This window comes from Aotus nancymaae, unplaced genomic scaffold (genome assembly GCF_030222135.1).
Source record: "Aotus nancymaae isolate 86718 unplaced genomic scaffold, 86718_ANA_hifiasm-v0.15.2.pri h1tg000011l, whole genome shotgun sequence".
In the NCBI taxonomy this organism is placed as follows: Eukaryota; Metazoa; Chordata; class Mammalia; order Primates; family Aotidae; genus Aotus; species Aotus nancymaae.
In genome coordinates, this window is record NW_026988422.1 from 30257194 (window position 1) to 30317269 (window position 60076).

The following is a 60076-nucleotide window of genomic DNA, read 5'->3' on the forward strand; positions in this document are numbered from 1 at the left end:
GTTCTCAAACAATATTCTAAAGAATTCTAAAGGTTCCTTAGGGGCTCCTCAGGAATCTTGGGGAAAAGGGGTCATAAGAACATGGAACTTCAGGATTCCTCATCCCCACTTCAACCAAACTAATCCCACTTATGCTCATTTTACATATTGAGAATCCATGTAATACTCTGTCAAACAATACACTCTAAAGTGTTTGATGACTCTGGTACAAATATTTTCAGAAACAGTTCAACTTTTTACCAGAAACTTCTTTCAAATAATGCCTAAAGGTCAGGGAAAACAAAATGTCCTGGGATTAAAGACTTGATTGAATTAATATAAGATCCACAAAGGCAGGGATTTTGTCTGCTGTTCATTAGTATACCACCAAGAGACCAGAATCGTGGAACTTGGGGTTTCTTTGAAGATGAGGCCTCTAACAGAAATGGGGCAGTAGGGTAGGGGAGCCAGATTAAAAACCACCTACAAATTAAAAAAGATTTTTTAACCCTGAAGATTTTCATGAACCATAGGACACTTGAAGTCCTCCATACTCAGTGTTCCCCAAGTACTGGTTCTCCAACTTAGGAAAAATTGCTTGCCCTAAGTGTCTCAGCTTCCTCACTAGTAAAAAGGAGGTAACATAGATTTTATAAGGATTAAGTATAAAGCACTTAGCTCAGCATGTAACATAAGATTTTTTTTTTTTTTTTTAGATGAGTCTTGCTGTCATTCAGTCTGGAATATAGTGGTGAGATCATAGCTCACTGCAACCTCAAACTCCAGGGCTCAAGCAAACCCCTGCCTCAGACTCCCGAGCAGCTGAGACTATAGGTGTATACCACTACACCTGGCTAATTTTAATTTTTTTTAGAGACAGGGTCTTGTTGTGTTAAACACGCTGGTGTTAAACTCCTGGCCTCAAACAATCCTCCTGCCCCAGCCTACCAAAGTGCCCAGATTACAGGTGTCAGCCACCACATGTGGCCAGAAAGTAGTATCTTTTTATTTTTTTAAGAGCACTGCCCTTCCCCTGGCAGTTCCCATAATCCACAAATCTTAATAAATTAGAAACACAGTGGTCCTAACCAGCAAATGAAGTGGTTTTAACTATTTTTGAACCAAATCATTCATCCAGTTAGTTCAGCCATAAAGGGAAAAAAAGTCTCTAAATCTGTGCTTGTGGCTTTGTTTAGATTCCCTTGAGGAAATGGAAGTATGAGAGCCCAGGGCATGTCAGACTCCCTCAGATCTACCAGGAACTAAAAGTTAGTGGCCCCAGACATAAGCCCAACTTAGTGTCATTGACAAAAGTTCTAGGCTCTAACTTAAAGGGAATCTCAGAGATGAAGTGTAATACATTCATTTCTTAGCTGAGGAAACTTAAAGGCCAGAGATGTTAAGTGATTTGCCCAAGATCACAGAATTAACAGAAGACTGCCATCTCCTATCTACTTTCTACTAGGCAGCAGCTGACTGAAAGTAGAATTTACACTATTCGAATAGTATAAATCCAGATTCATAAATTCAGAATCAACAAGGTTTTAGTCATATAATAACCCAAATTAATTTGTCAATACTACTCAGGAATACTAGACACAAAATCAAATGTTCATGAGACCCAAAGCCTTTTTTAAAAATTCCAATGAATTAGTTCTATAGAACCAACTTCTTTTTTTTAATCCCTTTTTTCACTTTCTGTATTATCTAAGGCCTGTGGGATATCTCACTAACAGAGTAGAATGCAAGATCTCAGATGTGTAACTGCCACCAGTCTCCTGACTTGAGTTTGGCTGATTATTTCTACGAGATTTTCATTTCTTTGGCTGTTAAGCTAGGACTGTTCTGCTTGTCTGCTGGCTTTTTTTGGGGGGAGGAGGGGCAAGCTCTTTAGAGAAGGGTTAGCCTTTACTGACTCTTGGTAAAACAACCCTCAGTTGAAGGGAGGTCAAAGACTGAAAAACACAAAACTATACTGACTCTTCACTCCAGCCTTCTTACTCACTGTACTATTTTCTACAAACTCTCTCAGTAACTGACCAAAGATCAGCCCTATGTTCATGGCATTTCAGAAAGAAAAGAAAAACATTCAGAGAGGTTGAGACAAGAATAATTCTTGCTGATATGGAAAGGTTCTATCTTGCTTTTGATTACAGCCAAGCTTCACAAGTTTCTTGAACCACTAATGCCACCTGGTGGCCAGCCCAGATAACAATAATAAAACCTAAAATTCATGTATTGATATCTCAATCTGTACTGTATTATAACAAATCATACAGGAAGTTGGGGCAACATGGGTTGAAAGAGTTGATTATTCCACCCTCATCTCTCAATATTTTTTGTGAAACAATCAATTTTTAGTTTCTGGGAAAAACACATTCTCAAAGGAAATAGCCAAATGTTTCGCACTTCCAAAAAAATCTTTCCCTTTTCACCAACCACTCAACAAAAATACCCCAAACCCAGCGACTCCAGTCACATAATACATGTGCAAAAAGGGGCTTTAATTGGTAAGTAAAATCAATTTTATTAGTAAGGCTCTTTCCACATGTCCAAAACAAACAATAAATTCCAGGGAAAACAACCTATATACAATGAAATTAGAAGTATCTCAGGATGACAAAAAATATACAAATATGTACACCCATAATCACCGCCGCCTCCGAAAACCTGAAAGGAAGGGAAACCAAGAATGAGGCAAAGGACAGTTGGAAAAGCTAAAGGGACAGGAAAAGAGGACATCTAGAGAGAAGGGCTCACAGGGATAGGGTCTCCTAGCAATACATCGAATATCTTCCCAGGACGAAAGATGAGAAGTCAGAATAAAATTGAAATGGGATAATGGTTCCTTCAAGTTAAACTTTAACAGTTCTATTTAGGGCCTGAACAGGAGCTGTGGAACCTTACACGTGGAATCCAGAGATTCATTTTGTGAATGATGCTGATATCCAGCTTAGGAAAGAAAAAAATAAAAGCCCACCTAAGGAGATTATTGTCCAGTATGCAAGAGATACTACAGGGGTTGTTGAGACCCAGAATGGCAAATCCAAAGAGTCTCAACTTGTATTCTCCACCTTGCACCTGATCACCTAAGTCCTAGCAGTTCACTGACCTTTTTTCTTCCGACCTTTCTTAGATACCTTCTTCCGCTTCTTAGCAGGATTCTGATCCTGGAGACAGATGGAGAAGTGAAGGAATGGCACTGTGCTTCTGAGAGCTAGCATCCCTTCCCAAGTTCCTCATGGTAATAAGCCCTACATACATTTGGCTGAAAGCATGAAAGTCATCTCCTATTACAATGGTTATCTCAAACTCACCTCATCAAGATGAGCAGTTCCTCCTGTCAAAGCACTGATGTCACTGAAGTGTGTAAGGGAATGAAGTTGTGAGCTCATGACATTTGCTCGTTTTCGCCGTCCTTTCTCTTTCTTACTGACGCTTAAACGCACCATCATGCTCTCCTCATAATTAATCCTGCCAGAGAAAGACAGTTTCCAGCAGGCTCAGACCATGGAGATGGAAAGCTCCAGCCCAGAACCTGGGCCCAAGTATTTACTCATCCCTTGTTCAGGGAGTTCTCAAGAAGTTTCAGAGCAGATCAACACAGTATTTAGTAAGGACATACTGAATGCTCAACACTGAGCTTCCTCAACGAAATGTGCTCTACGCTAGAACTTCCCTCATCCTAGATATGACTCCATAGCCTATCCATACATAATACTACTTAAAAATTATACCAAAATTTTTTTTATTTCAGCATTTCAGATCTATAAACAGGTTTCCCTAAATTTGTCCTTTCATGCAAATCCATCAACTGTAAAGACTGCACCTGAGCAAAGTTGATGAGTCTGTATTCAATTACACTGCTTTTTTACTTTCCTTCCCCAACTCATCTAACTCATAATAATAAAAACCTGCCTTTATTGCCTTCTGCACATAAGTGAGAACTGTGACAGTGAAACACAGAATTTTAAAGTTGTACTATGTGGAACTGCATGTATTCCTCTTTGTACTGCTTTTTTTTCTTTTTTCCCCTCAAATCTCATGTCGAGTTGCAATGTACTGCTTTTGCTTTGGACTAAACAGGAAAAAAAAAAATTCTACTTTCTATTCTGTACTCCAAACTCCTCTTAGAAACTATCATCCCAAATTTTTCACTCTGTTTTCTATATAACGTTAATTCTCTTGGCACCAAACTTAGTCACAATTGTCTAAAGCGCGAGGACAGGACTCCAATGTAGGAATAAATTTCGAATGCAAGGGCTCACACCTGTGTTGGTCCTCCTGACTCTGGCGGGTAACATGGGGATGCCGAGCATCACGGATTTCCTCTGGAGCATCTGAGTACTGCTCCTTAAGTTCACGAATGACAGAGCTGCTCAATGCCCGTCTCTTAGCTCGTTCTAGACGCTTCTTCTCCCGCTCAGCTTCTGTTTCATCTATATGATGAAAATAAGCAGGAGTTATCCAAGAACAGAGAAAAGAAGAGAAACATTCATGCTGAGGAGGCAGCAGCCAAAATGCATACCATAATGCACTGGAACCAAGCGTGGCGGAACATATTTCTTAGACACTCCTTTCACAGATTTCTTCCCTGAAGCTTCAGACTGGCCATCTTCTGCTTCATCATCCTCCTCATCTTCAGAATTCAACTAAAAAAGAAACAATGTCTGCAAATTTAGGAAGCATTCATAAGTGAGAAGAAAACCCAAAGCTGGAGTACCCTGGGGAGGTGGGAATATAAAAAGGGAGAAAAGGGAATCTCATACTCAGCATTCTAACACACAAGTTATAAAATCAAGTTCTAAGAGAATCCTAGGGGATCCAGGATCACCACGAGGCTCATCTAGGTATAGATCCTTCAGAAAAAAATCAGGAGAATAATACAACCCAAAATACAACCCCTTACCTTGCTCATCATATTGCTGGGATGAGGTTTAAAACGAAGTGGGTCATTCTCACCTGAAATAAATAACCCAAGGGATTTCACAAAATTTGGAACTTTACAATGGTTCCCACAACTTCATGATGGTCTCCTCACTTACTAAGGCTGCCTGTCACTGCAGTCTTGACCAGTTTGTCAATCTGATATTTCAGTTTTTGGTCCAAGGGCCGAAGCTTTTCCAAAACCTACAATATGGTAGTTAAACAGGATTATATTCCCTTCCCAAAATGAAGCACATACCAGAGTCTTTATATTAAGATGCCATATAAGGCACCTAAAATATATACAAAGTAGAGCAAATGAACAGAAAAATACCTTTTTTTCATTTGTTTTCCTTAAACATGAGAAGACACATTTAAATGAGAGTTACTATGTAACAGCCTTGGAGTTCAAGATTTAGAAACCTAAAACTCCAAGATGTCAAATGCTTCATACCGTGCGAATCTCCACCAGTCTCAAAACTGCATCATGTCCCTGAAGAGACCTTCCCGAGGCTTTGTCCAGAATGAGGTGGGTCAAATCCATAAGGTACATGAGCAGCAGCTGGTCTTTCACTTCCAAGAAGCTGAGACCCTGAGTTGAATAAAACAGAAAGAGATGCAGATTTGGTTGTAGCCAAAAAACCAGGAGGAAAGTCTAGGGTAAACAGGATGTTTTTCCAAGTTCAAGATCTTCCCAATCAGTTCATATTATGTATCTGGAGTAGTCTCAAGAAGTAGCTATGCCTAAGATGGCCAATGAGAAAATTATGGTAATACAAGAGAAACATCGCTCAGAGAATTAATGAAAGACAATGAGAAGAGGAAAATCAATAAACTACCCCCAAGAAAAGACTATAACAGGGTTTCTCAACCTCAAATTTTTGACATTTGAGGCCAAAAAATTTTTTGGGGAGGGCTGTCCTGGGCATTGTAGGTTTTCAGCAGCATTCTTGGCCTCTACCCATTGTTGGCCCCTCCAAGCTGTAACAATCAAAAATGTCTCCATACACTGCCAAATTTTAAATTAATTCAATCAAAGCAATTACCAACTTCCTCCAATACAACGGAATATGATATAGGTAAAAACAATGATTTACATATAATGGCATAGAATTAAATCGATGCCAGCACAAGTTGTAGAAAGTATAATATGACTTCAATTGTGAAACTGTGTGTGTGTCGGGGGGGGAGTATGATGCATACATTTTATACACATAGAAAACTGTCTACAAGATAACACACAACCGCTACCCCAGGGTGAGATGAGGAAAAGGAAGAAATGGTGTATTTTAGACTGCGAAGAAGTGTTGCATATATTACTCTTATAATTTAAAAAATCTCAAAAAAAAAAAAGGTACCACAGTGGTTATCTCACAGTGGTGATTATACAGATCTTTCATTTTTTTCTTTGTGCTTTTACGTATCTTCCAAACTTCACACCCTGAGAAAACCTATTTGAGAGACGTTAAGTACTTTGGTCAAGATTACCCAGTAATACAAGCAGAGCTAAGATTCAAACGAAATCTGACTTCAACACCTAATCCTTGGATGTCTTTAAGCCAAACATGCTAAGCTCTTGAGATCAACACAAGTGTGGTACAGAAAGAAAGCAAAGGATTGAGAGTCAGAAAAACAGTTTAAGTTTTGAGTTACATATTTGGTAGTCAAATATTGAGTAAGTCATTTAACCTTGTGACCTCAGTCGTTGTAGTCTTCTTTTTTTGAGACAGAGTTTCGCTCTTGTTGCCCAGGCTGGAATGCAATGGTACGATCTCGGCTCACTGCAACCTCCGCCTCCCGGGTTCAAGCGATTCTCATGTCTCAGCCTCCCGAGTAGCTGAGATTACAGGCATACGTCATCACGCCTGGCTAATTTTTTGCATGTAGCAGAGATGGGGTTTCACCATGTTGGTCAAACCAGTCTCCAACTCCTGGCCGTAGGTGATCCACACACCTCGGCCTCCCAAAGTGCTGGTATTACAGGTGCGCACTATCACGTCTGGCCTTTTTTAAGACGGAGTCTCGCTCTGTTGTCCAGGCTAAAGTGCAATGGCACAGTCTCGGCTCACTGCAACTTCTGCCTCCCGGGTTCAAGCAATTCTCTTGCCTCAGCCTCCTGAGTAGCTGGGATTACAGGTGCCTGCCACCACGCCCGGCTCATTTTTTGTATTTTTTGTAGAGACGAGGTTTCACCATGTTGGCCAGGCTGGTCTCGAACTCCTGACCTCGTGATCTGCCTGCCTCGTCCTCTCAAAGTGCTGGGATTACAGGTGTGAGCCACTGCGCCTGGCCGACCTCAGTCTTATCAGTAATATATGTACAGTATTTCCTCCATGCCACAAAGAGAATTATGAGGCTTGGATAAGATAATGTGAAAGTACTTTGTAACCTATAAAGCATCTAATAAAAGTATTCAGTCAAAAAGATAAGTTAATAATATATTTGTTCAACAAACAAATATATAGTGATCTAAGAAGGATGCTGGTAACTCATCCTTCTCCAAAAGGCAGTGAAATGGTTCAAAGCATGGTACCCAGGGCTGGGCACAGTGGCTCACACCTGTAATCCCAGCACTTTGAAAGGCTGAGGCTGGCAGATCACCTGAGGTTGAGAGTTCAAAATCAGCCTGGCTAACATCGTGAAACCCCATCTCTACTAAAAATACAAAATTAGCTGGACATGGTGGCAGGTGCCTGTAATCCTAGCCACTCAGGAGGCAGAGGCAGGAGAATCACTTGAACCCAGGAAGCAGAGGTTGCAATGAGCCAAGATCGTGCCACTGCACTCCAGCCTGGGTGACAGAGTGAGACATCGTCTCAACAAACAAAACAAGAAACCATGGTACCCAGGACAAAAACAGGTAAGAATTTGAGAAGCAGGCTTTTCTGACGTGCTTGGGCATTGTCAAGTTCAAACTGAGTTACAAGCATGAGAGAAAAACAAAGATTCAAAACTTTTTGAATAAAAATGGACAATAAGAACATAAATGAATGATAAAGGCAAGAATATATTTTAAATGCTGTTAGTCATCTTTCTGTAAGTACAAATCTCCTGTAACTCCTATGCTTAAAAATCCTTCAGTGATTCTCAATGATTTTCATACTCATGTTTATCCATAGAATATTTGGCTTAAGTATCTTAGGACAAAAGCTCAATATATAAAAGCATATAATATCAGTTTTCCAGTTAAGTAGGCATGACAGACAGAGTTATTATTCCACATTGCCCCCAACCAATAATCCCTGAGAAGGTTCTACCAGACCTTAATTTGAAAACTACCATATTTCAATTGTTGTTGTTGTTTTTTTCTGAGATGGAGTCTTGGTCTGTGACCAGAGTGAAGTGCAGTGGCGTAATTTCCGCTCATTGCAACCTCCCCCTCCTGGGTTCCAGCGATTCTCCTGCCTCAGTCTCCCGAATAACTGGGATTACAGACAGGGACGTACCACAATGCCTGGTTAATTTTTGTATTTTTAGTAGAGATGGGGTTTTGCCATGTAGCCCAGGCTGGAGTGCAGTGGTGCAACCGTGGCTGATGACAGACAGCCTCAACCTCCTGGGCTCAAGTGATCCACTCACCTCAGCCTCCCAGGTAGGTAGGATTATGGGCACACACCACTGAGCCTAGCTAATTTTTAATTTTTTGTAGAGACAGGTTCATCATGTTGCCCAGGCTGGTCTCAAACCCGTGGGCTCAAGCAATTCTCCCACTTTGGCCTCCCCAAGTGCTGGGATTACAGGGACATAGTTCAAGTTTAAGATGCACATCGTTTTCATATTTTAACATCTCTGAAATCAGGATGCATGTTTCAGTCCCTGGCATCTTAGTATTATGTCATTTTGAGACAGGGGCTCATTCTGTCACCCAGGCTGAATGCAGTGGCACAATCATAGCTCACTGCAGCCTCAACCTCCCAGGCTTAAGCGATCCTCCAGCCTCAGCTTCCCGAGTGGCTGGGACTACAGACACACGCCATCATGCCTGGCTAATTTTTAATTTTTGTATAGACAAGGTCTCACTATGTTACCCAAGTTGGCCCCAAATTCCTTAGCTCAAGCAATCCTCCAGTCTTAGCCTCTGCCTCTGAAGTGCTCGGATTACAGGCATGAGCCATCAGACCCAGTCTGTCAACATTTTTTCTTCGTATATACAATAAGTGGTATGTCCCATTTAATAAATGTCTTAGATTAGATGAAATTTGAAAGTAACTCCTCAGATGGCCTACAATAATCTTCAGTGACTATCTTTCCAGTCTTATTTCCTACCCCCACCACACACAACACAGAATGTACATCCAACCACAAAAATGACTTCCTCCTTACCCATAATATCACCATGCTTTCAGGCCTTTGCACATTGCTTCTTTCCATCCCTCCTGTTTATTCCTCAAAATCCTATCACCTCCTCTGGGAAGCCTGTCCTGAATCTCTCTGCTCTTCTGGCAGTTAATTAATCCCTGGAGACTCCTCATAACTCTGTAATGTGACCACTACTATTAATACTAATATCTGTTGCTTTGCTTTGTCTTCCCACTAGACTTCAGCACAGAAACTGGATCTCATTTATGTTTGAAGCTCGAGCACTTAGGATATATAAAACACAATAAACATACAATGAAAGAACTACTGAGACCATTAAGTCAGGGGATGCTTAACGTTTGAGTACATCTTACCTTTTCTGTAGGATAGGCGCCAGCTTGAACTTTTTTTGTCAGTGATTGCACCTGTGCAGTTACAGCCATCACCTGAAATTAGCCCAAATAAAACAACTGACTAGACTTATCAAATCATGTCTGCAAATTGTGAAGAGCAAGAGCTACACAATGCCACCTAAAAATTATCTGAAACACTGACTATAGTACTATCTTCTCACTTCTGGGGAGAGATGGTTCTTCAGAAAGTAAAAAAAAAAAACAAACAAACAAGAAAAACTTTACACTTCTTAAAGAGCAGACTATCTTTTACTAAACCATAGGGAGGGGAAAAGGACAGAGACAGTAGTGATGGGAGGGCTGTAATTTTGTTTGAACTAGTTGAACTTACAATAAACAGAACTACATAGCTCCCCGACTTATGACTGAATTTCCACTTTACGAGGATCCAAAAGCAACATGCATTCAGTAGAAGCAATATGCATTCAATATGCATTCGGTAGTACTTTTCTCGTGACGCTGGGCGGCAGCATCAAACCGAAATTTCGATTTACGATATTTTCGTATTACAATGGGTTTATCAGGCCATAACCTCCATTGTTAAGTCGAGGAGTATCTATCTGTACATAAGTGTGTACCACCCGGGCACCGAAAGGGCAAATCATGTTACTATTCCAAGCACTGGTTTCCTTAACTACGTGAATAAAGGAAAACTATTCGGATGATTTCTTTTTGGAGTCTCTTGTATTCCCTTAGGTACAGAATCAATTACTTCGAATTCTGGCCTGAAAATATTTTCATTACATCATTTTACTCCTATGGTTTTGGGGAGCATTCATCTATCTCAACCACCAAAGTTTGGGGTGAGGCACATAAAGTCAAAACCAATCCATGACTAATTTATTCCAGAGGCGACACTACTCACTTGCTCCTGGAGATTTTTCAGAAGTGTCACGGCACTTGGCAGGTCTGACTCCAGCACCCCCTACAGAAGGGAGAGGAGGTAAGAAAAGTCATTTCTCAGAATTATAAGAAGGCGGAACGTCTAGGTTGAAAAACTGCCCTCTCTCCGACAGACACCCCGGACTCGGGGCCTTCACACTGCGGGTCACAGACCCGTCTTAAAGCCAGCCCCTTGGGTTACTAGACAGGAACAGTAACTCTAGCGAGTCCGCCTCCCTGAAGCAACTTTCATCACCACCCTTCCCTGGTATCAACAGTTTGCCTCCAGCCGCTGAAGGGAAAGAAAAACTCCATAATAGCTACGCGACGAAGTAACCACACTATACTCACCTGTGCCGCCATCTTCGCATGGCCCACCCCTTCCGGTTTCGTACTTCTTGAGCGCTAAAGGCGCCTATATAGATTTGATAGACAACTACCGCTTGTAAATCTAAGCCAATACGAATAAAGGCTCTCTCACTTCCGCCCCCAACAGGATAAACGAGAGGAGGAGTTTCATTTGGCCAATGGAATAAAGGAACCAGCTAAATTCGTCAGATTCCGAAAAGAGATGTCAGGACGAAAACAAGTACTTGTCAAAGAGCGTATGATTGGTAGACTGAATAAAATGATTGATGGCAAACCAATAAGAGATGGGCAGATGTTTGTTTGACAGTTAGAAATACCAATAGAAAAAAGGAATTAGCAGAGCGAACTCAGTGCGTATTGGCTCCCGTCTGCCGCAGACCCCAGTGTCTTTTTCACGGCACTTTTCTTGTAGTGCCTAAACCGGCCGCTAGGTGACGGGCCTTGTCTTCGCTTTGCAGTGTTGACGTTGCAAAGCCGCCATTGCTGGCTGCTAATCCAACGCCGACCACGCCAAATTCCTCACAGACCCCCGTGGTCCTAGGATTGACTCTGTGACAGTGCTCCTTGTGTGACCGTGGACAAGTCACTCGGTCTCTGAGCCTTCTTCATCTGTAAATAATAGAGCGGGGCCAGAGAATCCCAGAGCCAGAGTTTAGAAACCGACTGCGAGGACACCTGCCCTCTTGGTGCGCACCGTGGGGCGCTGAGGAACGTCTCCAATAACGCGACACTCTTCGCTCCTACCAGTTTGGGGACATGAAAAAGAATACGTTTTACAAGTGGAAGAACGGTTCATATTTACATGACTTGCCCCTGGTGACAGGTCTTCAGCAGAACTTGGTTCAAACCTAAGGCAGTGCACGTTTCAATATGGCCTGCCTCATCATTACCCAGTACTTTCAGATGTGTCCGCTCACTCTGGTTTTTCACCAGCTAGTGCAGTAGGTTGGATGGATACTCATTGTTTCCATTGAATGCCTCAGGAAATAAAGCACCAAAAGGATGAATGGTAGTCTTTCTTTTTTGCCCACAACCGTCCAGCAGAGCTGGGTCTAGAAATCAGATCTCCTGACTTGAAGCTGTCTTTTGGAATTAAGAATAACACCGGTATCTGGGCTGCTGGGGTGGGGAAAACTTGGTATCTAGGTCTTGCTGGACTCAAGAAGGCAGGAAGGTGTTCAGTCCCCACTCCTCTGACATTTATTTGCTGCTTCAGGCCCAGCATGGAAGCTCAGGATGCTGTTGGAGCATACTTAGTCAATTACCCCTTCCCTCTTTTTCTGCCTTCTCTCGTTTTAATTGAGCATTTTATAGGATTCCATTTTTCTCTCCACTCAGCATATCAAAAGGAAAACTGTTCCTCAGTTCTCTGCAGATGCCAACTGAGTGTGCTACAATTTATTTTTATTGTTGTTTGTTCTGTGACAGGGTCTCACTCTGTCACTCAGGCTGGAGTGCAGTGATGCCATCACAGCTCACTGTAGCCTTGAACTCCTGGGCTCAAGCAATTCTCCTGCCTTAGCCTCATGAGTAGTTAGGACTACAGGCAGGCACCACCATGACAGCTAATTCTTTTTTTGTGTGTGTGGAGACGTGGGTCTTGCTATATTGCCTAGGCTGGTCTCAAACTCCTCAACCTCAAGTGATCCTTCCACCTTGGTCTCCCAAAGTGCTGGGATTATAGGTGTGAGCCACCATGTCCAGCTAAGTGTGCTACAATTTAATCCATTCTGATACTAACCACCTGGAGTTAGCACAAACCCCTCAGGTTAAAGACTTAGTCCCACAAGACTGCCACACTCCCACATCAGATGCCAGTTACAAGTAACGGATCCCCAGGTTACCCACACCTCTCTCCTCTCTCGCTGGACTACAAATTGAGGATTCCCATGACTCCTTCCTCAGATTCAGAAGTTTGTTATAATGGCTCACAGGATGCAGAGAAACTCTTTGCTTAACTTTATCAGTTTATTATGAAGGCTATCATAAAGGATACAGATGAATCACTGAAGCATGCAGAGCAAGGTCTGGAAAGGTCCTGTGCACAGGAACTTCAGTCCCCATGGAGTTGAGTTGCACTATCCTCCCAGCACATGGATGTGTTCACCAACCTGGAAATTTTCTCAACCCCATCATTTAAGGTTTTTATGGAGGTCCCATTACATAGGCATGATTGATTAAGCCATTGTCCATTGTGATTAATTCAATCTCTAGCCCCTCTTCTCTCTCTGGAAGTTGGGCAGAGGGGTGGGTACTAAAAGTTCCCGCCTGTTTAGTCCATTCTGCCACTGTAACAAAAACATCACAGACTGGGTAATTTATAAATAACAGAAATTTATTTCTCACTGTTTTGGAAGCTAGGAAGTCCAAGATGAAGGCACCAGCCAACTTGGTGTTTGCTCTCTGCTTCCAAGAAGGTGCTTTGTGGCACATCCTCTGGAGGGGACATATGTTGTTTCCTCACTTGTTCAAAGAGCAGAAGGGCGGAAGGGAGGAACTCTCTCCCTCAGGCCGTTTTATAAGGGTACTAATCCCATCCACAAGGAGGAGCTCTCGTGGCCTGATCACTCCCAAGGTCCCCAACTCTTAATACTGTCATCTTGTGGGAGCCACAGTCCAACACATGAATTTTGCAGGGACACATACATTCAAACCATAGCATTCTAATCACATAGTTGGTTCCTCTGCCAGTCAGCCCCCATCCTTCAAGGGGCTTGACTTCATTAACATAAGATCAAGTATGGTTGTAAGGGGCTTGCTATAAATAACAGTAGCTACCACCTCTAACACTCTGGATATTCCAAGGGTCTGAGATACTCCATGTGAGGAACTGGGGACAAAAATAAAATATTAATTTATTGTATTACACTAGGAGCTCTGTGTCAGAAACCAGGGATAAAGACCAAATATATATTTCTTATCATATCACTATATCACTTACACTTCTGGGTTTTGTTTCTTTCTTTCTTTGTTGAGATGGAGTTTCATTCTTGTCTCCCAGGCTGGAGTGCAATGGTGTGATCTCAACTCGCTGCAACCTCTGCCTCCCAGGTTCAAGTGATTCTCCTGTCTCAGCCTCCCAAGTAACTGGGATTACTGGCGTGAGCCACTACGCCCAGCTAATTTTTGTATTTTTAGTAGAGATGGGGTTTTTCCATGTTGCCCAGGCTAGTCTTTAACTCCTGACCTCAGGTTATCCACCAGCCTCAGCCTCCCAAAATGCTGGGATTACAGGCGTGAGCCACCCCGCCCGGCCGCAATTACACTTTTCTTTTTTAGTATATGTGCTGCCAAAGTGAGCACAATTACACTTCTTACAAAAATTTTTTAGTGGTTGCCTTAGGGTTTGCAATGTACATTTACAACGAATCTAGGTCCACTTTCAAATAACATTCTCTCTCATGGTTAACGCAGTTACCTTATAACAAAATATTCCTAATTCCTCCCTCCCTCTCTAATAACATTGCTATAATTCATCCAACAACTTGTGCATGTGCTCTAATCACCCAATCCATTGCTGCTATTATTACTTTGAACACTTATCTATCAGATCAGATAGGATTAAGAAAAATATTTATTTTATCTTCATCTTTGCCTTCTCTATTGCTTTTCTTCCTTTATGTAGATGCAAGTTTCCGATTTATATAATCTTCTTATAGCATTTCTTGAGAGGCAGGTCTACTGGTGACAGATTCCCTCACTTTTGTTTAAGTCTTTTTTTTTTTAATTGGAGTAGCCTCCATTCTACAAAATAGAAAGACTCCCTTGAGGAAGTCTTTATTTTCTCTTTACTTTTGAGAAATAATTTCACTGTATACAAAATTTTAGTTTGGTGGTTTTTTTCAATACTTTATAAATATTTCACTTTACTTTATTCTTTATTGCAGATTTCTGACAAGAAGTTTCATGTTAATTCTTGTCCATTCCTCTATAGGTAACTTTTTTCTCTTCTTTAAGATTTTTCTCTTTGTCTTTGGTTTTTGCAGTTTGAATATGATATGCCTAGGTATAGGTTTTTTTGGTGTTTATCCTGCTTTGCTATTTTTCTCTAATCTTCCTGTGTTTATGGTTTAATTTCTGTCATTAAGTTTCAAAAATTCTCAGCCATTATTACTTCAAATATTTATTCTGCCCATTTCCTTCTTCTCCTGGTATTTCCATTACACACAACTACATCTTTTGTAATTGTCCCACAGTTCCTGAATATTCTGTTTCTTTTCTTTTTCTGTTATTTTTCTTTTTGCATTTCAGTTTGGGAAGTTCCTACTGACATGTCTTCAAGCTCATTGAGTATTTTCTCAGCCATGTCCAGTCTACTGATCAATCAAAGGCATTCTTCCTTTTGGTCAGTGTTTTTGACTCTAACATTTCCTTTTGATTCTTTCCTAGAATTCTCATTTCTGTTTACATTACCCATCTGTTCTTGAATGTTGTACACTTTTTCTCTTAGAGTCCTTAGCATATTAATTAATCATAGTTTAAATTTCTACTCCAATAATGTATTAATCATGTTTTTAAATTTTCTATATTTCATGAGGTTTTGACATTTTAGGGGCCTGCTAATCCTGGAAAGACTGCCTCTCGCAGAGCTAATTTCTAAAGGCAGTAAGCAAGTTGTCCATGAACATCAAGTAAACCAACCAATCCAAAGCCTATGTCCCTAACCACCTTCTTTATCTAACTCTTGCACACTGAAGCAATATTTCCTCTGCCCTAAGTAATCCCATGGACAAAGACCAGACAACTAGAGATCACTACTATAACTCTGAGCCTGCTAAAATTGTTCAGACTGGTCAAAGCTAAGCTATTTACCTTGCCCTCCTGCCTTTCCTGTAGAAAACACAATAAAGGCTGTGTGCATGCTTTTCTCTCTCTGTCTCCCTCCTGACTGAACCTGATGCTTCTCCATCTGGCCCTGTGTGTCATGACTTGCCCCCTCCCCTTAAGAACTGTAATAAACTCTTCTTTCAATACAGTTGTCTCCATGTTTGTCATTTTACCATACTCGATTAAAACAAAATCCTCAGTACATTTTAAAACAGATAATATCAAAATCTCTGCCATATGTGAGTCTGGTTCTGATGCTTCCTATGTCTCTTTGGATTGTGTTTTTTCTTGCCTTTTAGCATGCCTAGTAATTTTTGGCTGAAAGCAGACATGATGCACTGGGTAATAGGAATTGAGGTATATTTTGTGTGACGTTTTATTTTTATTTTTATCTGGCTATGAGTTAGACTGTGTTTAGTTTGCTGCAGCTGCAGGTGTAAAAGATTTTAATTTCCTCTAAAGTCCTTGTGTTTGTCTCCTCTGTTGTCTTTAAGTTTCCCTAGAAACTCTTTCTTAAATAGAATCTAAGCCTTGCAGCCATTTCAGCTATAATCCACCTTCACTATTCAGGAGTCCTGTTGATGTAGTAGCAAGATATGGGGTAGGAGAGCTTTCTATAATCCTATGATTAGGGCTCAGTATTTTAGTGGGCCTGTGACTTGAGACTGTAACCTTCATAATTGCTTCTCAGGGTGTTTTTTTCCCCCCATATGTGAGACAAGAAGGCCAGAATGAGATGGAGCTAGATAATCTCGCTTCCCCCAAGTAAGAGAAGCCTTTGGCGAAGGCTTTCCCCTTGCTGAGTAAACCTTTGTTGTGAAGAAAGCTCTGGTTTTATTTCTTTGTTTGTTTTTGTTTTTGTGTTTTTTGTTTGTTTTGTTTTGTTTTGTTTTCTCTGGTTTTATTTCTAAATGGTTACTTTACCCTCCCCTGGCCAAACATAAGGATATTTTTCTCTGTTCTTCATCATAGAACCTGGTGGGAGGTAAAACTCATTAAATGTGGGTGCTCCCCTAAGACTGGGCTCCCAAGAGTTTTTAACTCTCTAGCTAATCCACACTCAGCCTCTGGAAATTCATTAAAGTTACCATTTAGGTGTTCTGTCAGTTACTGTCTCCAGCAACTCCTACTTCAGGTAAGCTGACCTGTATTCTCTATATTCACCTGTCTTCCCAGTTTTCAAGGTGGTAGTTTGTCCTGTAACCAAAATTCTTTGATAGAGCTAAGAAAAGTTGTAGGTTTTCGGTTCAGCTTTCTTCTTGCTTTGAGAATGAGAGTGATCTCTTTACATGTTGGAGTGTTCACAATCAGAAGTGTTCCCACTAGATTCTATGTGAGTAACATGCCTTCATTTTAAACTAAAACATTTTGTACATACTTATTTTTCACCTAGGAAAACGTTATATTTATTAAATTAAAATAATGAGTAATTCAATTTACCAATTATGATTTTACATAGGTATCACTATAACTGTGCTAGCTATATCAAATATTCAAATAAACACATTATAATGTTAAATTAGTGTGAGAAAAAAGCATTGAAACAATTGACAACAACTAGTTTGATGATGTTTGTGTATAACACTAGAAACAATACATATTCTTGATATGTTATACAATACAACAATATCTTATGTTGATTGTTAAAGTAAAACAATCCCACCAAAACAACAAAGGAGTGTTTTACAGGAAAATATTTTACACTGCTTTAGTTTTTTAAAGAGCTTTATTGAGGTATAATTTGCATAGCATAAAATTCACCCTTTTTAAGTATACGATTCAATTATTCTTAAAGAAAATTCACGTTTGTGTAAGCATCACCACAATCTAGTTTAGAGCACTCTCAACACTCCAAAAGGATCCCGTGCACCCATTTGCAGTCCATTGCCATTTCCACCACCAGTTTCAGGCAGCCACTACCTTCTGTCTTGATAGAGTTCCCTTTTCTGGACCTTTCATATAAATGGAATCATAAAATATGTGGCCTTTTCATCTGGATTCTTTCATCAAGATGTTTTTGAGGTTAATCCATGTTACATTAATAACATGTATCAGTACTTCATTCCTTTTATTGTTGAATAATATTCCATTGTATGGAATTTTGTTTTTCTGTTCATCAAATGATGAACATTGGGATTATTTCCATTTTTTGGCTCTAATGAATAATGCTTCTATGAACACATTTGTATAAGTCTTTGTGTGGATATATACTTTCTTTTCTACTGAGTAAATACCTAAAAGTGGATGGCTAGATCATTTGGCACATGTATGTTAAGCTTTTAAGAAAAATTCAAACTGTTTTCCAAAGTAGCTGTGCCATTTTACATTCTCACCAGCAATGTTTGAGGGTTTTGGTTTCTCCACATCCTAGCCACAACTTATTATTGCCTGTCTTTTTTGTTAGAGTCACACTAATGGGTGTGAAGTGGCATCTCATTGAGGTTTTAATGAGAATTTCTATAAGGATTGATGATATTGAGCAATATTTTCATGTCCTTATTATACATTTGCATATCTTTGTTGAGATGTCTATAAATCTTTTCTTTCTTTAACCTTGCTAATTAGCTGGCTTTAAGTCTATAAATCTTTTGCCTATTTTAAAATTCAGTGGTCTTATTATTGAGTTGTAATAATTCTTTGTCTATTCTTAGCACAAGTCCTTTATTAGAAATATGATTTGCAAGTATTTTCTTACAGTTTGTGGCTTGGATTTTAATTTTCTTTTTAAAATTTTAATCTTCTTAATGGTATCTTTTGAAGCACAAAATCTTTCAACTTTGATGAAGTCCAACTTATCAATTTTATCTTTTATGAATTATGCTTTTGGCATTGTATTAAGAACGTGTTTCTTAACTAAAGACTTTTCCTATGTTTTCTCCCAAAAATTGTAAGTTTTAGATCTTACATATAAGTCTATTTCTGTGTATAGTGTAGAGTGTGGTCTAAATGTATCTTTTTGCATATGTGTATCCAGCACCATTTCCTCAATGAATTGCTTTGGAATCATTGTTGAAAATAAATTGATCTGCCTTAGTTTTAAATTTTAACTAAATGAAAAATTCAGCATGTCTGTTGCACTAGACACATTTCAAGTACCCAACGGCCATGTTGGGCTAGTGACTACCACACTCAATAGTGCAACCCTAGGGAACACAAAGATGAAAATATTACAGTTCTCAACCCCAAGGACCTCATATTCTGGTGACATAAACTTAAGAAAACTGAAGCAGCATAAGAATAAGCAATATGCTAACAATGAAAAGCAACAGCAGGAAAAAACCCAGAATGTTTGTAAATTAATGCATTCAAAGAGTGGCTGTATATATACATATTCGTAATCTTTGACTAAGGAATCCATCTCCTAGAATTTTTCTATTGAAATCATTCAAAAGAAGAAGAAGCCGTGTGTACTTATGTTTAGAGATACATTATTTATAAGTTAAAAAAACTACAAACAGGGAATCAGTGGGAATGAGGGGTAACTGCTAATAGGTATGGCATTTTTGCTGGGGTAATGAAAATGTTAAAAAATTTGATAGTGGTGATGCTCACAACTCTGAATATGCTAAAAACTACCGAGCTATACATTGTAAAAAGGTAATTTCTATGGCATATGAATTATATCTCAATAACAATGTTATTTAAAACTACAAACGATCTAAATATCAAACAAGTAAATGTTAATATTTTAACTCAGAAATAGCAAATAAGTATCTCTGTAGCTCCATTTATTGGGCATTTATAACATGCCAGGCACTATTCTGAGCACTTTACATGCATTAATTTGGTGGTTCTCAAAGAGTGGTCCTCAAACCAATAGCATCCAGTATGCGAATTCAGGCATCCCAGGCTGGAGTGCGGTGGCATGATCTTGGCTTACTGCTACCTCCACTTCCCAGGTTCAAGTGATTCTCCTGCTTCAGTTTCCTAAGTAGCTGGGATTAGGAAACTGCATACCACGTTGGCTAATTTTTTTTTTTTTTTGTATTTTTAGTAGAGATGGGGTTTCACCACATTGGTCAGGCTGGTCTCTAACTCCTGATCTCAAATGATCCGCCTGCCTCAATCTCCAGGGATTACAGGCATGGGCCACTGCACCCAGCCAAGAAAATGTGTCCTAACAAAGCTTCTGTGTGCTTCTGCAGCATGAACAAGTTTGAGAATCTCTGTATGTATTGGGCCATTCTTGTATTGCTATGAAGAAGTACCTAAGACTGGGTAATTTACAAAGAAAGGAAGTTTAATTGGCTCACAGTTGTGCAGGCTTTACAGGAAGCACAGCACCAGTATCTGCTCAGTTTCTGGGGAGGCCTCAAGGAACTTTTACTCATGGCAGAAAGCAAAGTGGGAGAAGGCACGTCACATGGCAGGAGCGGGAGCAAGAGAGGGAGAGGGTGCCACACACTTTTAAACAACCAGATCTTGAGAGAACACCCTCACTATGGTGAGGACAGCACCAAAGGGATGGAGCTAAACCATTCATGAGAAATCTACTCCCAGGACCTAAGCACCTCCACCAGGCCCCACCTCCAACATTGCGGATTACATTTCAACATGAGATTTGTGGGGACACATATCAGAACTATATCACTGTACTAAGTTATCTAATTCTGACAGCAAACCCACAGGTTAGCAATATTAACCCCATTTATAAAATCAAAGATTGCAAAAATATGAAATGCTAGTTGGTATTTTATAAGATTATGTGTGTGTGTGTGTATATATATATATATATCTACACACAACAACCATACAAAAAGTATATATTATACACATATACCCACCTCTTAGAAAGACCTGAACAAAGAGAATAATGTGATTGGGTAGGAGATCTTGGGTGTCATTTTTGTACTTGTAAAGTTTCAACAAAGTTTGTTTTGTGTGTTTCAGGGGTAGCTGTGAACTGTGAAAACACTTCAGGGACTGGCAAGTGTTTTCATAGCAGAGCCACCAAGCTGTGCCTAGAAGGGCAGGCAGAAAAAGTCCCGACAAGGTCAGGGCCTGGGAAAGCCCAGCCTGGGGTGAGGGTGCTGTCCGTAGACCAGTCAGACCTGTGGGGAGACTGGAAAGGGATAAGGTGGGGCAATTGGGTCAGTTTATGGAGCGCCCTTAAATGTCAGCCAGAGGAGTCCAGGCTTCATCTTAAAGACAACAGGAAGCCCTTAAAGTTTCTATGAATGTCAGCTATGTAAGAAGTAGTGCTTTAGAAAATCAAGTCTGCTAGCCATCTGGTGAAATGAGCAGCTGGAAGACTAGTTAAGGTGCTGTTGCAATTATCCAGACATGAAAAGGGGCTTTGCCTAGTGTTTTTAGAGAGAATGGAAAAGAAGGGAGGAGGCAGGACATTTCTACAGAATACTATAAATGTAATTGAGTACTTTTCTCCTGGATCCCTTCCCCTTTCTCTTCTCTAGTTCCCAGTTTCTCAGGGCAGTTTTCTTCGTTCTCTACCTGTGACCACAAATCTAGAATCTCTCATGCAAATAAATCAGAAACTAAATATTGCTTTCCCCAAGAATGACAAATTATGCCACCTATTCTATAAAATCGGATAGTATTATGATCTCTCTTAAAACATATTAACAGTGCTCAGTGCCTGTAGGTTAAAGTCCAAACTTCCTTAACTTGGTTCAGAAGGTACTTCACGAGCAGCTGAACCTGCCTTCTAGGCTCTTCTCTTGTCACATTCCCCTGATTGCTCCCATACTTTAGCCATTCTGAATCAATTTCAGTTTCTCTCAGGGCTTTGGACATTCTGGCCTCTCTGCCCAGCTCTTTCTTGACATATTCTGACATCATTTAGATCTGTGTCCCCACCCAAATCTCATACTGAAATGTAATCCCAATGTTGAAGGTGGGGCCTGGAGAGAGGTGACTGGATCATGGGAGCAGATTTCTTATGGCTGGTTTAGCTGCATTTCCCTTGGTACTGTCCACATGGTAACAAGTGACTTCTGGTGCGATCTGGTCATTTGAAAGTGTGCATCACCTCCCTCTCTCTCTCTTGCTCCTGTTTTCACCATGTGACCTGCCTGCTCCCTCTTCACCTTCCACCATGATTGGAAGCTTCCTGAGGCCTCCCCAGAAGCAGATGCCACTGTGTTTCCTGTACAGCCTACAGAACTGTGAGCCAATTGAACTTCTTTTATTTATAAATTACCCAGTCTCTGGGATTTCCTTATAGCAATGTTAGAACAAACGAATACATATTCCAATTTATCCTTTAAGTCTCACCTAAAATGGTATTTCTTCCAGAGAGCCTTCTCCTGATGTCCAGTGCAAATCATGTGGCCTTGCTTCATGCTCCGATGGCATCTGGGACTTTGCTCTGCAGAGCACCTGGTACTTCCTCCATCATAGTACCTGTTCCATTATATTGTAACCACCTCTGTGCTTGTCTGCCCCTCTACATGTTAAAGTCATTGAAATGGACACTGGACCTGAGGAATCCCTGAGCAGGAAAAGCCAGTTAGGCCTCCTAAGTGATCTTAACCTTGATCTTCAAACATAAGTGAAATTTAACTTGGGCTATTTTTTGTAAATCCCTATATTAAAGAAAAAAAGAACTTAAGCTCAAGAAATCAGAAGCAACCAACAAACTTATAATTGTGTGACTAGGGACTTTCCAACAGCATAGACCAAATAAGACCGCTGCATTACTATAACTAATCAAATGTTTTCTTTGCCTTACTTCCATGTTCCTCCTATAAAAGCCTCCCACTGGTGTACCCTCAGTGGAGTCCCCCAGCCACTTCTGCTTTGGAGCTGCCTGATTCATGAATAGCTGTTTGCTCACGTAAAGTCTTTCAAATCTTATGTGCCTCAGTTTATCTTTTTAACAACATTATTCTGTGAGCTCCTAAAGTCAAGAATATGCCTGCCACAAAGTTGGTGCTAATCCATGTTGGTGGAATGAAATTCCTGGGGTGTGAAGAGCTGTGTTCCCATTAACTGCAGTGGAAGAGTCGGCCTGGAAGGAGCTGGGATCTGAAGTTAGACAGGGCCCAGTGAGATGGGGCAGATCCCAGAGAACATTCTCATTGCAGAGGCTGGAAGGATGTCCAGACCAGCCTGGCAGCAGATGAAAGGAGGTAGTCTATTAAAGCAGTCAGAATCAGGAAGATGTTCTAACAAGAGGGCACTGGAACAGGTTTGGAAAGCCAAGCAGGCAATAGATAGTCATAGACACCACTTAGGAAGCATTCACTGTTTGTTAGAACCTGTGCCTATAACGTCATATATGTAATCCTCAAGATAAGTATATGGAGTAGTTATTGCCATCCACATTTTACAGATAAGACTAAGGTTTAGAGCTGGGATTCAGAGCAAGATCTTCTTGGTTCCAAAGCCTGTACTCCTTCCTCTACATTAGTGCTTCTCAAACTTGAATGTGCACGAAATCACCTTGGGGTCTTGTTAAAATGCTAATGTCTTAATAGATCTAGGCTGGAGCCTAAGTTTCTGCAATTCTAAAAAACTCCCACTGACGCTGATGCTGATGCTGCCAGTCTATGGATTATATTTTGGGTCATAAGACTGCACATGATACTGCATGTTTTTCTCAGAGAGGTTAAATAACTCACTTAGGTCACATAGCTGGTTTGTGGTAGAGCCAGGATTTCTTAACCTACGTCTGACTCCAAAATCTATGTTTTTAGTTATCAAAATATGCTGTCTCCTTCTATGAGCAGGAAACAGTGCCCCCAGCTTCTTGGCTAGGGCTTAAGGGAAAAATCTAATCCCTGAGAAGTAGATAGGGGCCAGAAAAACTAAGAGGGTTACCAAGGCAAGGCCTCTGGCAGAGGGAACCAGAGCTCAGTTACCAGCCTGCAGCACAGGGTGGGGCCCAAGTCTTAGGAACAAGATAGAAGCTGAATTTCCAGAACTAGGGCACAGCAGTGAGGGTGATGATGCTGAGACTCCAAGTGTGGGCCAGAGCCCATGCAGGTCCTCCTTCTGGGTCCTCACATGCATCTGGGGACAGGGGCGGGACTGACCCTGCAGGTGTAATGAGGCACGAGAGAGGGAAGAAGGACACAAGGGCTGGGAGCCAGACCACTCCTCATATTCTTTCTCCCAGGATTCTTGGCACTGCCTAGAGAGACAAGCCCTTCTTGAGGATCACCTTTGGGGCTGTAGACCCCACTCCCTCACTTCCCTTTCTCACCATCCATTCTCTTGATTTCAAGCCTTCCTCCCACCCTTGGTCCTCCACATGCATGCTCCCGGTTTGCAAGAGAGGATGGTTCCATATCTCAGGTCCTTATTCCACTGACAGAGCTCTGTTAGGAGCCATAATAATTACCTTATATTTTTCTTCCCTTTTTTCCATCCCACCTTTTCCCTTTGATAGGCCAGGACACATGGTGGGTCTCTGAAAAGGCAGAAACTGGGAAATTAGTATGGGCTTAGTGTGGGACCTGCAGTGGGGAGAAGCGGAGCAGCACAGAGCAGAATAAGAGTAGAGAGTTGGGCATTTCAGATGCTTCTGGTCTCATGCTTTCACATCAGGAATCCAGCCATCCATGCTACACCAGCTGTCAGCTCAAGGGCTGCATCAGAGTCATCAACTATATTAGGATCTTGCTCAGAACTTTCGATTGACTTTTGGCTAAAGGCCACTTTAGAGCTTCCACAACAAAGAACAGGTACAAATGTGACCTTCAGGATAAGTTCCAGAGTTCAAAACAGAAAAACGACCAGATGAAATGACCACCTTTTTCTGAGCATGAACAATGTGGCATTTCAGAACCAGCCTTGCAAAAGAAATTATCAGGCATCATTATGTCACTGCTACCATTGTGGGAAAAAAAAAAAGTCTTTTTCACAAGCAGAAAGAGGTAATAACCTCTCTGCCATGAGGATAATCTCCCATGACCTGAGAGTCTACCATGTGCTACTGTCACTTCTGACCCCAGACAGATCTCGTCCAAGTGACCTCTCCTGAGAGAAGGATGTCCGGGAACAAAGAAGGGCTGAGGTTAAAAGGGGTTGCCATCCTCTTACTTATCCTTCCTTGGCCTCTTTGATTCATTTCTCAAAATTCGCTTTGATTCATTTTTGAGCACTGATTACTGTGTAGCCTCTGAAGACTCTGGTCAAACTGTCCACATGTGTCACTTAAAGAGGGATCCTGGAATCATTCATGACTTGAGAAACTTCCAAAAACTACACACATTTTTTTAAAAAATCAGCTTCCCCTAGTTGAATATACACATTTTATTTTTTTATATCCCAGTTGAAAAATATCCCCATGTGGCCGGGCATGGCAACTCATGCCAGTAATTCCAGCACTTTGGGAGGCTGAGGCAGGAGGATTGTTTGAGTCCAGGAGTTTGAAACCAGCCTGGGCAACATAGGGAGATTCTGTCTCTATTTTTTTTAAAAAATCACCTGGGGCAGTGGCTCATGCCTGTAATGCCAGCACTTTGGGAGGCCAAGGTGGGTGGACCACCTAAGCTCAGGAGTTCAAAACCAGCCTGGGCAACATGGTGAAACTCCATCTCTACTAAAAAATTAGCTGGGCATGGTGGTGTGCACCTGTAATCCCAGCTACTGGGGAGGCTGAGACATGAGAATCACTTGAACCTGGAAGGCAGAGGTTGCAGTGAGCAGAGATCGCACCACTGCATTCCAGCCTGAGCAACAGAGTGAGACTCTGTCAAAATAAATAAATAAATAAATAAATTGCCCAACGTGCATTTTATACATATACATAAAAGGTTCCAAATAGATACACTCTGACTATTAACCTTTGGGGATGGGATTGTGAATAGTGGAAGGGACTTCACTTCTTTTGCTTTATAGAAGATTTTATTGTTTGAATTTTTAAAGTAATGAGCATTACTTTTATAATTTGGGAGAAAGGAAAGAAGGAGGGAGGAAGGGAGAGAGGAAGAAAAAAGCAAGTTGAGAGCGAGAAGGAACAGAGAGAAAAAGAGAGAGCGAGAAAGCAAGCTACCTCCACCCTCCTCCACCCTCTCCCTGAATATGATCCAGAGAATCTCATCTATGCACCTCATCCTGCAAGAGCAATTGGAGCCCTCATAGGAACAGAGGACAGCAGCTGCTCACTCTCTTTGGTACATTATTCATCATGTATTTATTTTATTTCGATTTGTCAGAGTCAAAAGAGCTCAAAATAAAAATACGTATAATAACTTTTGGCCATTTTAAGTATCAAAATGATAAACAATATTTAGGGAGACCAGAGGCAAGAGGGAGGCTAAGGGGAAAACATAAAAGGAACACGTTGGACAAAGAAGCAACAGCAGTCTCAAGTGAATAGCAATAAATACCAGTGTGCTTGAGAACCCAGGAGGCTGCTACTAAGCTTTTAACAACCTTGCCTCTAGAGGCTGGGCCAGAAAAGTAGACATAGAAGCCACTGTCTCCTTGATTCCCTTCTTTCCTCCAAATGCCCACAGCGTTGGTCAGCAGCTGCGGATGTGGTTCCTCAAGATTCATCCTCTCAAGATCCACCTCCAAGCTCGCCTTCCCCAGAAACCCTCCCCTCTCTGCCCTGCCTTTCCATGACAGCGCTTTCTCATCCCCCTGGCTACAGCCTTAGCTTTCCAGTTATTCTGCACGTGGTAACGATGTTGCTTGTGTATTTATTCTAATGATCTGAAAACTCTATGAGCACAAAGGCCCCTGGTGCACCTCTTCACCCCTCTCTGTGTCTAGCTGCTGCCTTGTCCACAGAGGGTGTCCAGTGACCTTCCATCCCCTTCCCGCCACCTCTCCGTGCTCTTCTCCAGTGACATTGCCTAGAAGCCCGGAGGACCGTGGTTAGCAGATGACCATGCAGGCACGTCTATCTAATTCTAGCCAAGGGCATGGGGGAAAGGACAGAGCCCAGGGACCTGTGGCCTATTCTCTGAGAGGACGCTGGGCTAATAATAGGAGGGGAGATTAGGGAGGGATTTGACTGCATTGTTATCTCACAGGAATGGCGTTTGAGAGCCTTGTTTCCAGCCTCTTACAAGAGTCACGCCACCCCCGACCCCTGAATCTCTGTGGAAGCACCCACTGCTTTTCCCCCTTTGTTCTCATCTCTCCTTCCATCTGCTCTTCTCTGTCAACCCATCCATCCTGCTCACCTTCCCCCAGCCCATTCCTTATTCTTTTGCTTTCCACTTTCTGGCCTCCTGCACCTATTCTCTCTCTTCCTCTGTGTCCTGTAAGTCCTTCCCATGTGTCCATCCCTGTGCTGGCCTCTTCTGTCTGCTGTCCCTCAACCCCTACCCTTCCCAGAACCCTCCCTGTCTTCACTTTCAGGCATCAAATTTGTTTTCCAGGCTTGTGGGCTTTGTCTCCTCTCCCTTAACACCTGGGGGCCACTCTGTGTCTGCCCCTCCACTGTCCCTGGGCCTGCGCCTTCTCCCAAAGCTGAGCTGGACAAGCACAGGTAACAGAGGCTAAGGTGGGCCGACAGCCACCACTCCCCCAGCAACTAGCAATCAGCCCTGCCAACACCAGGCATTTGAACACCTCTGAGAACAAGACCTGGGACGGGCAGGCCACAGAAACTTCCCTACACACAGTCAAGCTATTCTTAGGAACCCAGAACCACAAAAGGGCCCTTTGCTTTGTGTCACACCGCCCCCATGGAGCTGCTCTTAGCAGCCAAGGCTGTAATCTCAGAGACAAGGGGCCCAGGCACGGGAAGGCCAGGCTGGAGCCTGAGCCCCCTGCCCTGGCTTCTCAGAGCCACAGGCTCTGCCCTTGGGCAAGGTCACCTCCCCCACCATGCACAGACACACAGCTCTGCACCCTTTCTGCACTCTTGGCCTCGTCACTCCACTGTCTTTGCTCCCACTGGCAGACCTCAGCTCCCCCAGCCCCGCTACTCTGCTGTATCTCTGCATATTTCCCCCTCTGCCCCTCTCCCAGCCTCCCCATGGACCCCTTTCCTGACTCTTCCCCATTCCCAGCAAACCAACTGCTGTCCCATCTTGCTTCCTTCCCAATCTTCCTGCTTAGAATAGTTTAGCTCTTTTAATCTAGCAAACTCCCAGACTTGATAAAGGTCCTTCGTTCCTTGCTACAGGTAGGGAAACTAAACCTCTGCACTGGTCCCTTCAGACAGCCAGGAGCCTGACCAGCTCTCAGCCTCCAGTCTGATCTGTGGACCCAAGAGGCAGTCTGGAACTCAAACTGCTAGCTGCCCTGGAAAAGTTCCCTTGGGGAAAAGCAGCAACCAGCTCCCCAGGCCCCTCCGTTCCAAATCTGACTTTGTGAGTCTCAGACCCAGGGAAGTCACTTACCACCCTCTCCCAAGGCCGGAAGTACCTGCATAATGTGTGTATCTGTTGCCTACTTAGTTTCTAATTCTTGTGGAGAACTCTGGGGCATGTATAGCAAAGGACTGGAATTAAGCTTCTGCACTAAAGTGGGCTTGCACACCCAGCAAGTGCTGCTGCACTCTCAAACGCCTACTACAGCACAGAACACCCCAGAAGGGTCAGCATTCCACTGTCCTCTCAGAGCACCAGCAAAAGCCCTGCCCTAAGAGACTAGGACGTTCTCCTGGGGCTGGGTTATAGGTTGGGGCCAGTAGAGGCACCTGTACCTTCACACCAGCAACATTGTCTTTCTAGGTAAAGTAAAAATACTGAAGCAAAAACAAACAGAAGACAGTGAACTACCGAGCACTACTTATGTTTCCACATCATTCACTAAGGCTACTCCCTGCCCTCCAGCCCCACTTTAGTCTTCATACGACGGAACTCAGGAAGCTGAGACCCTTCTCAAGCCAGTGAGTGGATCCAACAGTGAGAGCCAGGGCTGCATTGAGCTCTGCCTTGAGCTTCCTACATGCATATCTGAAGATGAGGAGGGAGCCAGCTAAGCCTCACGTTTGCAAGCCCACTTTCTGGTGGTGGGCGCCCGAACTCGCCAGGCATTCCCAAAGCACCCCCCAGGCTTCCAAAAAGAGAGATGAGAATAAGAAAACCACCAGAAAGTGTGAGAGAAAATGGTGAACAAAACAAGGGCATCTTTTATTACCCCTTCTTCACACATTCTGGACTGCCCTATCTTAAAAACAAACTGTGCTACTTGGCCCTCTTCCCTTGAGTTGTTGTCTAATCTCATTCGTTTCACTGCCAAACTGCTCAGTTGCGTGGTGTACACCCACTGCCTCCACTTCCTGTCCACTCGGCTTTTTACGTGTTAACTCCCTGTGGCCTGGCTTTGCCTGTGACTGTACACAAGCTGCTTGCTCCAAGATAATCCAAGTTCTGTTCTCCGTCTTCCTGACACACAGCCTTCCTTTGGCATCTGACATTGCTGGCCACCTGCTCTTCTTGAAGTGCTTCTTTTGGCTTCTAGGAAACTGCCCATTTCTCATTCTCCTTGACTCTCTTTGAATCTCCTTCTCTTCTCTGTGGGCTTCTCTTCCTTCTCACATTGCGGTGTCGTGGGTATCTCCCAGGTCTTTCCTCTCCACTCCAACCTCACGGCTTCTTTTACATCACCTGAGGTAGTCAGCCCTCTTTTTCCAGCTCTGCCCACTGGTCTCAGTTCCAGCTTCCTTCAGGAAAGCAAAACATCTCCCATCGGTTGCCCCCCTGTTACTTCCAGTTCCTCCAAACAAAACACTCCCCTTTATCCCATGTGTCCCTTTTGCCATCATCCCCATCCCTGCCAACATCGTGGAGTCATGCCTCTCCCTTCCTCATTTCTTATGTCCAGGCTGCCAGCAAGGTATGTTATTCCTCCTTTAGAAAGGCCTTCCAGCCTTACCTTTCCTCTTCGTGCTGCTGGCCTCGCTCTCGCTCTCTTGCCAACTTTGATGGCTACTGTATCCTCCTCTTGGGTCTCCCTGCCTCCAGCCTCTCTTCTGCAAACCACCCAATAATACCCTAGCTAGGCCCGTCAAACTCTGGTTTCAAGACATCACAATGACTGCCATGGTTTAGAACTTTAGTCATTCCTCATTGCTTCCAGAGTATTGTCCGTTTTGCTTCCCGGGAAACATGGCAGAGTCCGTAGAAAGCCCTTTGAGCAAGACAGACCTGGGTCTGAATCCCAATACCACGTTTGCTACTTACCTTGAGCAAATGTCTTAGCCTCTCTGAACCCCACTGCTCTTCCATAAAATGCAATTTAAGTGACACACAATTGTGAGCATGTGTGAGATTATGTGTATAAAACACTGTGCACCTGGCACAGGTGGTCACTCAACACATATATAGCCCTTTCCCCTCTTCAACAATGTGGCCTTACCTTTTTTTCCTTCCACCTGTGTCTCCAGATACCCCATAGCATAGCTGACCAGGTGTGTGTCCTCTGAGTCCTTATGAACTCACCACACCATTCCCCCTCAATGCCTTTAGTCACGCTGTGATTCTCATTGCCTAGAACATATCCTGATATGCAGTGCTTCTTAAAGCCCTTCCCCCCACTCAAGCCTAAGCGTCAAGTCCCCATCTTGAAAGTGTTTTTTATTTTTTTTGAGACAGAGTCTCACTCTGTCGCCCAGACTGGAGTGCAGTGGTGCGATCTCAGCTCACTGCAACCTCCAATTCCTGGATTCAAGTGATTCTCATGCTTCAGTGATTCTCATGTCTCCTGAGTAGTTGGGACTACAGGAATGCACCTCCACACCCAGCTAATTTTTGTATTTTTCTTGTAGAGATGGGGTTTCACTATGTTGGCCAGGCTAGTCTCAAACTCCTGGCCTCAAGTGATCTGCCTGCCTCAGCCTTCCAAAGTGCTGCGATTACAGGCGTGAGCCACCAATGCCCAGCCTGCTCCCATCCAGTGGCCTGACCAATGTCACCACTTGGCCCAGGCTAACTCCTGGTAGGCCCCAGGACACACACCGGCTTGTCATGAGGGAAGCTCAGTGGGTAGCAGTCAAGCAGTGATGCCCGTCCCAGCTCAGGGCTGGGTTGTGGGTCTGGCCTGAGTCTAGGACAGTCTGAGAACCTTGGCCTCCTAGCATGATGTTCCCAAGGGCAGTCACAGTCTGGGTAGAACAGACCACAGGCCTGCAGGATTTCTGATCCACTGTGGCCCAGACCATCCCTTCCATCAAGTGGACTTAGTGGGGCTGAAGGAGGTGTGGGGACAAAAAACCTATGGCAGGGCATCTGGCCCTCCTGTCTGCAGCCTGGCTTCCTCAATTCTGTGTTCCTAACCAAACAGCTCCCAACAGCCCACAGTGTGTCTGCTGTGTGTAGACTCTTTACTTGTGCAATCCTAATGGCCTGAGTAGTCCTGGAAATGAAATGTGACTATCCCCATGTTATAGATGTCAAAACTGGCTCAAGGCAATTATATGACTGACACAGCGACCCAGCTAGAAAACGGAATCTCTGGGTTTCAAGGTGGATTTTTGTGACTGACTCCAAAGCTCACCAGGCTGCTCATCCCATATGCTTCTGAGGTCTCTGGCCCTCCAGACTGGCTACTCCCCACAAAGCCTCCCTTCTGGTGAGCTGTGTCCCTCCAAACACTTCCTGAAGGTGGGATCAACTTGCCCAAAACACCCCAAACCGAATGAGACCAGCCCAAGCGTGTCCCGGGCCCTCCATCTCTCCTGCTGCCCACGTCTATCGGAAAGCGGAGACCTGGAGCAGGGAATGGGAGGGGTGCACAAGAATAAAAGATGTTGAAGCCAGCAGGAAGACAAAAGAATGACAAAAAGGAGCAGCTGTTTGTAAAGAGAAACCTGAGACAGGCACAAAGCTCAGCTCCCTAATCCTAGGCTCGTGTGGAGCCAGGGCAGGGTCCCCCCAAGGTCAGGGATTCTGGGGGCAGGCGGATGGGAGAGTCAGCCTCCACTCCTGGTGAGTCCCCTCTCCCCTGTGCACAAACAAAAAGTGCCTCGTTCCTCCCCTGCACCAAGGGCCCTGCCTCCTTCTGCCCGGTTTCTTCTTTCCCTGTGGCTACCGGGGTTTCTTTCTGATTCCCCTCTCTCCATGCCGACATTGCTTCTAATTCACCCCGGTGTCTCCCTCCCTCACAATTCCTGGGAGTAATTTTAGCAACTTTTCCTCTGAACTACCGCTGGCATGTTCACAGCAAATGGCCCCTGTTTTGGCTTGACACTTGATCAGGGTGGTGACAGAGCACAGACAAAGCCGGCACAATGAGGGGAGGGAGGACAGGGGGACAGATCACCTTCCTTCCACTCCAGGCCTTATTTGGTCTACCTTGCTGAAGCGGCCTCCCTCCAGACTCTCTTTATTTATAGCATTTTGCTTTCCTCTCCTTTATCTTGCTATCACTTTGTAGCATACTCTGCACGATCCCCACCCACCCCCGCCTGGTGGGGCCCCTAGCCCCTCGCTGTCCCCCTGAGGAATGTGCATGTGTGCAAAGCATAGGCCTGGATTCCATTTCTACAAACAGTTGACTAGAGAGGTCCAGAGGAGGGATCTTTCTTTTGGTCATTGTTATGTCCTTATTGACCAGAATAATACCTGGCACATAGTAGGCACTCAATAAATACTAGTTGACTGGCAGAATCTGCAAAGCTACTCAGTCTTCAGATAGCAGCAAGCAGCAGAAAGAGAATCATGATGTAGCCAAGAGCAGGTGCTGGAGGGGCTAGGGAGTGAGTGGGGATCTTTCATGACAGCAGGCACTCTGATCTGTCTGAGCTGTGAAGCAGAGCCTAGATTAAGGAGGTGAGTTCTATTCTGCAATGGGGTGGGGGCGCAGGGGTGGAGAACAGTAACACCCAAACACCAACAGACCAGAGCCTCCCAAACCCGAAAGGAGGGAAACAATGTATGATTGATTTCCCAAATGTAGAAAAGACTTTCCAAGTCCCCAGCCAAGGAAGGAGGCTGGCCCATGGTGAAGACACTGGCTTTGAAATGGCTCAACCACATCCCAAGAACCCTTTGTGCATCTCAATTGCTGGCGGCATCTGTGCCTGAGCCCTGGGAAATCAGGGAGGGGTGGCAGTTTGGAGCTTGGAAAGCTGGAAGGTGGGGACAAAGGGAGTTTCTGCCCTTCATTGCCAATCCTTGAGGTTCCTTCAGGGAACCTCAGACAACAGCTGTCTTAGGGGTCTCCTTCCAGCTCCAAGCAGCTGTATTATCTATAGCTCTGAGAGGATCTGTCTCTGTCAATAGAGCTGGTTCCTTGGCACCTGGCCGGGCCTGGTGGGGACTGCCAGAGTCTGTTCTGCCGGGCATGTTAGTAGCAGAGCCTATTGGGATCACCTCGGGACTGCAGAGCTGCGGCAGTGTCAGCCCCTGCAGTTCATGGTCTCCCCCGACTTGCCTGCACCCCCCTCACAGCTGCTCAGTGTCCTCAGACTGTACCTTAGTGCCCTGTTACCAAGCAACCCCACAGAGGCCTCCTCCTGTATTTTCCCTTCCCTGCTATGCCCACCCCACCTTCAAAATGTACCTGCTGCACCCATCCCCCAGGCCTGCCTCTCTCCTTCCAAGCTGACAGCTAATCAGATGGACTAATCCGCATGCGCCGAAGAGCTGTGCTCGGGAAGAAGGGGGAGATTTCACACCAAACCCTGCAGTGGTTGCCTAGACACAGAGCCAGTCAAGCTTGCACGCCCCGTTGCTGGAAGAGCATGGCATCAGCTGTGTTCTGTACTCATAGGCTGGGCCCCAGCTCCCTTTCCTCTCCTCCTTTGTGGCTGTTCCTCAGGCCTTCAAAGGGGAAGATTTTTCCTGTCCTGTCATTCTGCCTCACTTGCCAGAACACTAGTCGCCTCTAGCTCTGGACAAAGGTCACCCCACCTGAGGCTGGGTGTGCCAGACCACAGCCTTAGGGGTCTCCTTACAGCTCCAAGCAGCTGTATTATATATAGCTCTGAGAGGGTCTATCTCTGGGCTCAGGCCTATCTCAGTCAGGCAAAGGTCTCCAGACCATTGCAGCTGGGTCCTGCCCTCTGCACATAGCGGGTCCTCACATCTTTGGAATCCCAGCCCTCCTTTCCAGGCTACCCTCTGCAGGCCGAGCTCACTCCCCTCTGCTGAGGTTTCCCACCTTGAATTCTGCCGCCCCAATTAGTGTCTAACCTTAAAGAATGTACTGTCCCTCTCCATAAAGTGAAGGGCTTGGAGGCTCACTGACCTCGACTCATTGCCTGCTGGTACAAGGAAATCAGTACCTGAGCCAGAGTCCCCACCTCTAAACTCCATGGTCATTGTTCTTGCCACCTGGCTAGGAAACTTCCTTCCAGCTGCCCCAGTCTAGCCCCACCCTGGGGCCATGCCCCCAACTCTGCCCTACCCCTCTCTGCTGCTGACACTCAGCTCCTCCCCAGCTTACAGTTGGATACAGGACCTGGGCCAGGAGAGCAGGGAGGACACTGTGGAAATGGGGCCAGGCCAGCAGGGGCCCCGGGGCTGGGGACTGCAGGGGCAGCAGTGTCCAGGGCCAGGAGTGCCCCGGGCCAGGAAAGCCAGGATGCTGGCTGCCTGTGGTCTTGGTGGTCGTGGTCAGTTCCCTCTCCCGCCAGCTATGGAATGTGAGGCTTGGCCTGGGAGATATTTTTGCTGCACTTTGAGCCACCCCGCCCCCTGGAACTCAGACCCTGCACACTCCATGCCATAACAATGACGACCACTTCCAATTGTTTCCTAGCTGGAGGGGGGAGGGGAACCCTGTTTGGGAAGGGGGGGAGCCTGGGGGAAATGCTTCTAGTGACAACAGCCCTTTCTAAATCCGTCTAGGGACTGGGTGCAGGTGGGGGTGGGGGCACCCTGCTGCCCCATATATACAGCCCCTGAGACCAGGTCTGGCTCCACAGCTCTGTCCTGCTCTGTCTTTCCTTGCTGCTTTCAGGTAGGAGTGGGAGCTGGAGGCCTTCCTCTGGGATAAGAGAGCTCCAGGCTTAGGAAGGGATTCCTCTAGGAATAGCAAGCTCCATGCAGGACTTCATGCAGAGTACCAAGTCCAGTGACTGGGCACACATATGCAGGTCTAAACATAGGTGTATGTGCCACAGGAGTTCCCAGGGGAAGATATCTATATCCGAGCATGTGAGACTAGTATGCATTACAGGGTGTGCGTGCGTGCGTGTGTGTGTGTGTGTGTGTGTGTGTATAAGCCTGCAGAATCTGAATGTGAGAGAGGGTTATGTACCTCACTGTCTGATACAGAAGTATCAAGTGGGAGATGTGGGTGTATGGTCATGCCTGTGAACAAGGAGGTCCCTTGGCAAGGAGGGAGAAATGATGGCAGAGAAGGATTCTAGGAAGTGTGTTTGCCTTCATGTGATTCTGTGAGGCCTGGAATGTGTAGCTACCCCTGTCCGTGCATGCAGAGGTGCTTGTATGCCTCCAGGAGTCATGACTGTTATAGTGTGCGTACCCTCTAAAGAAGGAACTCACAGGCACGGGGGTGTAGGATGTTCCAGGTCTTTGTGTACTGAAGAACATGCAGCGATGTGAGTCTACTAATGCCGTACCTGTCCTGAAATGTGCACATTTGCTGTTGAGGCATATATGGCACTCTGGGGGTGGGGTGCAGACTGAGGTATGGGAAGGAAGCCTGTCTTCGTGTGAGATGTGTGCCCAAGCAGCAGCCGTGGGTGTTCATCAGAGGGCTTGTGGAGGGGATTCAGCTACGTAATGGGAGTGTCTATGAGAGGAAGCCCATAGTATCTTCTCTCTGAGAATGTCCACAAAGTCTGACAACGAAATGGGGACAGGATGGAAAAGAACTGTCTTTAGAGTCATCAGACTTGCATTCAAGTTTTGGCGCTCCCACTTATTGTCATGTGCTCTTAGATAAGTGAGATTCTTAACTTCGATTTCCTTATCTGTTAAATGGGGTGAGGACTGAGTAAGAGAATGTGCACTGGAGTGCTTTTAGACTGGAAAGTGCTGAACAAATGTGACCATTAGTTGTCTCTCAGGTGGCCCAAAGAAAGCTACCACTAGATGGGTGCAAGCAGGAGTGGGACCATCTTGCAGGAGTGAGAAGCATTAGGGTTCAGGGAGAACTAGCTATTAGAATTGGTTCCCGAGGAAAAAGGAAGTAAGGTTTGAAAACAGGAAGAATGGGACCAGAGAAGCTGACTGCCCCTTCCACCTTGTGTTCAGGTCTGGAAGTGGGTTGATGCTGAAGGACAGAGCCAGGGAGAGGCAGGGAGGTGGGACTGGCCAGGTTGGGCACAGCCTTCCCTGACACAGCCACTTCCCTCTCTTCAGGTCCCCTGCAGGCCTTGGCCCCTTTCCTCATCGGTAGATACACTTGAGCAGCCCAGGTAAGAAAAGCTGAAGCTAAGGCATTGAGAATCCAGTGAGACTGGGCATTATAGCGCCAAAGCCAGCCTATGAAACTCTAGTTTCTGCCCTGCGCTGGAGAGAACATCTTGGCTACCAGGACCTCCTTACCTATGACCAGGGGTCCAGGGACAGATGATGGTTAGAGATGGAAATAGTCAGATTTCTGCTCCTACAAGGAGCTCAGGATACTCTTCCTTCCCCTAGGAGAGCCCCAGCTTGAACAATCGTTAGTTGCTTCTTTTACCTTGGCAGGTTTGCTAGGCTGTTCTGGTTAAGGGGTAAGCTCAAAGAAGAAGGGACTCACTGGTGACTCCTCTTGACTCTTGAGCATGGTGCTAGGTTTTGGGGCTCCCACCGAAGGAGAGAGCCCAGGGAGGGAAGGGAAGAGTGGGCAGACAGGAAGGAAGCCAGCTTCTGCTCACTCCAGGCACAGCCATGGGAGATTCCGAGATGGCTGCCTTTGGGGCTGCCGCCCCCTACCTGCGCAAGTCAGAGAAGGAGCGGCTGGAAGCCCAGACCAGGCCTTTTGACCTCAAGAAGGATGTCTTCGTGCCTGATGACAAAGAGGAGTTTGTCAAGGCCAAGATCGTGTCTCGAGAGGGTGGCAAAGTCACTGCTGAGACCGAGAATGGCAAGGTGGGTGTCAGGCTGATGTGAGAGTCCACTCTGGCCACCTGCACACCTGGGTGGACAGAGAGGGGTACACCCATGCCCCACCCCATGTGGACCTGAGTATGGTCCCATTCTCTTTTCCTTTGGGAAAGCATCCAGTCCCTCCAAAGAGCCCTCTCCTTCCCAGTATCCCTTCTGTCTTCCCTGTGAGATCCTGGTTCCTTCTCTCTCTTGAGCACTATTGCTCTGTCACTCACCAACTCCTAACGCCCTTGAGGGAGGAGGGAAAGCCCAGGCTGACAGGATGGCCTGTCGGGTGCGGCTGTTGCAGACGGTGACCGTGAAGGAGGACCAGGTGATGCAGCAGAACCCACCCAAGTTCGACAAAATCGAGGACATGGCCATGCTGACCTTCCTGCACGAGCCCGCGGTGCTCTACAACCTCAAGGAGCGCTATGGCTCCTGGATGATCTATGTGAGTGATGCCCCTGGCCCCACCTCGGAATCTCTGTCCTTGCTCTATGTCCACCCCAGGAGCCAAGAGTGTCTTCTGTTCACGTCTAGGCAGGGTTACACTCGAACCTCATCCCAACACCCTTGGTTCAATTCCAACACCCTGGGGACTGGTGTTACTCAGACTGAGTGCATGCAGAAGTTTTCCTTTCTCTTCTTTCTCTCCTGTGATCTTTCTCTAACTCCCAAAATCACCAGCCCTCCCCCTTCGCAACTGGCAAGTCACAGCTATTTTTCTACCCCCAGACCTACTCTGGCCTCTTCTGCGTCACCGTGAATCCCTACAAGTGGCTGCCGGTGTACAATGCCGAGGTGGTGGCCGCCTACCGGGGCAAGAAGAGGAGCGAGGCCCCGCCCCACATCTTCTCCATCTCCGACAACGCCTATCAGTACATGCTGACAGGTGAGAGGTCCCGGAAGGGTCTTCCTGAAGGGAACAGGGACAGGCTGGGAGGGAGAGGGAGAAGGAAGGGAGAAGACCCACCGAGCACCTGTGCAGCTCCTGACCTTTCCTCCCCACCTTCTCCCCACAGACAGAGAAAACCAGTCCATCCTGATCACGTGAGTGTAGCTGCTACCTGGTTCCCTTCCAGAATCTCCCTGATCCCAGCCTTCAGCCCCAGCAGGGATCCCAGGCCCCTAGGCATAAACTCACAGCCTCTTTCCCCTCCGACCCTTACCCTGACGCCTCTCTTCTTTGCTTTCCCTCTTCCTTTCTTTCCATCCCTTCATGCTTTTCCTCTCCTACTCCTCCACCCACTCCTCCCATCACTCATTTATCCAGAAGCCCGTTATTGCCATGTCTTCACCTCATTTCTTTCCCTTCAGAAACACTTTCCATTTTTCCAACCCCACCCACTTTTTCCAAAACAGCCCAGGCCCGTCTCCCCCGTTTACTTTGCCCAGCCAAGCACCTCAGGCTGCCCAAACCAGGGCCTTCTGGTGGCACCAGGAAGCATGGTGGATTTTGGGTACAGGTTACCTGGCAGCTTCTTGCCCAGGGCTCCTTCTCTCGGGCAGGCCCAGGAATTCTCTTCTGATTTGAGGCTTGTTGGTCTCCAGCAGCATTGTTCACTGACCAATAAGCCCCCGACTGTCTCCACAGCGGAGAATCCGGAGCAGGAAAGACGGTCAACACCAAGAGGGTCATCCAGTACTTTGCTGTTATTGCGGCCATTGGGGACCGCAGCAAGAAGGACCAGAACCCGGGCAAGGTAGGCCTGCTGCCCCCCAAGGTACTGCGCCACAGACAGGGAGGAGGAAGAGCTCTCACCTGCCTCCTTCTCGACCTCTGCAGGGCACCCTGGAGGACCAGATCATCCAGGCCAACCCTGCTCTGGAGGCCTTTGGCAATGCCAAGACTGTCCGGAACGACAACTCCTCCCGCTTCGTGAGTGGTCCCTAAACTTGGGCTTGAGACTTGGACTGGTGGAGGGATGGCCTCAAATATGAGCCTTCCCCAGACTCATCACTACCCTCTTCCATCTCTCCAGGGGAAATTCATTCGAATCCATTTTGGGGCAACAGGAAAGTTGGCATCTGCAGACATAGAGACCTGTGAGTGCTGTGAATCTGCTAGCCTCAGCTTAAGATCACCTTGCTCTAGACCACCTGGTCTTGACCTCTCTCTCTTTCCCCTCCCTCCCTCCCTCTGTTTTTCTCTTCTTTCGGTCTCTGTCTGTAGGTGTCTCTCTCTGAGACTTCCTCTGAGTTCTTTCTCCATCTCTGTTTCCACATCGCTAGATGTCTTTCTCTGGGACTTCTCTCTGAGACTATTTCTCTCCTTCTGGGTCTCTGTCTTCATCTCTCTGTGTGATCTCTTTGTGTCTGTCCAACCAGTATCTCTAGCTCTTCCTCTCCCTCTGCTTTTTGCTTGCTACATTTATCGTTAATTTTCCTTGTGCCCAAATCCTAACTTCTTTCTGTCCTTCTTCCTCCCACCTGTTCATAGATCTTCTGGAAAAATCCAGAGTTATTTTCCAGCTGAAAGCAGAGAGAGATTATCACATTTTCTACCAAATCCTGTCTAACAAAAAGCCTGAGTTGCTGGGTGAGTCAGAGCCACCGACTGAGACCAACTATCTCCATGGCAACCTGGTCCCCTCTGCTTGCGGCTGGATTCAGCTGGCATGCCCTGGGCTTCAGGGCACTGCTGGATTCAGTTCAGTGGGATGTGGGGCTAAGCCAAGCCCTGCCCTGTGCTCCTCCTCTGGCCATGTGCTGTGGTGAGCAGCCCCCATGAGAGCCAGGGGCTTGTGTCCTACCCTAATCATGTTTTTCGCCCCTAGACATGCTGCTGATCACCAACAACCCCTACGATTATGCATTCATCTCCCAAGGAGAGACTACCGTGGCCTCCATTGATGACTCTGAGGAGCTCATGGCCACTGATGTAAGTGTGTGAGGACCCAGCCAGGGGGTGGGAGGATTGGTAGTGAGAGGCAAACAGGGGGTCCAGAAGCAGAGCTAAGACACTGGCCGTCGGTTGTTTAAAGTGGTATGGACCTCCTGAGAGCCAGAATGTGCCCTGTGATCAGGGTGTACTGGGGTATGGATGAGGCGAGACAGGACTGGCCAGTATTTGGTGTTCTATCAAACCAGGAAGGGCTGAAAGCCATGAGACAGAGAGGTACATAAGCCAAGAGACAAGCATCACCAAGGGAGCAGGACGGGGAGGGAAGGCCATGCAGATGGCATGGGGCTGGGCAGGCTGTTCGGGGAACAGAGGCAGACAGGTAGGGAAGGCCAGGCAGGAAGCAAGTGTAGGGCCTAGAAGCATAAGTGGATAACTCAGAAAGCCATAGCCACTGACAGTGGGGCTGGGCTGGCTGACATCGGCTCTGCTCTTGCATCTCCCATCCTTTGTTTTGGAGTTCCCCACTGAGTACGGGAGTCTCAGAACCCACAGGGATTAAGGAGACAAGTTTTCTCTACAACTTACAAGAGATCTCACTTACCCATCATACTTCTTTTTCTGGGGTCCACCAATACGGGGCCTGCCTACAGAATGCCTTTGATGTGCTGGGCTTCACTCCAGAGGAGAAAAACTCCATGTACAAGCTGACAGGCGCCATCATGCACTTTGGAAACATGAAGTTCAAGCAGAAGCAGCGGGAGGAGCAGGCGGAGCCGGACGGCACCGAAGGTGGGAGGCAGGGATGCTGGGGGGCAGCTGTCAAGTCACTAAGGGCCATATCTGCTCTTTTTTTTTTTTTTTTTTTTTTGAGATGGAGTCTTCCTCTGTTGCCCAGGCTGGAGTGCAGTGGCATGATCTTGGCTCACTGCAAACTCCACATCCTGGATTCAAGCGATTCTCCTGCCTCAGCCTCCCAAGTAGCTGGGATTACAGGTGTATGCCACCATGCCTGGCTAATTTTTATATTTTTAGTAGAGGTGGAGTTTCATCATGTAGGCCAGGCTGGTCTCAAACTCCTGACCTCAAGTGATCCACCCACCTTAACTTCCCAAAGTACTGGGATTATAGGCATGAGCCACCGTGCCCAGCCAGCAGTCATCTCTTTACCAACTTTGCTACCTCCTTTTCCTTCCAGAGGCCGACAAGTCCGCCTACCTCATGGGGCTGAACTCAGCTGACCTGCTCAAGGGGCTGTGCCACCCTCGGGTGAAAGTGGGTAACGAGTACGTCACCAAGGGACAGAATGTCCAGCAGGTGGGTCTGTCTTCAGATGATAATGGGTAGGCAGGGCAGGGAGACTGGCATGGTGTGGTGGGAGTTTTCAAGTTCACTCTTCCCAACAACCTCGCTCAATATGGGTGTCTCCCCTACCTTGCAGGTGGCGTATGCCACTGGGGCACTGGCCAAGGCAGTGTACGAGAAGATGTTCAACTGGATGGTGACACGCATCAACGCCACCCTGGAGACCAAGCAGCCACGCCAGTACTTCATAGGAGTCCTGGACATCGCTGGCTTCGAGATCTTTGACGTGAGTCGGGGACCCCTGGGAGGAGAACAATCACTCGCTTGCTCCCACATTCAACAGCCATTTGCTGAGAGCCAGCTGTGGACCAGGCATGGGAAGGCAGTGGGGACTGTGTGGTGACAGAGGCAGTCGCTGTCCCTGTCTTCAGGGGAGGCCCTCCTGCACTGCCCTGACATGGAGGGGACCAGGCACGCCCTGCTGTGCTCGAGCACAGTGCACGGGCACAGCCCCAATGGCCACTCACACCCGCTCCCTGACTGCTCCCACCCCTCATGCCCCCTGCAGTTCAACAGCTTTGAGCAGCTCTGCATCAACTTCACCAACGAGAAGCTGCAGCAGTTCTTCAACCACCACATGTTCGTGCTGGAGCAGGAGGAGTACAAGAAGGAGGGCATTGAGTGGACGTTCATTGACTTTGGCATGGACCTGCAGGCCTGCATCGACCTCATCGAGAAGGTGCCTCCTCGGCCTCACAACCTGAACTCTCGCTGCACACCCAACATGAACACCATAGACAAAATAGCAGCCCCTCTCCCTTCTGGGGAGTATAATCTGGAAAATAGAAGGGGCTGAAGGATCCTGAGCCCTTGGTTCCAGAGCCTATGTTGTGCTGAGAACCCAGGACAGGCCGGCACCAGGGACAGCTGAGTTCCCAGGGGGTTGAGAGTGGACACATGGAGGATGTACATCTGCATGATGACTTCCAATACCTGCATGTTTTTTGGGCCTGGTTTATGCATCCAAGGATTAGGAAGTGTGAGAGTGGTGTGGGGGATCATAAGAGTGCACCTATTTTCAACCCTAGCGTCTCAGGAATCTGGGTGGTGGAGTGGTGTATAGAGCACCAATAGCAGCCACATTCCTAGACTTTCACAAAGGTTCTTCTGTCATCAGACAAAATCCTCTACCTTTAACCGGTGCCAGTCAGTAGATAACTATACTCAGAGCTGAGCCTACTACCTTAACACCCAGTGGGGCACCTCCATAAGCAAGTATTGACCATAGAGCAGAATCCGTGTCCACCTGTGTGAAGGACACTCAGTGATGCTCTCCCCTGCTTCCTCAGCCCATGGGCATCATGTCAATCCTGGAGGAGGAGTGCATGTTCCCCAAGGCCACCGACATGACCTTCAAGGCCAAGCTGTTTGACAACCACCTGGGCAAGTCCGCCAACTTCCAGAAGCCACGCAACATCAAGGGGAAGCAGGAAGCCCACTTCTCCCTGATCCACTACGCCGGCATCGTGGACTACAACATCATTGGCTGGCTGCAGAAGAACAAGGATCCTCTCAATGAGACTGTCGTGGGCTTGTACCAGAAATCTTCCCTCAAGCTGCTCAGCAACCTGTTTGCCAACTATGCTGGGGCTGATGCACGTAAGTAGGGACTGAGGCCCCCGGGATAGACGAGCAGGGATTCTGCTAAGGTTCTGAGCCAGGTCAATTGCTACACCCCACCACTTCCATGTCAGGTTGTACCCCAAGGTTTACAGACTCAGTAGGATGAAACTGGGTGGAGAAACTGAGGCAGCCACATTGAAGGCCCTCACCCAGGGGCCAAATGCCAGCAAGGATGTAAAGAGGGGCTGTGATTCTTTACTTATGTCCTTACCTCCCCACACTGATGCTTCTTTTCTTGACTCTCCTTCCTGCAGCTGTCGAGAAAGGCAAAGGCAAGGCCAAGAAAGGCTCGTCCTTTCAGACTGTGTCAGCTTTGCACAGGGTGAGTGAGACCCAGCCCCAGCCAGCCAGCACAGCTCCCCATCTGCCCAACCCCACCCAGCCCCACCCTTCCCTGCCTCATTCTTCCCCTACTCCTCCTGCCCCTTGTCTCCTTGGTGCATTCGTGACTGTTTTCACTCTGTCTTCTCTTCCCGTCATCTCCTGGCCTCCTCACTTACTCACTTCCCCTCTCACTTCTCTCCTCTTTCCCTCCTCTCTCCCACCCTCTCTCCGCATCTGTGTCTTCCCCCAGTGTTCCTTCATCTCTGTGGCTCCTCAAATTCTCTCCATCTCTCTTTTCCTTCCTTCTTCTCCTGTCTCCTTCCTGCATCTCTTTCTTGCATTTACTTTTCTCTCTTGCGTTTTTGGCCACAGGAAAATCTGAACAAGCTGATGACCAACTTGCGCTCCACCCATCCTCACTTTGTGCGTTGCATCATCCCCAATGAGACAAAGTCTCCAGGTGAGGCCACAAACTCGGCCCAGCCCACTTGTGGGCATACACTGCCCTGGGATCTGCACTGCTGATAATCCAGTGGAACATTCCTAGGGCATCTGCCCATCTACCACCACAGTGGTTTCTAAACCACGTTCTTTCTGCATCCCCCATGAGACCTCCCAGGCTACCTCCATCCCAGTGCTGCCTTACACCTGGAGTGTGTAACCCGGGCGATGTGTAAGGCACTCTGGCAGACATTACCTCATCAGTGACCCTACAGACCCCAGTGAGACAGATACAAATTGTTTATCTATTTTTGGCTGATTAGGAGACAGAGGCTCAGGGACCTGGGTTCAAGGCCTGGCTCTGTTATTGATCAGCTTAGTGACTTTGAACCAGTCCCATAACCCCTCTGGGCTTAATTTACTCATCTAGAAAATGGGATATATCTGTTCTGGCCACCGCCTATGATAATAAGTATAAATCTTATAAAAAAGGAATGTGAAAGACTTTTGGTTAAAAAAGTGGCTAGATGAAAATGAAACAAATAAAGGATCATTACTAACTGACTTGCTGAGATTACAAGCTAATCAGTGACAGAGCCAGGATCAGAAGCCAAAACTTTAGTCCAGTGTTCTCACAGACTCCTCCCCTTCCCTCCTGGCGCAGGGGTGATGGACAACCCCCTGGTCATGCACCAACTGCGCTGCAATGGCGTACTGGAGGGCATCCGCATCTGCAGGAAGGGCTTCCCCAACCGCATCCTCTACGGGGACTTCCGGCAGAGGTGGGTATGAGGGTGCCCCAGGGCTCAGAGAACAGGGGGAGCCAGGGCTGCCCTGGTGGGAACGGGAGTCTGCAGGTGGCCCTGGAATTCTGTGGGTAGAGCAGATCAGTGCAGAGCATGACTGACTCTGGACACTTCCCTCCTCAGGTATCGCATCCTGAACCCAGCGGCCATCCCTGAGGGACAGTTCATTGACAGCAGGAAGGGGGCAGAGAAGCTGCTTGGCTCCCTGGACATCGACCACAACCAGTACAAGTTTGGCCACACCAAGGTGAGGAAAGGAGACTACTTAATGACAGAAAGACATCTCTTGTCCATTGACTCCTCTCCTCATAATGCTTTTCCTTTTATAATTGTCTTAGCAAAACCTCTTACCTGTATGCTACCCCTCCCAGTGGAACATCTAGCACCACTCCCCTCATCCCAGCTCCAGCTGCCATTGACCTCCTCCCTGCAGTCCTTTTCTAAGCTGTTACCCTTCCTAAGGTAATCTCCACCACCTCTTTCCCTCATGTCCCTCCCTAGTCATGCCCAACACACACCTTGCCTGCAGGTGTTCTTCAAGGCCGGGCTGCTGGGGCTGCTGGAGGAGATGCGGGACGAGAGGCTGAGCCGCATCATCACACGCATCCAGGCCCAGTCTCGGGGTGTGCTTTCCAGAATGGAATACAAGAAGCTGCTGGAACGTAGGTGAGAGATCTCAAGAGGAGGTTTCTCGCTTCTCCGAGGCCCAGTCTGGTTCACGGCAATATTAGGAAAAAGAGCACAGGGGGTCTTCAAACAGAGAGACCTGCAGGAGGGGCTCAGTGCAGTCACAGGGTCGGAGGGCCTCAGAGAGGACGGGAGGGATGAAAGAAATGGGACATTCCCAAAGTTTCAGGACCTCAGGTAGGAAGGAGTCAGGCGGCTCAGCACTCCTCTCAATGGGCCCCTGCAGAGACTCCCTGCTGATAATCCAGTGGAACATTCGAGCCTTCATGGGGGTCAAGAATTGGCCCTGGATGAAGCTCTACTTCAAGATCAAGCCGCTGCTGAAGAGCGCAGAGACAGAGAAGGAGATGGCCACCATGAAGGAGGAGTTCGCACGCATCAAAGAGGCGCTGGAGAAGTCCGAGGCTCGCCGCAAGGAGCTGGAGGAGAAGATGGTGTCCCTGCTGCAGGAGAAGAACGATCTGCAGCTCCAAGTGCAGGCGGTGAGGGTCCTGGGCTACTGTTGGCTCTTCTATCCTGCTCTGCCTTCACTTCCCACAACCCTGCACCTCCCTGCACAGGGACTTACTGTCTTGTTCCTTCAGTCAGGGGACTCTGGGATCAATACTTCCAAAGAGGTCGCTCAGGAGGAGGAAAGGGAAGAGGGAAAAGAACTGACTTAAAAGCACAGGCTTTCTACTTGGGTTCAACCTAGATCCATGGCTTAATAATTTTGTGACCTTGGACAAACCATCCAGCATCTTTGAGCCTCAGTTTCCTCTAGACAGGGAATAAAGCTGTCCACTTCATTGGGCCATCATACATAAGTGCTTGGTGTCAGCAAATGCAGTTCCCTCTCTTCGATGGAGGAGACTAGAGGAAGAGGTTCAGATGAAGACTTCTGGTTCCTTTCCTCTCTGCCCCCCTCCCCAGTGTTCCCAAGTCACACTGCCCTGAGAATCTTCTCCCCACACTTCTGAAGCTCTTGGCAACTCGGGATATCCTAGAGTTCCCCTCCTATTTGAGGGATGTGCCTCTCCCTCCCTCTACTTCCAAGAATGAGGACCTTGACCCCTGAACAGCCTCCCCTCTGTTTCCTGCCCTCAGGAACAAGATAACCTGGCAGATGCTGAGGAGCGCTGTGACCAGTTGATCAAAAACAAGATTCAGCTGGAGGCCAAGGTGAAGGAGATGAATGAGAGGCTGGAGGATGAGGAGGAGATGAACGCTGAGCTCACTGCCAAGAAGCGCAAGCTGGAAGACGAGTGCTCAGAGCTCAAAAGGGACATCGATGACCTGGAGCTGACACTGGCCAAGGTGGAGAAGGAGAAACATGCAACGGAGAACAAGGTGAGGGCAGCTCCCTGTGGCCAGCCCAGGTCTCCTCAGGACTCCCAGACCATACTGACCTTGACCCAGGCTGGCCACTTGGCTTCCAGAGAGCAACATGGTCCTTGGCATGGAGCTCCCCATAGAAGGCACCAAGCTGGTGACCTTTGAACCTAAAGGAGATGGGATTCTTGGTCGACAGGTGAAAAACCTGACAGAGGAGATGGCTGGGCTGGATGAGATCATCGCCAAGCTGACTAAGGAGAAGAAAGCTCTACAAGAGGCCCACCAGCAGGCCCTGGATGACCTTCAGGCCGAGGAGGACAAGGTCAACACCCTGACTAAGGCCAAAGTCAAGCTGGAGCAGCAAGTGGATGATGTGAGTAGATTGAGAGTTGTAGGGCCTAGATATTCCATGTCCATCTGCGCCCAGAGGGGTGTGTGTGTGTGTGTGTGTGTGTGTGTGTGTGTGTGTGTATGTTTGGACTCGGAGGAGGTTAGAGGATGTTAACTTTCCTGATATCTTCCTAGAAGGGAGCTGGAGAATGAAAAGTCAGAGGTGGTGATCAATTCTGAATTATGTATCTAGAGAGCTATCTCAAAAGAACATGATATATTTATTTGGAAATTTTGTGACGCTCCCAAAGAAGGATCTTTGAACTTCCAATATTTAAGGCAAAATTTGATCATTGTTCCCTCTGATGAACATATGTCTATTGACTCACTTATCACTCTGTATTATAATAATTATTTAAGCATCTATCTCAGCCACAAGACTATAAGCTTCCTTTAGATGGAAACTTGGATCTATTCAATTTGGGAACTGCAGTGCTTAGCACAGAGCCTGATGCCCAGTAGGTGTTTATGGGATGCTGAAAGAATGAATACGGCTTTGGGGTTTCATCCCACAATCATTCATTCCTTTGTTTGTCAAATATTGACTGAGCATCCCCTATATCTAGGCAATCTGACAGTCCCCTGGTAACATCTGGCCCACTCTGGGGAACGTTTCCCAAGTCCTCACCACTAGGACTTACCAAGTCCTGGGGTAACTGAACAACAGAATCACCAAGTCAGGATGCTTTGCCTCACTGGGCCTGGCTCCTTCTCTTCACCAGTTGGAGGGATCCCTGGAGCAAGAGAAGAAGGTGCGCATGGACCTGGAGCGAGCGAAGCGGAAGCTGGAGGGCGACCTGAAGCTGACACAGGAGAGCATCATGGACCTGGAGAATGACAAGCAGCAGCTGGATGAGCGGCTGAAAAAGTACTGTGTCCCTTCCCTGCTACCCTTCCTCCTCCCAACCCATAACAGTACAAGCAGACCCAAGAGAGACATCCTCTGAGGCAACAAGCTCATGCAGCCTCCACAAGCAGAGGCGCAAACCATGGGAAAAGGCCTCCCACACAAGGGCTTTCCTCCCCAGACCTAGACATCAGAGTGAGTTAGACGGTCCTCCCTGGCAAAAGGTCCATTTTATCCCTTGAGTCCTTTCTTCGTGTTAGGCACTCAGTGGGAAGGAAAGTAACAGTCTTCCCCCTTTACACACACTCTCTTTGAAAACCAGTTCCTTGACATGGGGGAAGGCGACGCACAAGAGCCTCTTAGGAAAGTCCCTTTGTGGCTTTTCACAGAGAGCCCACAGGGCAGCAAGAAATGCCCTCATGCTCAAGAAGTCAGGGGATCAGGGCCATTTCTTTGTTTTGCTTAACTTGTGGTTCTAATTCTTAGTGCAAGTTCTTCCAAAATGTATAGACTTTCCAGACTTGGTAAACAGTGAGCTTGCAGAACATATTTTGGTAATTGAAGATCTTATGGTGTTTCAGGCTCAGGACTTTGAAAGGCTCTGAGAATCATCATAATCTACATCCTCATCAAGTTTATGTTTGCACAGGAATCTTCATACCTTCCTGGGTACAGAATGTATTGAATAAATGAATGAATACATAATCCCATTTGATTCTCAAAACACATTTTAAGGATGGTATCTTTAATTTCACTTTACCAAAGAGGAAAATAAGTTTCAGAAAGGTTAGCTGAGTTACCCAAAGCAACAGTGAAAAAATTAGGGACTATTAGAGCTAAAAGGGATCTTTGAAGCAATCTAGTCCAATCCCCTCATTTTACAGATGAGAAAACAGGAACCAAAGATGAGAATGTCCTGTAGAGCCCAGAACCATCAGCCTGTCTACAGCACTCTTCCCATTACATTCTTGTTGGATTTCAATCCTATGGCAGGTGTTATACCTCCAGGGATCCTACATCACCCCCAGAAGCTGTTTTTCTGATGAAATCCTACTCTTTACCTGTTTCATTACCATTTCCAACCATTGGTGGACCGTCCTGAGGCCCCACGAGTCTCTCTTGCCTCACCATCCCTCCTTCCCCACAGGAAAGACTTTGAGCTGAATGCTCTCAATGCAAGGATTGAGGATGAACAGGCCCTAGGCAGCCAGCTGCAAAAGAAGCTCAAGGAGCTCCAGGTAAGGTCTGGATACCCACATGGAATGCTGGGTCCCTGAGCTGGTTCTGTTTCCCCTGCCCCCTCCTCTAGGGTGTCCTGTTCACAGCATTACAGGAGCTAATTATTGCCCATGGAGGCAGACACGCAGCTATCACAGTGTCCCCATGGGTACACCCAAAAGGGGCCAGGTGATCCACAGAGACCCTGAAAAGGTCACAGGCCTGGAGGGCAGAAATCCCAGCTTCCTGTCTCAGCTCTGCTTTAATTGGGTGACCACGGGGAGCCCACTCCAGATCTTTGGGTCTCCATGCCCTCCCTGGTACCTGGAGGCTTTTAAGGGCCCTTAAACTCTGATGGCATGACTTCGGTTCTTACCTCTAGAGCAGAAGCTGTGTTAGGTCTTTAGTCGTCAGGTCAGACAAATATGGCTCTCTCATTTTCAACTTTTCTTATTTTCTTTTGTGACTAAACTGCTTAAATTATCCCCAGAACACAGGTTTCGTTGTCCATCTTTAAGAGCAAGTTTCAACCACTTTCCTTCCAATAAAGAGCATGTAGACTGTCATGCCCTAGCCAAAAGGAAGGCCAGCTCAGCTCTTCAAAGCATCTTCCCCAAATCCTTTAATTTCCACCTCTCCACAGGAAGAGCTAAACTGACTTGCTGTTCCAGAGAGGCTGAGAGCCTTTTAGAGCCCGGTGGGAGGGGGAGTTCCAGCGGAGGGGTCCAGGCGGTGGGTCTGAGCCCTTTGTGTCCGGCCCAGGCACGCATCGAGGAGCTGGAGGAGGAGCTGGAGGCCGAGCGCACCGCCAGGGCCAAGGTGGAGAAGCTGCGCTCAGACCTGTCCCGGGAGCTGGAAGAGATCAGCGAGCGGCTGGAAGAGGCTGGCGGGGCCACATCCGTGCAGATCGAGATGAACAAGAAGCGTGAGGCCGAGTTCCAGAAGATGCGGCGGGACCTGGAGGAGGCCACGCTGCAGCACGAGGCCACTGCTGCGGCCCTGCGCAAGAAGCACGCGGACAGCGTGGCCGAGCTGGGCGAGCAGATCGACAACCTGCAGCGGGTGAAGCAGAAGCTGGAGAAGGAGAAGAGCGAGTTCAAGCTGGAGCTGGACGATGTCACCTCCAACATGGAACAGATCATCAAGGCCAAGGCAGGCTCTGCTCAGCCTCTCCTCCTCCAACTTCCTCCTCCCATCTCCAGTTTCTCCCTGTGTCCTCTCTCTTCCTTCATGGTTCATTTTCCCACTTCCCTTCCTCTGCCTGGTTCTCAGATGCCCTCCTTGCCTCCACACCTTCCCTCTTTTCTCCTTTAGTTGTACCCCTTACACCTCCTTCAGTTCCCCCCAACATCCGTCACATAACTCTCCTACCCTTCTCAGGCTAACCTGGAGAAGATGTGCCGGACCTTGGAAGACCAGATGAATGAGCACCGGAGCAAGGCGGAGGAGACCCAGCGTTCTGTCAACGACCTCACCAGCCAGCGGGCCAAGCTACAAACCGAGAATGGTGAGCCTAGAGCAGGGGCTCCATGGACCCCATCTGTCTCCCCAACCTCCCGAGCCACTCCAGCCTTGGTTGCTCACACACACAGACACAGAGTCTCTCCAGAGAATGGGGCCTGAGCACTAGGGGAGGAGGTGGGGATAGAGAGGAGTGGCTGATCTTGAACGGTGCTTCCCCAGGTGAGCTGTCCCGGCAGCTGGATGAGAAGGAGGCACTGATCTCCCAGCTGACTCGAGGCAAGCTCACCTACACCCAGCAGCTGGAGGACCTCAAGAGGCAGCTGGAGGAGGAGGTTAAGGTAAAGGCTAGCCTCAGGCCACCTGGCCCAAGCAAGGAACACACTGACTAGCCTTGCATCGACATCACTTCCCTTCTCAGGAATAAGGCTTATGTGTACCCACAGTTCTCCAAGAAGTCTAAAAAGAAGTCATAGCCCAAACCCTGCCACATGCCTTCTACTCCCCAGGCTGAGGCCCTCTGCCTTCTGCTGCATCCCTGGGCAGGAGGCAGGGTGTGAGGAGGAGAGGAAATGAACTAGGGAGGCATGAGATGGTCTTGCCTAGGCATAGCTAGGGGATGTAGGGACCACACAAATGGGTCCTGGGATTCACAGGGCAACCTGAAAACTGGAGAAAGAATTTAAATTGGAGCCTATTCCTAGCACTTTGCTGGGCTCATGAAAAAGGAGAAAGAACACGAGTTTTAAAAAACACCAGAGTTCAACACTAACCTGGCTCTTACAGCTCAGTGATCTTGGGGAAGTCCCCTAACCTTCTGAGCCTGTTTCCCTCTCCCCATCCCAGTGATGATGACCACGCCTGGTGTGGGAAGGAGCTCAGGGCCAATGGCCACTAAGCTTTTCTTAAATAGTTCAGTGCTGCATTGGCATTCTGTGTTATTAGCTAACAATAAACCATTCCAGGTCCACTGGGGATTTGGACATGGATAAAGCCAAGGGAGGATGTTGAGATTAGGGTGAGGAGAATGGTAAAGGATAGGGCTGCCTAATGGAGAAAGCTGAGCCCACCTCCTGGTGTCCACCCCTCCCCAGGCGAAGAACGCCCTGGCCCACGCACTGCAGTCGGCCCGGCATGACTGCGACCTGCTGCGGGAGCAGTACGAGGAGGAGACGGAGGCCAAGGCTGAGCTGCAGCGCGTCCTGTCCAAGGCCAACTCAGAGGTGGCCCAGTGGAGGACCAAGTATGAGACGGACGCCATCCAGCGGACTGAGGAGCTCGAGGAGGCCAAGTGAGTTCTGAGCAGCCTGCCTTCTGGCTGAGGCCCCTTTGCAGGCAGGACTCAGCCCACCCCCATCCTGAGCAGATCCCACACAGGGGATGCTTAGCTCATGTTTGACAACACAGGAGGACTCTGCCCTGGCCCCAGTATCTTCTCCTCTCAGGGAAGCTTTTTGCTCGAATTATGTTTCTGATCCGAATATAAGACGAACAAAAGGTTTGTCTGAGGGCAGAGTGCTTCCATCTGGGGCAGGGGAAGGCGGTGGGGAGGGCTGCGGAAGCCAACACCTCCCCCATGTCCACAGCCAGAGGCTGGCCCAGGGTCAGTGGGGGCCTGGGTCTCTGCGCCCTGCCAGGATCCTCTGCCTGCCGTTCTCAGGGACCTGTCCTCTGCCTGCCCCTGGGACCTGTCCTCAGGCTTCTCCAGCTACATTTCTGAGGTTTCAAGGATTGTCTTCTGGAAGGCTCACATTGTTTCCTCTTGTCCCCATCCACACCCTCCATCCTCTCCACCCTCTGCCGCCCTCCCCTGGGCAGGAAGAAGCTGGCCCAGCGGCTGCAGGACGCTGAGGAGGCCGTGGAGGCCGTTAATGCCAAGTGCTCCTCACTGGAGAAGACCAAGCACCGGCTACAGAACGAGATTGAGGACCTGATGGTGGACGTGGAGCGCTCCAATGCGGCTGCTGCAGCCCTGGACAAGAAGCAGAGGAACTTCGACAAGGTGGGCTGTGGGTGGGGGCTGCAGCCAGCATGCAGGGCAAGGGGGCGTGAGGGCTTCAGAGTGAGGCCATCCCCCTTGGAGGTAGGGGAAGAGGGCTGAGCCCAGGCAAGTCCTGAGACAGACCCTGGATATGTGGCTGAGACTGGGGGGCTGAAGAGTGAGCCTCGTTCCTGGACAGATCCTGGCCGAGTGGAAGCAGAAGTATGAGGAGTCACAGTCGGAGCTGGAGTCCTCGCAGAAGGAGGCACGCTCCCTCAGTACTGAGCTCTTCAAGCTCAAGAATGCCTACGAGGAGTCCCTGGAGCACCTGGAGACCTTCAAGCGCGAGAACAAGAACCTTCAGGGTGTGCTGGGGGCCCGAGAGGCTGGGGAGGGGCTGCACTGGCACTGTCCCCATGTGGTGCCACCCAGGGGCTCCAAGAGGGGTCTGGGCAAAGAGGCATGTCCCTCCAACTCCACTGGACCACAGCAGCCCTCAACCGAGTCACCATGTTCCCCACACAGAGGAGATCTCCGACTTGACTGAGCAACTGGGGTCCAGCGGAAAGACTATCCATGAGCTGGAGAAGGTCCGAAAGCAGCTGGAGGCTGAGAAGCTAGAGCTGCAGTCAGCCCTGGAGGAGGCCGAGGTGTGTGCGTGCAGGGCACAGGGTGCAGGGAGCTGAGCTCCAGGCTTTGGGTTCCTGTTCTCATCCCTCTCTTTGTTTTATTCACTGTCCCATACCCAGAGCCTGGGACAGAGCCTGGCACATAGTAGGCACTCAATGAAGATTTATGGAGTAAATCAATGACCAGTCACTCAACTCCCTTTATATAAACATTTTACCCATTACATCTTAGCTGAGTTTCCCATTTCCACACGCCTCCCTGTTCCCACCTCTGCCTGCCTCTGTTTTCTTTTATACTCTCTACCTGATTGCCTCTGTTTCCTTGGCAACACCTTTCTCTTCATTTTCCTCCTCTTCATAGCTAGCTCTCCCCTGTGAAGGCCTGAATCACCTTTTCTTAGGTTTATTTTTATTTTTTCTTAGATTTTCTTTTCCTCCTCCTTCTGCTTCTTGACTGAACCACTTACACCACTCTTGAACTCACTTTGTATCCATGATTTGTGAGCAGACCCCCACCCTGTCCTGTGCCCTGACTGTCTGCCCGTATCCCCTCCCCTGCCCCTTCCCAGGCCTCTCTGGAGCACGAGGAGGGCAAGATCCTCCGGGCCCAGCTGGAGTTCAACCAGATCAAAGCAGAGATTGAGCGGAAGCTGGCAGAGAAGGACGAGGAGATGGAGCAGGCCAAGCGCAACCACCTACGGGTGGTGGACTCTCTGCAGACCTCCCTGGACGCAGAGACACGCAGCCGCAATGAGGCCCTGCGAGTGAAGAAGAAGATGGAAGGAGACCTCAACGAGATGGAGATCCAGCTCAGTCATGCCAACCGCATGGCCGCCGAGGCCCAGAAGCAAGTCAAGAGCCTTCAGAGCTTGCTGAAGGTACACGGGGGCAGGAGGTCCCCTCACCCAGAGGGGACTGGCCTCCACGTGGCCTGGAGAAGGGGTGGTATCTGGACACAGACACCCAATCCCTCCTGCCCCTGGGTCACTGCAGGGACCTCTGACAGATGCCCTCAGTGAAGGGCACCGAGGCCGGCTCCTCTGCTCACGCCCACTATCCTGATCTTCAGGACACCCAGATCCAGCTGGATGACGCGGTCCGCGCCAACGACGACCTGAAGGAGAACATCGCCATCGTGGAGCGGCGTAACAACCTGCTGCAGGCTGAGCTGGAGGAGCTGCGTGCAGTGGTGGAGCAGACAGAGCGGTCTCGGAAGCTGGCTGAGCAGGAGCTGATTGAGACCAGTGAGCGGGTGCAGCTGCTGCATTCCCAGGTAAGTGGCTCCCCTGCTCATTCCTGAAGGGAGCACAGGCTGGGGCTCAGCAGGCAAGACTTGGGAGCTCCGCACAGATACTCAATGCTTTTCCTGTTCTGCCTACCCCTCCCCCAACCCAGAACACCAGCCTCATCAACCAGAAGAAGAAGATGGACGCTGACCTGTCCCAGCTCCAGACAGAAGTGGAAGAGGCGGTGCAGGAGTGCAGGAACGCTGAGGAGAAGGCTAAGAAGGCCATCACGGATGTGAGTCCTGCCCCCCACCATCCACCCAATCCACACCAGTGTCTCTCCCTGGGCTGGGCAGTGAGTGTGTGAGGACTTGACCAGACCATGTGCCACCTCTCTCCTGCACACAGGCCGCCATGATGGCGGAGGAGCTGAAGAAGGAGCAGGACACCAGCGCCCACCTGGAGCGCATGAAGAAGAACATGGAGCAGACCATTAAGGACCTGCAGCACCGGCTGGACGAGGCCGAGCAGATTGCGCTCAAGGGCGGCAAGAAGCAGCTGCAGAAGCTGGAGGCGCGGGTACGCGAGCTGGAGAATGAGCTGGAGGCCGAGCAGAAGCGCAACGCGGAGTCGGTGAAGGGCATGAGGAAGAGCGAGCGGCGCATCAAGGAGCTCACCTACCAGGTGCGGCGGTCAGTGGCTTCAGGCACGGCCCTGGCACCTTGGCCTGAAGCCACAGTAACAACCAGCTGAGGGGGATGAAGAGTTTGCTCTTAGCCTCTTCCAAGGCAAGGGTGGGAATGCAGCCTCCATTTCACTCTGCCTAGCCCTGCCCCACCTGAATGTCCCCTAGCTCAGAAGTCAATCTCTGCACCTCCTGGCCTGGGAGCTTCATCTCAACACCCACCCTCAGCCTGTCCCCAGGGGACATACACAGAGCTCCAGACAAAGCTCACCCAGCACAGCTCACCAGAAAGCAAATATGTAGCCAGGGTCACCCCCAAAAGACCAAAAACACACCAATCCCATTCAAACAAGCATCCAAACTTTTCTGTTACCCAGGGCAGTGTAGACTCTAGCTTCCAAGGTGTTTTCTAGAATCAGACTCTGAATTAGAATTTGTTTCTTTTCCAGTCCAGGATGTCACCATCCCTCTAAGCACACTTTGTCCTTAATCTAGATTAAGTCAGTGTCATCTGCATTGCAGCCTAGGAAATTCCATCACACTCGCAGCCCCAGAGTCACTCCCAGCATGTGCTGAGGTCCACAGCAGGGGAGTTTATCCTCCATGGAGTCCCCAGACCCTGAAAAACCTGCTCCCTGGAGCACTGCACACACACAATTTTGTGCATAATTTCAGAAGTCCCATCAGCTCTTTGGACTCTTTCCTGGTGCAAATCATTTAAAATATTTACACATATTTGGTAAGAAATTATAAGGAGAATTCAAGTGTTTAGTGAGGATCAGAAAGTAGAATTGGGTCAGGATATCAGATGAAGCAGGGAGGGTGGAGGGGATGCTACCTCCTGTGACTATGCCATCTTCACCCTTGCCTACCCTCTGGCCCCCAGACGGAGGAGGACAGGAAAAACCTGCTGCGGCTGCAGGACCTGGTGGACAAGCTGCAGCTAAAGGTCAAGGCCTACAAGCGCCAGGCCGAGGAGGCGGTGAGTGACCTGCTGGGGACCAGGCATAGGAGAGCTCGTCCCCCAAGCCGGGAGTCTGAGAACCCAGGCCCCCTTTCACCTCATGCTCCCACCTCTCACCTCATGCTCCCACCTCCCACAGGAGGAGCAGGCCAACACCAACCTGTCCAAGTTCCGCAAGGTGCAGCACGAGCTGGATGAGGCAGAGGAGCGAGCGGACATCGCTGAATCCCAGGTCAACAAGCTGCGGGCCAAGAGCCGCGACATCGGCGCCAAGGTGGGTCCCTCCCCTGGGCTTTGCTAGTCACCCCACAGCAGGCACACCAGACAGGGCACCCTCAAATCAGGGATGCTTCCTTTTCACTTATCCCACACAACTGAACCACACAGACCCAGAGGCCAAGGCAATTCAGTTCTCTGTGATTTCTAGGGTTCTTCCAGCTCTAACTTTTTTTCTTTTGAGATGGAGTCTTACTCTGACACCCAGGCTGGAGTGCAGTGGTGCGATCTCAGCTCAGTGCAAACTCCACGTCCCGGGTTCTCCTGCCTCAGCCTCCCAAGTAGTTGGAATTACAGGCATGCACCAGCATGTCTAGCTAATTTTTATATTTTAGTAGAGATGCAGTTTCACCATTTTGGCCAGGCTGGTCTTGAACTCCTGACCTTGTGATTCACCCACCTCACCCTCCCAAAATACTGGGATTACAGGTGTGAGCCACCACACCCAGCTCAGCTCTAACTTTCAGTGGTTCTGGGAATTCCAGCCCTAGGGTGGTCTGCAATCCTAGAAGACCCTGATTTATATACAACCAGTATATCCCAGTTTCCCCCCAACTGCTGGTTTCCAGTTCCCTTCCACCTAATTTTGTCCTGCAACCTTATAACTCAAACCTAAAACGGGCATCTCAGAGAACCCTCTTGTTCTCACCTAGGCAACTTCCCTCTGGCCAACCCCAGACCCCTGCCCTCTAGAACTTGCCCCGTGCACATCAAGCCCTGGAAACACACCTGCTGCTGCCACAGGGGCTTCCACCAGCCCACACAGCAGGCCTCCCACAATCAGACCCCTCTCACCTTTCTTTCCTGTGCCCTGTCCCTGCCCAATACCACCTCTCCAAGGACTGATTGGACTTTGTTTCCTTTCAAAAGGGCTTGAATGAGGAGTAGCTTTGCCACATCTTGATCTGCTCAGCCCTGGGGGTGCTGGCGAAGCCTGTGTAACAGCTCCTTGGGAGGAAGCAGAATAAAGCAATTTTCCCTGAAGCTGAGATCCTGACTCCAGACTCTTCTTCACTGCCCGGCAGCCCTGGGGACCTGGGGGTGGGGTCCAGGCTACGGGAGGTAGAAGTGTAGGCATGTGGTGGGGGTGGGGAGTGGTGCAGATTCAAAGGCCTGGCCTAGGAAGGCCCTCCTGGAGCTGCACTGAAACCCCTTTTACTTCCACCAAACAAGCCAAATGCAGCAGAGGCGACACCTCTCCTCCCAGCCCTCTCCTCGGCCCAGCAGCCCTCAGGATTAAAGGAAATTTGGGGAGACCCCTAAAGTTCACCTAGAGCACCCTGAGCCCATCTACTGTGGACCTGCACCCCAGCTCCCATCAACCCTTCCCTCCCCCACCATCATGGATGCCGCCTGGGGCTGGGCATGGGGTGGCGGTTCGGGGTATGGGTGCTGGCCAGTGCCCTTTCTGAGCCCACAGAAGCGTGAATCACTGGCCAGGTGAGCCAATGGCTGCCTAAGTGCCAGTTCTGGGCGAGTTTCTCAGAGTACACAAGGACTCACAGCTGTAGCCCCATCCCTTCCCGAAGGACTCACAGCTGTAGCCCCATCCCTTCCCGAAGGACTCACAGCTGTAGCCCATCCCTTCCCGAAGGACTCATAGCTGTAGCCCATATCCCCTTCCAGATAGAGCCACGACCCTCTCTAGCCACCGCCAGAGGCCAGTGTGCTCCCTCCCCACCACAGGTGGGAGAAACACACCTTCAGCCCACCTGCCCATCCTCCTCAGCTCCTCCCAGGCCAAGCCCCCTTGGCCCAGAGTGCTCCCTTTTTCTCACTCATTTCTTCATATTGTAATTCCCATCACCAAGCCTTTTGTCCTCTAGGATTGCAGGAAGATGGGGTTCTTCTGGCCCATTTATGGGAAGCCATCTGGAGGGGAGGCAGACAGATGAGGGGCTGGGGAAGGTTATGTGTGAGCAGGATTCTGGGGAGACGGAGGGAGGGGATGGCTCCCTGGAGGGCTGGGAGCTGGAAGAAGGAGCACGTCTCCTCCAACTAAACAAGTTCATCCCCCTTGGAGATCCTGACACAGCTGAGTTGCTTAGGTGGGCCTGGGACTGTTGGCCACAGAGGGCAGGGGCTTGGGAGGCAGTGAGGCTTTCAGCCCCACTGGGAACCTGGGAAGCCATGGTCCAGCCCTGGACTGGATCTCCCCCAACCCACCAACACACCCACTCAGAGCCTACTCCTGCTCTGTCCCTGGCTCTGAGCTCCGAATGTGGCAGCCAGAGCAAGGGCCTGTGCTGGAGGAGGAAAAACCAGTACTAGAGAATAGCAGGTGACAGCAGAGGAGAGACGGGGTAGGGAGGGGAGAAGGAAAGACCTGAGCGGGTGGCAGCAGTCAAAGAGATTGAGCAACCAGAGGACAAGGTAGCCAGTGGAAAGAGAGACAAGGAAAACAGATGCAGGAAATGAGGAGGCACCAGAAAGATCCGCAGACGCCGCCACCTTTCTCCTCTTAGCCACCTCCATTGTCCCTCCCTAGACCAACCCAGACAGAGCACCCTCAAACCAGGTACACTTCCTTCTCACTTATCCCGCACAATTGAACCAAGGAAATTCAGTTCTCTGTGATTTCTAGGATTCTTCCAGCTCTAACTTTTTTTTTTTTTTTTTTGGTGGGGGGACGGAGTCTCAGGCCGGAGTGCAGTGGCGAGATCTCAGCTTGGACTGAGATCCCTAGGGCCATTCCTCTGGCTAGGAACAGACTTGAACAGCAATGAAGAGATAACTAGAAACAAAGGAGAGGACCCTTGAAAAGGGAGCTATGCCAAGAGAGCCAGGGCACCTAAGCCACCAGAGCAAGAGAGACGATGAGAGATATGGATCCTACGAGAATGGCCAGGGGCTGGATGCGGACAGCAGCAGAGCTGGGAGAGGACTGAGAGCTGAGCCAGGGAGAAGGAGGGTGCTGAGGGGAATGGGGAGAGAGGAAAGGACAGGGAGTCTTGCAGGGAGAAGCTTGAAGAGCTGAGGGTGGTGCTCCCAAGTGAAGGAAAGAATCCGGGGTCATTTGCAGAGGCAAGGAGAGTCAGGATCACCAAGGCACAAGGAGACTGGAGAGGAAGAGGAAAAGCTTGGAGCAAGATGTGGAGGCCCAGAGTGAGAAGAGCCAGGCTCAGAGAGGGCAGAGCCTCACGTTAGACCCTGAGCCTGGCAGAGACATGGGCCAGGGAGAATCGGAGGCAGGCCCCACTCTGATATTGGGAAGCAGGCAGAGGGAATAAAGGTGAGACATAGAGACAGAAGCAACGGGGAGCCAGGCAGAAAAAAGGCAACCTGTGCCAGAGAGGCCAGCCCTGCCTCCTCGGCACCCTCACCTGTGGCCGAAGCCTCCATCCCTGCCCTTATACTCCAGGACTCCCAGCAGAATGAGGAGCTGTGCGCAAGGCAGCTGAGGGAGGACGGAAAGTAGTGTGTGAGAGCCGGAGAGAGAAGGAGCCTGGGGAAGGGAGAGGAGGGCAGAGCAGAGCAGACAGGGGCAGGGCCTGGGGCTGAGTGAACACCTTCCTTCCACCTCCTTCCATAGGACCAGGAGACTGCCCCCTATCCCCACCTCCACTCCCCCCTGCCCTGCCACCACGACCTATACCAAGTGTCGTCTGCTTAGAGCACAGGGTTCCCTGAGGACAAAGCCTGGTCTTTGTCACCTGGATCCAACCCAGACTGACCTGGCGTCCTCAGCTCCTTATCATGTCGCCAGAGCTATGGGAACCAAGCAGTGACGCACTGGGCCATGGGCTAACCCCCCGGCTTGCATTCTGGGGCCTCGGTTGACCTAGAACTGAGGACAGGTGGCCTACATCCCCTGGGGGTAATGATTTGGCATAAGCACCTGCAGGAGTTGGGGATGTGGGGTCAACTCAGGTCCCTCCAAGGACACTGAAGAGAAGGTCCAAATGCCCTGGGGAGAGAGGTGTGTTCCTGAGCCCAGGAATGGGGCGGCAGCGTCCTCGGGAGCTAGGGACCTTGGGGGGAGGCCACATCTTAATGGAAAGTGCTTCTACCCAGAGAAGCTGACCCCTGTCACCCTACCCACCTCCACACCCGAGAGCTATATTGAGAGGTGACAGTAAAGTGGTGGGAGGGGGGCTGGGAGAGTGTTCCTGGGTGTGAGGGTGGGGGGAAAGCCAGAGCAGGGGAGTCTGGCTTTGTTTCCTGAACACAATGTCCACTTAGTCATAACAGGCACAGCCTGCTGAAGACCTGACACCTACAGCCTCTGAGAGGTGGCAGCATTGGAGGATGGGGAGCGGGGGCCTTGAGGGACTGGGGTGCTTGAGGACACCCACAAAGAAGGTCATGTGAGTAAAAGCCCAGGAGGGTTGGGGGGGCACCGAAGTTCTGCCTGGGGAGGGGGCAGGCGGCAGAGCCCCACCCCCATGGAATGTGGAGCCTGGTGCCCAGCTGGTGTAAATCCCCAGGCCTGCCAGGCACC

At 48.3% G+C, this 60076-nt stretch overlaps 2 protein-coding genes across 2 annotated transcripts; one reads left to right on the top strand and one right to left on the bottom strand.

The window, feature by feature from the left end:
- Positions 1-2481: 2481 nt before the first annotated feature.
- On the bottom strand, positions 2482-11059 carry NGDN (neuroguidin). The gene is made up of 11 exons (XM_012467186.3): positions 10851-11059; positions 10483-10542; positions 9579-9650; positions 5360-5497; positions 5025-5109; positions 4889-4941; positions 4508-4631; positions 4250-4418; positions 3297-3453; positions 3092-3149; positions 2482-2649 (listed from the first exon to the last, which is right to left on the bottom strand). Exons 1-11 carry the CDS (start codon positions 10860-10862, stop codon positions 2630-2632), a joined length of 948 nt encoding a protein of 315 aa, XP_012322609.2. The 5' UTR covers positions 10863-11059; the 3' UTR covers positions 2482-2629.
- A 23373-nt stretch (positions 11060-34432) lies between these two features.
- LOC105727371 (myosin-7) lies at positions 34433-56624 on the top strand. The gene is made up of 40 exons (XM_012467180.2): positions 34433-34472; positions 35843-35898; positions 36348-36556; positions 36864-37007; positions 37292-37448; positions 37579-37606; positions 38151-38259; positions 38343-38435; positions 38539-38602; positions 38997-39095; positions 39334-39437; positions 40052-40190; positions 40597-40715; positions 40840-40989; positions 41272-41442; positions 42053-42362; positions 42641-42708; positions 43083-43170; positions 43816-43933; positions 44081-44204; positions 44487-44623; positions 44871-45126; positions 45731-45973; positions 46155-46331; positions 47071-47216; positions 48343-48433; positions 49176-49565; positions 49794-49920; positions 50097-50215; positions 50969-51165; positions 51693-51876; positions 52055-52220; positions 52381-52505; positions 53054-53362; positions 53554-53757; positions 53880-54005; positions 54119-54394; positions 55282-55377; positions 55499-55633; positions 56506-56624. Exons 3-40 carry the CDS (start codon positions 36356-36358, stop codon positions 56521-56523), a joined length of 5808 nt encoding a protein of 1935 aa, XP_012322603.1. The 5' UTR covers positions 34433-34472; positions 35843-35898; positions 36348-36355; the 3' UTR covers positions 56524-56624.
- The last annotated feature ends 3452 nt before the right edge of the window (positions 56625-60076 follow it).

Coding starts and splice junctions, on each gene's coding strand:
- NGDN (XM_012467186.3), bottom strand. Junction 5,498..9,578: donor GCGCCTATCCTACAGAAAAG/GTAAGATGTACT, acceptor TATTCAACTCAG/GGTCTCAGCTTCTTGGAAGT. Junction 3,454..4,249: donor AGTCAGGAGGACCAACACAG/GTGTGAGCCCTT, acceptor TTTCTCTGGCAG/GATTAATTATGAGGAGAGCA.
- LOC105727371 (XM_012467180.2), top strand. CDS start 36,356: ATGGGAGATTCCGAGATGGCTGCCTTTGGGGCTGCCGCCCCCTACCTG. Junction 48,434..49,175: donor AGAAGCTCAAGGAGCTCCAG/GTAAGGTCTGGA, acceptor TGTCCGGCCCAG/GCACGCATCGAGGAGCTGGA. Junction 53,758..53,879: donor TGCAGCTGCTGCATTCCCAG/GTAAGTGGCTCC, acceptor CCCCCAACCCAG/AACACCAGCCTCATCAACCA.